Raw genomic sequence first — 72,089 nt, forward strand, 5'->3', positions numbered from 1 at the left:
AAAGGTTTATTTTCTTGGACCAATACTCCTTTTGCCATTCGCCACCAATGTTGTGCTTCACCTTCTAACGTAAAAATTGCCAAGGCCACCTTCTTATCATCAAGACATTCCATTACCTCGAATATTATCTCCAATTGCATAATTCATTCATCGGCTTCTAGTGCGTTTACAAGACCCTTAAAAGAAGGTGGGTTCAATTTATTAAATTGTTCGATATTACACCCACCATTTCCCATAGCTGACTGCCTAAGTGGATTGTTGTTATCCATCTGATGTTGCATTAGGGTAAACATATTTTTCAAGGCCCAATGAATTCCTTCCATGTTAGCTTCAGCTATTCTGGATGTTGCTCTTGTATCGATCTGTACGTACAATAAATATGACTTAAAGTACATTCTTTTCAAATTTCCTATGAATCTTAAACCTATTGCTTTGATACCATAATTGTCATGCCCCTAGATTTCTAACATTCCCAATGTGCGACAGACTATTCTTACACTAGAAAAATTCAAATTCCTATTAATATATATTGAAACAAAACAGATTTTTCTATTAATTAAAATTTGTACAAAGGTTGCTCACAGTTGGTATTAACATGAAGGCTAGGTATACATCTGTTGATAGAACGAGAATTTACAATGGTGAAGTTAAACAAAAGTTACAAAGGAGAATTTAGTTATGACATGACTGCATCTTCTTCATAAGCTGGTCCTGATGTGCATTTAACTATGAGACTGCAATTACCCTGAAAAATATTTACCATAGTTTGGTGAGTTTGGCTACTCAGTAAGTGATTATCATGGTCCTAAAAATAATCATGGTTGGAAGATATAAACATTTTCTAAAGAATGTATGTAAAAAAAAAAAAAACAACCTGAGGAAGAATTTCGAGCAAAAGCATTTATAGATAACAATTGCACTTTCACAAGTCCATAGTTAAACATAATCCAAATGATGGAAATGCATATAAACATTTTAACATAGATGCATAATTCAAAGGATTTCACAAAATACCCTACTAGCGTCCCAAGTAGGTCACCTATATACCCCACCAGCGTCTTGATGGGTCCAAACAGTCCCTGTAAGTCCGAACATACCTCATAGGTGTACCAGATGAGTCCAAATAGCCCCTATCGAATAGGTTTAAACAATCCCTGCAGGTCCGATCATACCTCACTGACGTCCGAGATGAGTCCAAATTATCCCTACCGACGTAACCGGATAGGTCCTAACAATCCTTGCAGGTCCGATCATACCTCATCGGCGTCCCAGATGAGTCCAAATAGTCGCTACCGGTATAACCGAATAGGTCCTAACGATCCCTGCAGGTCCACTTATACTCAAATTATCTCTGAAACTCTTTAAACATCAGAAAACGACAATATCATATATGCAAAACATCATTGAAAATATTAGCATTAATTCACTTGAAGCAATTTAATAACAATCACTTCCATTGAAATATCTCTAAGTAGCCATTTAAACATTTTGTGCAATAATTTTTGAAAGGTAACACAACTGAAGGACATTCTGGAAATCTAACACGATAACCGTCTAGTATTAATAGACGAACTTTTATGAGAATCCAAAATTAAATACGGAATTATCACAATTTATGGAGTTGCCAGTTCGTAAATAATCATTTCATAAACAATACTACAATCAAGTGCAAAAATTTCAATTTTTCAAATAATGCGGCTGTCATTTGCATATGAATTTTGCAATGTCTAAATATTCAAAACAGTAGGAGGAAATCTCACAATTTTATTAAAAGCGGAAATATCACATTTATTTCTAATAATTTATAGTATAAAAAATTCTGAACAATAGACAGGAAAAATAAATTTATTTCTAAGAATTTATAGCATTTAAAATTCCTAATAATAGATAAAATATCATAATTTTACTAAAAATATTATTTTTCAAGAAAATGAAGTCCGTTACGCATAAAATTTACCGTGTCTAAAATTCATGATAATAGACAGAATAATCATTTCACTTTATAAAAAAAACAAATTATTCTTCAAGACAATGAAGCCACTTACCTATAATATTTGAGAGGAAACTTTCGATAAAATTCAGCTCGAGAGAAAAGGAGTTCACTGCGTTTGTAAGAGGGAGAGCGACAAAAAAGTTATGTAGAGCGAGAGTCCTTATCCTCTTTCTATTTAACTCCTTAAAACTTATTATTATATTACTTTATTAAACTCCACCGCATAGATGTAGTACTAGCATTAAATGTGTAATGTTTAAAACCCACGTCCACCAAAGGACAGGGCAATTGAAAGAAAAAGGTGAGGGGTAAAAGGACATAAGAGTAGTGATGGTCCCTAAGGATCATAATGCCTCTATAGACCATCATACTATAAAGAGCTCTCTTTTTTTTCTTTTTTTTTTTCGTTCTAAAAATTAAAGTTGTTACAGATAACCTTGAAACTTGGAAAAGTAAGAAATAGTCTGTGGTTGCACGATCTAGTGTAGAGGCCGAGTACAGAGCTATGACAACTACAACCTGCGAATTAATTTGGCTAAAAATTCTTCTTAGAGATATGGATTTTAATATTTTGCATCTAATGGTTAGGAACTGTGACAATCAACTTGTGATACATATCGCATCAAATCTTGTATTTCATGAACACACTAAACACAGAAACAAATTGTCATTATGTGAGAGAGAAAGTTCAAGCCAAATAAATTATTACTCCATTTGTCATAAGCAAAATCAACTTGCCCATATCCTCACAAATGCCACAAGCAAAGTACATATTCAAGAAACATTAAGCAAGTTGGGCTTGATAGATATGAGCGAATCAACTTGAGCGGAGTGTTGAAATAACCATGTATAGCTAGCTACTCGATATGGTATACAGATGATATAGTTATCCATATCCTATGTTTTGGGTAACTGAATTTGAAAAATATTTTAATGATAAGATGGTGATATATTCAAGAGATATTTGAGAAATTAATTTTTATTTAACTGTTATCTTGTAACTTCTATCAACTGAATTACCCTTGAACCAAGGACGTAGGTCCAAGAGACTTAACCATGTAAAACTCTATTTTCTTTCTTTTTCTTCTTCACTTCATATCCCTCAATTTCTTCAACACCCTTTCTTTCTGTCTCTTCTATACATTGTTGTCAACTCCTCATGTCATGAAAACCACCATTACGATCACTGAAATGTGTGGTAGATAAGAGTAGGAAAAAGCAGCCTAAGAAATGTCACTGTTTCTCAAAAAAAAAAAAAAAAAAAAAACACGAAAAACCAAAGAACCATAAAAAATTGAGAAAAACGTTTATGAGAGCATGTGACTTTAATTTGTACTTCATGGAGTTTTCTTGGTATATGTCAAGACAAATGTGGGTCACATTCGTGCAATACTATTAATGCAAGTGTCCAAAAAATTCCGGAAGACTCACTCCTGAGGTCCCAAATGCAAGTAACTTTTCTATTTCATTGATCTCGTCGTAGGAGTGAGTTAAAGAGGGAAAGAGGGAGCCTTTTAATTTTTTTTAGAGAGAGTTATGTACGGATTTTAAAAATTTGAAAAAATATCTAAATAAATTTTATTTTTAGGTTTCATTTCTCAATAAATCAAAAGTTTTAAAATATATATTAGAATATAAAAATTGTAGATTTTATTTCTTCTAACCTCCTGATCTCCCATCTCTAACCCCTCACTCTCTCTCCTCCCGTTTTATCTCTCTATCTCCACGTTTTTCATCTCTTTCCCCTCACTCTCTCTCCTTCCAAATACACAATAAGTACATAGAGAGAAATAGAGGTATTTGGGTAAACACAGGAAGAGAGAGAGGTGTTTGGTGGTGAGAGGTTATTGGGAGGAGAGAGAGATGTGTTTGGGTAAACACATGAAGAGAGAGATGTGTTTAGATAAACATTGGAGGAGAGAGATGCTTGGTTGTGAGAGGTTATCGGGAAGAGACAGAAGTGTTTGGATAAACACATGAAGAGAGAGTTGTATTTGGATAAACAAGGGAGGAGAGAGAGAGAGTGAAACATGCAACAAGAGACAGAAAGAGAGAAATTTGAGATATATAAATGAAGAGATAAAGGATTGAGTTTAAAAAGATCACTTCTTTCTCATATTTGTTTAGGTTAAAAAGTAGGTTTAAAGTGGTCAAGGGGTTAGAAGATGTTTTTTGAAACTTCGGGTTTCTTAATAAATAAAATCTAAAAATATGAGATATAGGGATATTTTTTTTTTTTTTTGTCAAAAATATGAATTGCGCTACTTATAGGTAGAAATTACAAAGGAGGTCTATCTTTTTTTTTTTCAAAATTGCACCTTAGTGCGAGGACATCCTCGGACCAAATTTTATTTATATTTATTTATTTATTTGGTTGGTTAGTAGGGCACTACACCAAAGCATGGGCCACTACCCCACTAAAACAAAAAATTTAAAAAAAAAATTAAAATTCAGACCGAGTATTCCATCCTCATATTAAAGGGCAACTTTGGAAAAAAAAGAAGCATTCGTAATTTCTGTGTATAAACAAAACATTTCGTATTTTAGAAAAAAATTGAAGTTATGAATGTAAATCACTATTTTTTTAGTAGGATTTTTAAAAGGGGAGCAACAAATCTTTTATATGGAGTAAAGTAGCTCTTCAGTATCAAAAGCTCGTATATGCCTGTGCTGAAAAATCCTTCATGGCTCCTTATAAAAAGAGAACTTTTGGTAAAAATGATTTTCTCCACGAAAGAGAGAGAGCAAAGCTATACTCTTACCCTTCTTCGAGGAGAGAGAAACTCCTGACTCTTCTAGTTGTCGAAGGACAAAGAGCAACTCTCACACTTCTCCATGGGGGATTGAGAAAGAGAGATGCTCAATTTTTAGAGAGAGAAACTATAGTTTTACTTATCCCATAAAGGAAGGAAAAAGAGCGAGACCATATTGAGAGAGAGAGAGAGAGAGAGAGGGGCTATATTTAGAGAGAGACTAAACTTTAAACCCCTCATAAAGGAGGGGATGGCCCTATATTTAGAGAGAGAGAGAGGGACTGTATTATTACACCTCTCATAAAGGGTAGAGAGAGAGAGAAACCAAAAAAAATTGAACAGAGCATCTAAAGCCTAAGTGACAAGTCAAGCTTGGGCACATCCTCCCTCGTCCCACCTCCATTTCTCCACGACCTCTCACCTTCGCTTGAGCCAAAACCCACTTTTTCTCTCCTCCCATCGACTCCAAACCCCTCTTCCAACGTCCCAACACTCGCATGCCTCGAGCCAGTGGGTTCGATCCTCTGGGGCCAATTCCTCGAGCCTGACACCTCTTGAGCCATGGAATGGGGCCGCAGGCCGAGCCCGAGCCCACTCGAACCCGAATCACCCGAGCCACCAAGCGCAGAACTCGATCGTTGGGCTCGCTTTACTAGGCTTCTCTCCAATTTATGAGCGTTTTGGTGGCCTCCCAGGGCTTGAGAGCTGTAAAACTTTCTGTGGCAGTAGTTGCAGGGGAAAACTCTTGGCTCTAAATCATAAGGTTGCTCAAGCCCAAGCTCCAAGCTCAGTGATGGTGGTGGTGATGACTTACGAATAATGGTCGTTTCAGGGTTGAAGTGTTCCTCCATTATAGAGAGAGAGAGGAGAGAGAAAGAGGTTGGTTTTTTGAGAGGTTTGTGAGCGAGTCGTCTTCTTCTTTCATGGAGGAGAAGGTTGAGAGAGTAGCCACAAAAGAAGAGGAGATAGAGTAGAGTGGGGACAAAAGGCCTGCAAAAATCAGAGGGGATATCAATTTGTCGCACCCATTTATGGCACGACTCGAAGGGAGTTGTCTCTCCTTAAATTCCTGTGTTTTTGTTTGTAGGGTTTCTTTTTTCTGAACCACTCTTGCACCACTTTGCGGATCGGCAAATCATCTACTTGCGCGGTCTCTGCTTTGTCCTGACTAGAGCTGGCAAGGGCTTGGAGCTGGGCCCAGCCAGGCCCGAGCCTAGCCCTTGTCGATATGAGGCCGGTGTGGGCAACGTCCGGACGGGGCAGAAGGTCCCTAACCCAGGTTGGGCCCGGCTGTCCTTTACCGAAGGGACCTTGACCTAGGCCAAAGCTTGGATCAAACTGGGCCCAATAATTTCTTAAAAAGTTAAAAAGAAAAACCTAAAGGCAAACATCAAATTGGGTTGGGCAGGCCATAGTCCTAGCCAGGTAATGGTGCCTTGGTACTTGAGCAATATTTTGTGGACACGGTGTTAATTTTTTCAATCGGGGCCATCAAGCCCATTGCTAACACTAGTCATGACTCCTCCCTCTAGCTTGTTTTCACCTTAACCTCCATGAGAGTGATATTGATAGTCCCCCATGTGTATTTGTCTGTACTTGATGAGCATTCTTAGTACTATGTATAAACAATTGTGCCCATTTCGTACAAAAAGTCAATGGTCTCAATATATATATATATATATATATATGATTTATGTTAAGTTGTAACATTGTAAAAAAAAAGTTTGTGGTGTTATGCCGAGTCTATTACATGTATGTTTGACAAGTTTTTTAAAAATAAAAAGTTTATATAAGGGTGAGGCCCTAAATAATCAAATTAAAGCATACCTCAAAAATTCGCAAGAGGAGGTTGTTTTGATGTATAAAAATCCTCAAATAGATCATCTCGACCTCAAGCTTTATGAACATGAAAAAAATGGATTTCAAGTATTAGAAATAATACACAAGCATTTTCTGGACTGTCAATTTTTAAGGGTTCATAGATCGACGTGAGCTACACTATTTTTGAAGTTTTAGATTTTATAATTAGAGATAAAAACAAAATTTCATGCCATCATAAAGATTCTCAGTACTGAAATAACATTTTTCAATACTATTTCCATGTGCGCTTTACTTTGATTATTCAGGGCTTCAACTTTATACAAACCACACCCTTTTTATATAAACTTTTCTCCCCTCTCTTTTCTCTTTTACTTTACTCAAATATGGTCTTTCTCACACGTGAAATGGTGGTTAGTGTTATCGTCCTTCGATGAAGGGACCAAAGGCTCCAACCTTTACCTGAATAAGGCCAACATTTTTCCTGAGAAATTCATCAAAAATAATTTATGAGATGAACTACTTAATATTTCAATCATTTTTACATGATTTAATTTAAAAAATAATTGAATGGGTAAAATATTAAATAGTTGATATGTTAAGTGTGTTTTGATCAAGGACACAGTTTTTATGAGTCCATGTAGAAATGAGTCCACTTTTAAAATTTTATTTTTGAGATGTATTTTCATACCCAATTTTTGAGGACATGTAATCTCTAATATGGAGATTATGAATATGAACAACAAATAAATTTAAAAAGGTAAAAATAATAATTTTGTGAAGATAACATTTGGATCATCAGTTTAAATTGTTTTATGATAGATCATCTCTTTGCTTCCATCTTTAAGATGGATGCTTTATAATGCAGAGGAGCAAATGTAGATACGAAGGACACAACGCATGAAACAATTTTCCTTTGATAAATCCTCCCCTTTTTTTCTTTAACGAACGCAACCTTACGTGAATCAACATGGCAAGCATTCATTTACATGCGTTTGTTGGACCGTATATGCAGTTCTCCAACTGTGTAGTTCTTTTTCTCTTTTTTAATGACAACTTTTATCAAAAATGTACCATATACCTGTTATGTATCGTATATATGGTACATCTTTTGAGAAATCTACCATTCATTCTTGACAACCAATGAGGTCAGGAATAACATTTCGGGACAAAAAATATGGTTAATTTCTATTGCTGATCATCAATAATGTGCGGTGGATGTTCCATTGGTATAGCATAGATGGAGGAACTGGCAAGCATAAATATATAATCCATCATAGCACCTTTTAAATATGCAATACAAATATGAGAGTACAGTTCTTGATAAAATGGAATGGTGGAACATGATTCATATAACGAACTCCAATTAATTGAGATAAGACTCTAATGATACTAGAGTTTCAATTATTAAGGTTCGGCATCTAGACTGGTTTGGTTCTCTTTCACTCATACTCACAGCTAAACTATAAGCAACAGAATTTACAATCTTGGGCATTGGCTTATGTACACAGTCATTGAGATTAGTACAACTGGTGGGGTTCCTCCATGAACTCCCACAGACCTATCAAACAACTGTAGCGTGTACCGTACACCACTCTCTCATATAGCAAACAAATGTAGCATGTACCATACACTATTTGTGGATGATAGACATTTGTTTTTTTGTTGGTTTGTGCGTGGTATGCTTGGCCTATAGCAAAATAAAGATATAGTGCTCTAGATTTTACATATTTTCAAAAAATCACTTTTGAAGATCAGTAAATGAAGACCCAAAAGTTTTGGATTTGCTTTTAAAGGCGGTGTAATGCCTACTTTTAAAAGTGTTGTACTGGAAAGCCGTTCCTAAGTTGTATGATATTTTTTTTTTTTTTGGTAATTCAGTGGGGAGGACATGCCTCTGCCTGTTTTTTCAGATAGATTAGAGAGTCGGTTTTTTTTAAAGGTGGGACTGGGTGGTGTCAGTAAGATTGGAATCCGTGGTAACCAGGACCCATATCCTTTCTTATTTTGTATGATTTATTGAAAATGAGAGAAGAATATTTTTTGTTGTTTGGTGAGACATATTATATGATTTTTTGAAAAGAAAAGGCATATTTCTAGCAAAATGACAAAGAATCAAACAAATGTAAAGGCAATTTCAAATTGTTATAAATGAATTATAGAAAATACCCCCAACCAAAAGTGACGAAGAACTGACAACTCTACACTTTTGGATAAGCAACATCCCTTCTTCTGGCTTACCCCAAAAAACATCTCTTCTTGTTGCCAAAACTTTATTTTTGCAATATTTTAATAGAAGCATTTTTTGTCATTTGAAATCAAATTACTAAAGTGCCCAAAAAATATTCAAATATTGGACTCTTAAAGACCAACTCGCAACAAGTAACGGCAATGTTTGCTTAACATCTTGGTTTTCTTTTCTTTTCTTTTTTTCTTTTTTTTTGGACAATAGATAGTCCCAGATGATAAATACAAAAAACAAACATATTAAAAATATATAAATGGACAGAGAAACTGAGTGATCCACTCATTAAGTGTGTAGAAATGCTAAGAAATCAAGGAATGGGGTCGGGGCATCCATGGTCATGGGTGCTGATACCTCAACATGACGCCCCTCCCTCCATTCTCGCCGTTCCCATGTCAAAAAAAAAAAAAAAGCCTAAGAAATCAAGATTAGATTGCAAGAGCAATCACGTTGATCGCATGTCAAAGAAAAAAAAGCTAAGAAATCAAGATTAGATTGCAAGAGCAATCACGTTGATCCTGCTTGTCCTTAGTAATTGCCTTTAACGACTCTTTCTCCTAATTATTATTATAAGGATTATAAAGAAATAGTTTACATAAGGATGCAACTTTATAATGTAGAACAACTGATGCACCTCAAAAATCTATTGAAAAACTTATAATGTAGAACTACGGATGCACCTCAAAAATCCATTGAAAAAGAAAAACCATTTGATTGATGATCTCGACATCAAGATGTTTGACCATAAAAAATAAAAAGATTTTACGTCGAAAAAATAGTGCATTTTATAACATATTATCTACACCATCCATTTTCAAAATTTTCATATGTTTATAGATCAACTTGATGATTTTCATATGTGTATAGATCGACTTGATTTTAACCATTTTGAAATTTAAAATTTTATAATTAGATATAAAAATAGATTTTGAAATAATCCTAAGAACATTTTACATCAAAATTATATACCACGGTAAAATTTGAAGGTGCACATTACCTCTATAGCTACGCATGCATCCGTATGCCAACTGCACCCTTATTATAATTATCTCTTATTTTAAGATGACACACTCTTTTATTAATTATTGTAAAGAAAAAAAAAAAGCTATACATCCTCTCCCTCTACTGCATCGTCTCTCTCCTATGATGTGTAGAGAGAGATAGGAAGGAGAGAGAGAGAAGAAAGAGGGCTTACTTGCTCGTTATCTTCGAAAAGCTTTGCACCACGATGGCTGTAGTTTTGTTTCGAGACATCGATGTGTCTTGATAACGGAGAGAACACACACGGTGGTGTTTGTGTTCTTTTTTCCATGTTGTATTTATATGTGAAGGTGGAATTTAGATATCCTTAGCTTTTGGCGAAGGTCAGCGGTACCCATATATAGAAAAAAAGCATGGGCTTAATTGATTAGCGCTTGACGATTTAGAAATCTACGTGCTAGACTTAATTCTTATTGTGGTAGGGCCCTCTCCCCACTAACTCACCCACAAAAAAACAGTACCCATATATGGAAACAAGTTGAATAAATGAGAGAAAGAGAGGGGCGAACAAGGAAAATTGATCAAGAGAGGTTGTACCACAGAGAGAAATTACTATGGACAATGAAATTGAAGAGAGACAGTCACTATGAAAAAAAAAAAAAAAAAAAAAACTAAGAGAGAGATTACAAATAAGGAAAATTAACCAAGTTTGAGGGTTCTCGAAATTCACCATCTTAAGCATTTTTGTCCCAATCTTATGTAATGCACTATTGGGTTTGAAGAGTTTTTAACTTTTAAAGGTGGGGTATTTTTTAGTTTGGACATGTAGGAGTAGGTATCCTAGTTTCTTTTATAGTGTGCTCGTATAGGATCACATTGTACAATTGCTCCTTCAGGCAGCATACCTAACAGCATTTCTTCAATTTAAGATGGATTCACTGTAAATTATAGGAGTTTCATGAGTATTTTTCAATATAAATTTTTAGGATTCATTTTAAATTCAACTCGAGTATCTCGAAAAGAAAAAAAAAATCTCTTAGGGGATCCACTTTATGGTCACCAAATAAAAAAATCCAGATTTTAAGTTCCCACACAATCTCGTTCTGATGATAGTATTCTTTTAGTCCAATCATTTTGGTGATCTCAATTCAATTTTAGAATCTTACATTTTTTATTTATTTAGAATAGTGTTCTAAATTTGTGTCAGTCACTCGAATTGGTCTTCTAAAAGCCGGTCTGGATCATCAAATTACCTATTTGAATCGGCGGTTTGATCGATCCTTCAGTATGAGAAGAGTAAGTTAAAAATAAAGAATAAAAAATACAATATCCTGATTTTGACTTGGAACTAGTTCATCCAGATTCCCGATCCAAATCGGCCGGACACGTTTGAAACACTATTTTAGATCGTTACTTTTTTTTTTTTTGGAAGTTGGTAAATATTTATGTACTAAAATTGGGTCCTAAATCACTCATTTGCACATGACATATTTTTTAAAAAGAAAATATCTCTGTACTTTTTATTTTTAAGTTTTATATCTCAATAAATCCAATGTTTCAAAATATATCTTGGGACATAAAAATTTTAAGTTTTATATCTCTGAACCCCTTGAACTAACTTTATCCCGTTTAAATTTATTTTTTTGTCCTAAACAAATATAAGAAAGACATATGTCAATTCTAAACACCATTATTTCTCTATTTTCACATAATTTTCTCTTAAATCTATTTTTCTACTCTCTCTCTTATGTATCTCACTCTCTTTCCTCCGTTACAGAAACAAAAAAGGTGAATGTTAGAGAGATAAATTTGGGAGAATATATCACATAACGAGATGAAGAGTTTAAAATGAGTATGTCTTTTTTATATTTGTTAGGATTAAAAAAGTAGTTAAAAAAGAATAAAGTTAGTATAGGGGTTAAAAAATATATTTTGAATCTTTAGATCTATTGGAATACGAAAACAAAAAATAAAAAGTAAAAAAATATTTGTTCTGTTTTTAAAAAACATAGAAATGGATACCAAATGCACCAGCGGGAGCACATGATCGGCTTGGATTTCCTTTCCTCACCCCTCATGACTGAAAACACATGGAAATATTCGAACTTAGGAAGTTGAACCACACTAAGTTGCGTGTGACTTTAACTGTAGATGATGTCATCTACCTTGCTTTTACAATTCTCAATCCACGCGTTTCCTGCTCTTCTCCCTCCTTATTATTTCTTTGCCCATTTATTCGCTTTAACGGGTTGACGTGGCACCCAGTTCGGCCTCTAGTCCACCTCAGCAAGGGCGGGGCCCACGTCTACGTAGTTCTATTCTCGTCGGCATCTCGTAAACAATAAATCGGGCCTCTTACATGGTTACAGTGACTACTGTCCTTTGTCCCGTGTCAATTCCTGCTCTCTTTCTCTCTCTCACCAACCCACCCGCACATGGATCTACTCCCCCTTTCTGTCTCATCAATCGTGGCCCTCACTCTCCATTTGGAGCCTCCCTCTAACCTCAAACGACAGATTAATTATTTACTTATTTTTTAACTTCATTTAAATATATATTTATTAATCTTACTTTAAACATATATTTTTTATTTTTTGGATTCTTTTACACATTTTTGCCGAACCGATGATACCTACCCGATTTGGTTCAATTTTTGGGTTGCTTGGATCAGGTACATGGCCGGTTTCTACGGTCTAGTTTGTGCAATCGAACACTTAATGATCTTGATTTGGAATCACTCTCCCTCATCAATCCTAGGTGTCATGATTTCATTCGGAGTGTTGAAAGAACCCCATATTAAGTTTCGTGTGTTGAGTTTTTTGTTTTGTGGGATTACTATTGTAATGTGATTTGTTATTTAAAAGGCGAAAGTTATATCTATATAAATATCTGATAAATCAAAATAATCCTTATGAATGAGATACTGGTTTAACCTCTGTTGACTTGAACCACGTATATGTCTTGTTGATTATTCTTCTCTCTCTTTTGTCTTTATTTCTTGTATTACAAATTCTACATGGAATCCCTCCCTCTCATGAATCGTGGCCACAATGGCCTTCATTTGGAGGGACTCTCTCTGTCTCTCTTCAATCTTACCCCCCTATCTCTCTCACAAACACACACCAAGCCATGCCATAGGGCAAATACTTTACTTAAAATTCAAAATTTGGATCCTATTTGGATCCAAATTTTAGATGCGAAATTTAGATCCATATCCAAATAGTAATTTAGGTCGGATTTAATTATAGGTGGATTCAATTTGGATCAAGCTCAATTTTTTAAATAATATATATTATTTTATAATTGGGTTATGTTAGGATGCTTAATATGTGCAATTATTTTAGCTTTCATAATTATATTTTAACTTTATAATATACAAACTTGGAATTGATCCATATCTGGATTTGGATTTGGATCATATACTTTTCGGATCAAAATCTGGATATTGGTGGATCCAGACCCGATCCGAAAATTTCTCAACCCTACCTGGCCCATGACCTACTTATGCACCCCCCTCTTTCTCTCGTAGAGCTACTCTAGTTCTTTCTCTAGCTCTCCTTAAACAAGAAATTCAGATACATACAATTTTGTATGAGAACTGTATCGGTCTAAAGAATCTCACCTAGATGAGTTTGTGCTCTCTCTCAAGTAAGGGAGGCAACCAGTTGGGTGCACCTGCCTACTCGAAAGGTCGACTTGACCCAATCCGGCTCAATGTTTGGGCCCAGATAATGGAGCGTGTGTCAGCCTCCATTTGACTTGGACCTGACCTGGGTTGGGTCTAGTTCTAAGTGCATCCTGATCCTTATGCGGTCAGATCCAGTTCTGGGTCGGCCCAACCCAACCCGATATATGCCAGTATGGGCCTAACTAGGTACCGGTTGAATCAAGGTCGAATCAGACCTAATCCGTCCAATATAAGGCCCTAGTCTCAAACATCTATCCTGGTCTCTCTCTCGCCCATCAATCGCTATCCCTCTGTCTAGCATCAGTGCTATCCACCATCAAAGGCCCTCCTTCTCTCTCCTCTCTCTCTCTCTCTCTAAAATTTTACTATAGCTCACAATTTTCCTTTTCCTAACATTGTGCCAATTCAATCTCACGCATAAAAGGTAAAAGTTAGATAACTTCACTCTCTCTCTTCCCTTTCTCTCTCCTCTCGCTCTCAATCGCTGCCACCCGTGGGTGAGTGGCAGACAAGTGACCTCAACGAGTTGACTCCCCCCACACACAACACCAGCATGCTGTCTTTGTATTGGAGGCTGACGTCTCACCATTCAAGCTCATCCGTTTTGCTTTTGTTTAGAAGTCTAAATGGATGGTTTAGATTTATTGATGGATGGTTCATCCAAAGATCCAAGCCATCCATTGAAGCCCAAAATAGTGTAGGCACGTTTCTCCAATTGAAGGCTTACAACAAAGATGGGTGAGTAGAGAGAAGGGATAAGAGGGCATCATATAAGGGGGGGAAAGAGGAATGTGTTAGTGAGCGTCAAATATCAAATTTGAGACAAGTGGGACTCCATTCTAAGTGAGCAGGCCGTTTGCCTCAGCTTTGGAAGACATGGGGCACTGTTGCGACAAAGTTTGGGCGTGGGGTTTTTCTTGGAGATTGGTTTTTTTGAATACTTAAAGTTCGGGTTTTATTTTTACAAAAATATAAGACAAATTCATAGATAAAAAATATTTTTAAAATATAATTAAAATGGTGAAATCATTAAAAAGGCCATTGAGGTGGTCATATTGAAGGAAAAAATTGTTTCATGCGCACTGTTATAAAGCATCCGTATTAATGCAAATAGGTGGTCCATCTGAAAATAAGTGTAATTAACAGTTCAAACGTTTTTTTAATATAATTATCATTTTTAATTTTCAAATTTTTTTTTTTTCATATTCATGATCTCTATATTAAAAATTATATATTCTCTAAAAATTAAGATCAAATTATATTTAAAAAATATATTTATTGTCAAGCCCACATTCTACAATATGCAGGGCTGACCGCATAGAAACCGTATCCTTTTGAAAATTGTGAGGATTGTATAAAGTTGACATCTTAAATAATTATAGTGAGGCACACTTCCAAATGATGTCAAAAGATGTTTTAGTACTATAAATGTCTATGATGGAATGGAAATCAATTTTCATATTTAATATGAAATTTAAAGTTTAAAAAATGATGTGTTTTGAGTAGATCTATAAATACTTTAAAATTTTAAAAATAAACTATCCAGATAATACATTACAAAATGCATTATTTTCAATACTTTAAGTCTTTTTCCTTTTTTATATTCATAACATGAACGACCTCTTTGGATGACTTTTTGAGGTGTGCCTCACTTCTATAGGATACAGTTGATACCTCATATAAAATTTTTCCTATGAATAAATATAGCCATACAGGTGATATTTTAATACTAATATTTCACTCAAGTACCACTTTAATGAATTTTAAACAATATCCAAAATGCCCCAATTTTGCATTTCTAATATTGAACAAGTAGAGTTTTTTAGCAAGAAACTAAATAACATACAGTAACCAAGTATGCAAATCTTAAGGGTTGAGTACCAATTTGACTTTAGTTACTTGAGTTGTCCTCTATGTATTCTATTCACCCAAAATAAAGTCATTTATATATTCCCCTCAGTTCTAGGCCATTGGTTTATTATTATTGAATTGCAATTGAGAACTTAAGTCTATTGGTGAATTTAATGTATGAGTTATTACAAAGGTAATTTATTAATGGGTGTGGTTTCTATAAAGTTGCCACCTTAAATACATGTTAAGGTGCACCTCCAAATTTTATCACAACATGTAATTTTGGGCTAAACAATTATTAGGATTATCACAAAATCTATTTTCATATCTAATTATAAAATTTTAAACTCAAAAAATGCTCAAAACCAAGTAGATCCATAAACATATGAAAAACTTGAAAGTGGATGGTCTAGATAATGTGTTACAAGATGCACTATTTCTAGCACTCAATTTTATTTTATTTTTCATTTTTATATATCTTGATGTCGAGATGATCAATTATAGCATTTTTTAACATTAAAACAACATTTTTCAATGGATTTTTTAGGTGCGTCTTTAATTTTACATTTTAATGTTGCAACCTTCTATATATATTTTTCTTTAATAAAATGTATTCAACAGATGAGATATTTAATATTTTATTACTTTTTATGAGCCACACTATGAAAATGTGGAATAGAGTGATTGAACAACAGCTAAGGCATGAAATAAATGTATCAGAAAATCAATTTAATTTTGTACCATGAAGGTCAACAACTGGGGCCGTTTTCCTACTTAAGCAATTGATTTAGAGAAAATTGGTAGGGCTCCTGGACACTTAATTTGGTAGGTATTCAAAAAGAAAATAATCTCGAGAGGTTATATTGACATGGTGAGAGACATATACGAGGGAGCGTTAACTATTGTGAGGACAACTAGTGAAGAGACAATTGGCCCACAAGAAAGGAGTTTCATTGATAATAGGCCTATATCATGAGTTAGCAGCTCGGAGCCCATGTCTCTTTGTTATGGCAATGGACGAGTTAACTAAGCACCTAGAGGATTTAGGTACCATAGTGTATGTTATTTGTGGATGACAATTTTGATTGATATAAATAGATGAGATGTCAACGCAAAGTTAGAATTTTAGAGGGATGCTCTGGAATTTAAAGGTTCTAAATTAGCTAAACTAAAGCAAAATATATGGAATGTAAAATTAGTAATAATAGGAGTAGAGATGACAAAGTAGTTAAGATAAATGGGCAAGAAACACCCTAAAAGAGATTATTTTCTATATCTTGGATTAGTTTTCTAAGAGATTGGAGAGATCGAGGAAGATGTCGTACATAGAATTAGAGATGGATGGGCAAAGTAGAGATGTGTATCCATAGTTTTATATGATAGTCGAATACCAATAAAACTAAAGGGGAAGTTTCATAAGAGAACTGTAAAACTAGTTATGCTTTATGGGACAAAATGTTGGGCAGTCAACAAACAACATACCTATAGGATGAATGTAGTTCAACTGAAGATGTCGAGATGGATGAATGACAATATATCAAGTGATAGAGTTTGAAATGAATACATTTGAGGAAGTTTAGTTGTAGCTTCAATAGGTGATGAAAAGAGGGAAAGTAGACCTAGGTGGGCTGGCTATGTGCAACACATGCCTAATACAATACTGATTAGGTATGATTTAATTCAAGTGGAAGGTTCTAAAAAGGTAAGAGAAATTAGAAAAAGATATGAATGGAAGTAGTAAGAAAATATATACTAATTTACAATCTGACTAAGGGTATTGCCATTGATAGAGCATAATGGTGAAACATGATTTATATAGCCGATCCCAAATAGTAGGGATAAGACTTGGATGATGATGACGACAACATTGAACCAAACTTTACGAACTTTTCTGACTATGTTTTCCACTGGTTTCCCTTTAGTATTCACATTTCCAATCACCATAGTTATGAAATTACAATGGTTTCCTTCTAGTATTAACATTTCCAATCACCTTTTATGAAATTACAAGGAGAACTAAATAATAAACCATCAGTTTGCTAAATCTTGCAAAAAACTATCCTAGATATTGGAGATGATCATAATTCCGCGCCCAAGGGTGGACTGCTGCAACATCCGGCTCAACAATTTTATGGGCCTTAGGAACATTTGTTTCACCCCAAGTTTTAATGATACCTACTTTTAGAATGGGTGAAGAGGATCACGAAAAATAAAACTGAACAGGGTTTTTCACAAGGAGAGAGAAACAATATTAAATGTACGCCACCCCTTTTAGTGAAGAAAAATTTATCGTAGATCGAGGCTCTAGGGGGTTTAGTTTGACCCTACATTGTTTAGATTACCTCAGCATCAACTAAACAATTAAAAAATAAGGATGTTTAATTATTAAAAGAAAATGGTTTGATAGGGCTGTAGCCCTATCAAAATACATAACGCCCTCACCTCATAACTTATCGAAAATTACAATTCAAGCATTGAAAAATTTATATATCAATTAGCTTGGCTGGACCAGTATGTTTGTGAATAAAATTCAACATTTCAAGCTTTGAAAATAGTATATATTGTAACAAATAATGTAGACCATTTATTTTGCTCTAAAAATAAATGTTCATAGATCTGCAAGATCTTTACCACTCTATAAGTTTCAAATTTCATTGTTAGTATTGGAAATTGATTTTAGACCTGGGAGATTTTCATTTTTTAAAGTGTTTTATGGACAAGGATTTGAGGTGAGGTTTCAGTTTGTTTTCATAAATCCTAGGCTTTATAGAAACCTCATTAAAGTTTTATGAGCAGGACTGACTGAACAGGACCCAAACCCAGACCCAACTAGACCCGAAGTTATCGGACCCAAACCTGGACCTAATTGAACTCGACCCAAACATAAAAAAAAATAATATTTAAATGTTATGTAAATACATACATGTATTATTTAAAGTAAAAAGTTCATATAGAGCTAAGGCTTTAAACAATCAAATTAAAGCCCACCTAAAAAAATTTCACTAGAGGAGGTTGCTTTGATGCCCAAATATCCTCAAATTGATCATCTCTACATCAATACGCATGGAGATGAGAAAAAAATGGATTTCAAGTTTTGGAAATAATTGTAGCGCATTTTCAATTTTCAAAATTTTCAAGTTTTCATAGATTTGCGCGATCTATACTATTTTTAAAATTTTAAATTTATAATTAAATATAAAAATATGTTTTAAGGCTATCACGGATATTTTCAGTATTGAAACCACATTTCTCGACACTCCTTGAGAGTGCACTTTACTTTAATTGTTTAGAGTCTCAGCTCTTTACAAACCGCACCCTTATTTAAATATGATAACTAAAAATATATAGTTATATTTAACTAAATATTAAATATTATTTATGTAATAACACCATTTGGGCCGAGTCCACCTAGCCCCGGACCCGAATAATGTTTGAGTCCAATTCTTGGAACCAGACCAGGATCCGGGTCGGGTCTGGGTCCACAGCCACCCCTAATCGAGTCCATGAGAATATGTGTGTGAAATTCCGAATGAGATAAATGCTTAGCCAAAAATAATGTGTACCATGATGCATTTACCTCACAGTTCAATTTGATGCATCCATCAACAACAATGCGTTGTTATTCATTGTAATTGATCTACTTAATCGTTTATGTGCTCGTGTAGCTTGAGCAGAGGATTGAGGAAACTTTCGTTGCCAACAATGGACGGCTGATGGTATATGTATTGAATTGAACTGAAAATATTATATGCTTTCATGGAAGCACAATGTGCATATGCTCCTTCGGTGGAAACGACCCAAGCTAGGAGTATTATTGTGGCCTCAATATTCTAGGATAACCTACTCAACCTAGCTACCAATTTATACAAATAAAATAAAGTAACAAGTAAAATAAAATAAAACACTTGTTCTAGAAATTCGATTCACAGTTAGCGAGTCGGGAAATAATAACGTATCTACAAACCAAAATATTAGTAATAAATCAGTTTTATTTCAAAAAGTTATAAGAAAAATTAGGTAAAAAATACAGATTGCCAAAAAATAAGATGAGCTATAGAACCTTGAATATTTTGGATTTGATTTAAAAATAGAGTAAATAAACCTTATATGTAAAGATGACACAATAAAGGATTATTATTTGCAGTTATTGTATAGATATATTAAAGCCATTGAACAATAATTTTATGGCCTTACCTAGTGTCATTAGAGTAATATTTGGTAATTTTTGTCTAAACTTTCAATAAATCCAACAAGAATGCTTACTTTGTGGTCACAATAGAAAATATATTATAGATTTATTAGGAACAATACCAAACACAAGAGCTATATTAGTAAATAACAAAAACTGTAAACCAAGATATATGATTATGTTCAAAGAAAAAAATAAAAAAACCCTCAATATGGGATTGCAGTTGACTAAAAGAAAACACAAAGCCGCAAATATGTAAAATAGTGGTCTATTCAAAATGCAATGTTGTATTCTTTAATGAAAAAAAAGAAAAAAGAAAAAAATAATAATCAAACAACTATATACATATAAAAATAACAAAATGCTTCACCAAACTCATATTGAACTCCTAGCTGCTTTGGTATCATTGAATCTCTCTATTGCTTTTTATAAGGATCTTTGAGTTTAAAGAAATTTTTTTTTTTTTTTTTTGGGTTACACTCTTTTTCTAACTTTACCTATTATTCTGACATATGTGGTTGTTTTGATATCTTATTTTTTGGGAAATATATTGCTTGCATTATTTTTACACTTTTTTAAATGGAACTTATTAGTGAATATCGTGGAATTTTTTGTTAAATTAAATTTCTTAATTTTCTCCCACTCTTAATGTGTTTATCTTTAAATAATAATTTAATAAGTATTAAGTAAATGAACTAATAAAGTTATAGGGAAGAAATATTTTAGAAAATTATTTTGAAAAAGGATAAAATATGTATTTATATCGTTCCATTAAAAAAATATTTGTAAGATCTTTTAAAAAATTCAAAATTCTTAACAGATTTCAAAAAATATGACATTTTTGAAAAAATCATGTTTTAAATGGGTATTTGCTAATTATAGTTCCAATGTCCAATTAATTACGTGCTCTAGAAGATTCATGGTTGTCGTGGTGGATATCATTTCCTCGTGAAGTTTTTAGATCTAAAATCTCCATAAGATAATTTCTTTGAAGGTATACATATGGCCACGGGTGCACGGAATTATTTTCAATTTTAAATAACAGTGTTTACAAAATTAATCATATTTTATTTTAATTCACATTGTGAATTAAAAAAGCCGTTAAGATACCCATATCTTATGAGAACTATTTAATACGCAGAAAAATAAGGGAATTGTATTTCATGTATTTCACACAATTTTTCCATCTACAATTTAAAATGCAAATGTTTAAATACCCGCATTTTACATATCATAAAATGTGGAAGTTTTCTACAATAGACAAACCATTGGAAAATGATAGGAATGCCTAAAGTTTACTCCCATGGGAAGTACATTGTATGCTTGCTCCGTCGAGCAAAGAGCTACTTAGAAGGATTTTTTGTGATCTATGATTATGGAATCCACTTTAAAATCACAGGATGACTGCTTTCACAAAACAAAAACAAAAAAATATGGATTTTGAGTTCTTAAAAAATTAATCCTGAACGTCCAAAAGTTGTGATCGTTTAGGATGTAATTATTTTAGCCATTTTGTTATTTTATTTAATAATAATAATAATAATAGTTGTTGTTCTTATTGTTAATTTTTTTGACAAGGTTAAATAGGAATGAAACTTGAAACATAATGTAACAAAAACCCAACGGCTACCGCCTTGAACCATGCCCTATTCATGTTGCTTTAATTGTTATTATTATTTTTTTTGTTACTATTATTTTCAGATTGATGACTTTGGTTGATCACTCGTTATATCAAGCATATTGCCTCGACGGCACCACTAAATATTTATTTTCAAGGGCAAGCTTTCTATGCTTTCCCTACAGCATAGAAGTTCTATCCTCCCCTTTATCCAACTGTCTATTTTGAATGGAGGGCTAAGACTGCCCCGATCACAATGTCATGTGTTTCTACACTATTTTATTTTTAATTTTTTCTATAAACTATTTTGATACCAAATTTTGGACGTCCAATCCTTTACTAAACTAGCACTAACGAAAAATATTAAAAAAATATTTTCAATAAAATAAAATAACCAAAATACCCCTGAAAGTTTCAAAGGGTATTTTGGTCATTATATTTTATCAAAAATTTATTTTAAATATTTTTTATAGGCGCGCCCTAAGGAGAAGATGACACATACTAAATTTTATATTCAAACAATTTGTATAAAAAAACTAAAAATAAAATATTTTGAGACGTCGAGGGATGATAGAACTTCTATGCTGTAGAGGAAGCATAGAAACCTTTCCCTTATTTCAAATACTCAAAGGTCCCCACTTTTTTAGCACAAGCAATTATGGCCTCGCCACGGGGTATTTGCTCAGCTGTGGCCCAAGGTGAGTTACTCGGGTGAGGTGGAGTAGATTCGCCCCAGTAATGTACATGGCATACAAGCTCTCAATTTTTTTAAAAAATAAAATGTTAAAAATAAAATAAAAATAAGAAAGGTCAAATAGAACTAAAAACAACTTAAAAATTCCAAATAGGCTAAAAAAGGATATAAAACATGGTTTTAAAAAAAAAATATTTATAGTTGGCAATACTTTTTAAAAATTAAAAAAAAGATAAAATATAAAAATAGGGGATATGACAAAAAAAAACTCACAAATCTTTATACTTTACCTATAATATTCAAATTAGTATAATTTTTTTATACATTAAGCTCATATTTTTAAGATACTTTTAAGGATTTTTTCTACTTTTCTAACATAACCCGAGTTTTATAAGGTAATTCCGGTTAATTCAGCTCCCCAATGCGGCAAGTCGGAGTAGATTCCATTGAGTACGAAAACATTGATTTTGGTGAAGGGGATATATTGTCGATTGACCTCCCAAGACCTTCTAGGACTAGCAATCGGATCGGGTCTACTTGCCGACCTAGCAGGTCACAAACCGGTACCGAGTATTGGTTTACGCAATGGTTTAAAAAAAGGATCGGTGACCCGGATCGGGCACCCAAAAAACCGATGCGGATCGGCGATGCGGATCGGGAATCGGGTGAATCGATTAGAATAAAGCTTCAAAAAAATCTGAAAAAATTACTAAAGTTCATTATAAATATTGTTTTTTAGGAATTCAATAAGACATGAGGGTACTCCATTAAGAATTTTCATGTTTTTGAATGAATATGCGAATATTGATATGTTCTTTCCCTGCATGAACCGCCATTCAGCATTTAATTTACATAACACAAAAGGATAAACATAGAATTATCATGGAATAAGTATATCAACATACATGGACTACAATAAGGCATAAAATTAGTAACATACGATCTAAAAATAAAATGATAGACGACGTTGTTGTTCTTCTTGGTCACGCTGGTGCCATTGATTGAATTCATTTGACAATTCATTGATTCAATCTAAAAACGAATCATCGATATTAGCAGGCGTCTGACTATTCCCAAATCCCTGAGTGTCAGTGTTTTGTTGTGTTCCCAATCCAAAATCCCCGAAGCTTGTCCATCCTTCATGCTCACCTGCATTGTCATGATCATTCCTACACTGTTGTTGTTGGGACTCGATATGTGAATAATATGGCTGGGATAAGGTGGCCTTAGAATCATCATCTCTCTCATTTTCTCTTAGACCCCCTTCCCACTCTCCCTCATTAGGTGCAACATCACCGACATCTCCGACGAATTGTGGATATGTTGGCTGACTGCTTCCTCTTTCATGCTGCTCATCACTTTCTTCAAGATCTTCATCACCGATAGCCTCAAGAAACGCTCTCTTGTACAACACTGGCTCCTCCTCTTCTACTACCCATTGGTCTGCTGTGTCTGTGACAAATATTGTGTCTAAGTCTATCGGCCCATAGTCTTCAAGCTTCATTCTTATTTGTCGCTCTCGGAGGTTTAAATTATAATGAACGTAGACTAGTTTATGAAGCTTCTCAGAAGCGAGTCGATTCCTCATAGTAGTGTGCAACCATTGGAATACACTCCAATTGCGCTCACAGCCAGTAGCAGAACATGTCTGGGAGAGCACCTTGATTGCTATCCTCTTTAGGTGAGGTGCATCAGTACTATATATCTCCCACCATTCAGTTGGACTAAAATGCAAAAAGCATTGTAAGGGCAAGAACAATTCATAAGATTAAATATATGAATGAACAACATATTAGCGAGGGGATAACCTGGATCCATCATAGTTCGAGATTTCTTGGCAAGTCTAGTTCTGAAGGATCCTATAACATCCTTATACATAGCAAGCTAAAACAAATATATTACGTTTTAGTGCATTATTCATCACAAAGATAACAACTCAATGAAGTTCTTACCCAAACATTAAATAATACCCCTTGTATTGCTGTTACTTGGTTTCGATGGCTTCTCTCCAACCTTGCAATAATGTATCTGACCCCTTCCATAATCTTGTGGGGTTGTTCAGGTGTCAAATAGAAAAATTTTGGGTTGATGTAGTAACCTACAAAATATATAGGTAGAAAAATGTCATTTACAATTTCATAAAAAAATGATTTAAAATGAAACATTGTAATCATATAAATATATATTTACCAGCATAATGAATTGAACGTCCAAATTTGGTGTTCCACCTCCTTTCTATAATCTCGATCACTTTGCTAGCAAAATTACACTTCTCCCCAATAGCTGATTTCGCCCTCTCAATACCTTCATAAATGATACCCATGGTAGTTTTCTTGTCAACATCTACCATTTTTAACACCGTGACCAAAGGGGCAGTGGCCTCTACAACACTGGAACATCGAGACCAGAACTGCCTATTTGAGACTATGTTGTCCACTTTTATACCGGTACTGGACTTTGAGAGGCAGTCATTTAACCACTCTTCACAGGTAAACAATCTCTTTAATGCACCTTCAGATTCTCGAATGGAGTCCACAGCTAAGTAATAGGTCGCAAAGCGGGTTATGGCATGCCTGATTATCTCTTTTTTCTTAGAGTGTTCTCTAAACAGAAATAATATTTTAGAGTGGTTGTATATAAATCTCGATACCAATCTTGCTTCCTCTAGAGTCTCCTTCACAATTTTGATTTCACCGATCTCCTCTAACATAAGATCGATGTTCTGTGCAGCACACGAGGTCCATACTTGATGCTTCCTCTTATCCATCAACTTGCTGCCCACAGAAACACATGCACGCGCATTGTCTGTAATAAACTGGACTACATGCTTATCTCCCACCTCCTCCACTATCTGATCATATAGTCGTACGTAGAAGTTTGCATCCTTCTTCGTCCCTGATATGTCTTTGCTAGACAAAAAAGCTGTACCTTTTGGGGAATAGGCCAAGAAGTTTAAAAACTCCTTTTTGCTAACTTTATTCAACCAACCATCACTCATGAGAGTAATGCCTGTCCTTGGCCAACTTTGTTTATATTCTTCAATCCACTTTTTAACTTCCTCCACCTCTTCATCTAATATTGGCCCACTGAGCTCATATGCCGTCGGGGGTTTTACCCCGGGCCCGACTCTTTGGATTGCACTGACCATAGGTGGAAAATATGGGTTATTGGCTGCATCAAAGGGAATCCCTTTATCATATAACTATTTACCAACACATCTCCCCAATATGTTTCTTGTACCTTTAACCATGCCTTTTAGGGTCATCTGTTGTGACTTAGGCTTTGAGAGAAATGGGTCTTTACGACCATGACCTGCAATACTGGCACTCCTAGGTAACCTAGAAACAATTTCTTCAACATCTGATTCTCCTTGATACATATTGCCACCAACCCCTCCATACATATTTGAGTTGGGCCTGCCATACATGCTCGAGCTGGGCCCGCCATGCATATATGAGCTAGGCCCACCATGCATGTCTGAGCTAGACCCACCGAGCATTCTAAACCCACGTTCCCTCTAATATTGTTCATGTAAACTCAATCTTGTGGCCATGTCCAGCTCATTATTATATTGCTCTTCTAGGTCATTCTTATATTGCTCTTATGTATCATTCCTGCTTGATGGCGTATATAAACTAGCTATCTCTTCATTCATCCTACGTTTGACAAATTTTTTACCTTTGTTAGCATTAAGAATTGCCGCCATTTATTTTTTTACATTACTAGGGACACTATGTGTAGTAATAATATGTTGCGGTAGTTCATGTAGTCATATTTGTTGTTATTTGTTATTGCAAAATACCTCTATTGACAATAATATTTTCGTACATATCAATTACAAACATTCGGGATAATATAATACAAAATGCAAGCTCCAAACATGGCTACAACTCAATTATCAAAAACATACATTTTTTGCATTAAAAAATTAATAATAAAAAGAATTATTCACAGAGCCAGCTAACATCAGTCATTCCAACTAAAAAATCCATGAACAACAGATAAAAAAAAATAGAGTTTTGCATTAAAAATATAATAACATGCATTTTTTTGCATAAATAATCTATCAACATACAATTTTTTCAACAAAAACTTTAACAATAAAAATTTAAAATATGGTTTAATACCTCATGATAATTAAAACCTTGTCACGATTTTCACATCTTTTCGAAAAATCATCATTTTTCAAAAAATTCGATCATGGAAAAGAAGAAGAAGAAGAAAAGTACAGCAAACTCAAACAATAAAAATTAAAAATTGGGTTTAATACATCATGATAATCAAAACCTTATCACGATTTTCACATCTTTTCAAAAAATCATCTTTTTTCAAAAAATTCGATCACGGATAAAAATAAATAAATAAATAAAGTACAACGAATTTTCAAAAAATTCGATCACGGATTACAAAAAAAAATTCAATCATGGATTAAAACAAAAAAATAACAAATTTTCAAAAAATTCTATCATGGATTAAAAAAAACAAATCACAAATTTTCAAAAAATTCGATCATGAAAAAAAAATCGATCATGGATTAAAAAAAAAAAATCACAAATTTTCAAAAAATTCAATCATGGATTACAAAAAATTCGATCATGGATTACAAAAAATTCGATCATGGATTACATAAAATTCGATCATGGATTACATAAAATTCGATCATGGATTACATAAAATTCGATCATGGATTACAAAAAAAAAAAAAACATAAAAAAACAAAAAATTCGGTCGTGGATTACAAAAAAAGAAAAAAACAATTGGATCATGGATTACAAAAAATTTGATCATGGATTACAAAAAATTCTGTCATGGGTTACAAAAATAAAAAATAAAACAAAAAATTCGATCATGGATTACAAGAAAAAAAAACAAACATTTCGATCATGGATTACAATAAATTCGATCATGGATTACAAAAAATTCTATCATGGGTTACAAAAACAAAAAATTCGATCATGGATTACAAAAAAAAAAAAAAAAACAATTCGATCATGGATTACAAAAAAATCGATCAAATATTACAAAAAATTCGATCATGGATTACAAAAAAAAAAAAAAAAAAAAGGAAAAGAAAAAAAGTTATGTTCTTCACAGAGCCATTTTACATAAGTCATTTTAACTCAAAAATCCACCTCTAAGTGAATAAATTACATCCAATTTAGTACATTTTCTGATAAACAACAATATAAGGAATCAAAACCCTAAATTTTGAACACATTATTTCTAATATATCATGAAAAAAAATCAAAAGGCGGAAAAAAAAAAAAAAACAGCGGAATTTTGGTTCCGCAGACATCTCTGTGTTCGTCTCAAATTTCATGCTGTAATTGACCAAATTACATAAAATTGAATATGTTAAATCATAATAGACACAATAAAGATTAAAAACCCTACAAATTAAACTCATTATCTTCAAAATATGTAGTGAAATTAATCATATGGCGAAAAAAAAAAAAAACCCAAACTTCTTACCTGGTTTTGTGAACCGGAGCCTTCAATCTCCGAAAAACTCTGTTTTTCTCAACGATTATCATAAATTAGTAACAAAAGGTTTTGATGAACAACTTTACGGTCAAAATGCCTACAAATTTTGAAAGATTCATGCCCTATTCGGCATGAAACACAAGGAAAGGCGGAAACCCTAAAAATGCAAGTTTCGTGATCTAAAAACACAAAATTTCTCAACCATTTAATCCGTGTAAAAGCTGAATAAAGCTGCTTAAAGCCTGTAAATTAGATCACATGCCAAAAAAAACAAAAAAAATGATAAAAAAATGACAAATTTCAAAGAATCCCGTGAAGAACACTGTGCAACCCATGTTCTTCACGGGACTCGCCGATTCCGTACAGTGAATCGGCGAGTCACTGTGCCGAATTGTCCGGTTCTCTCTAGAACCGGACGATTCCCGTTTTTTTAAGCGATTCGATCCCTCCATGGCGATTCTCGAGTTGAACTGGGCGAGTCCGGTTCGACTCGACGTTTTTTTAAACACTGGGTTTAGGTATTGGACACAACGGATCAAGTCTGGGTCCAATGTCCAGGACCCGAGTAGCATTCAGGTTGGCTCGGGATCCAGGTTAAACATCCAACAATTTTTTTTGATAGCTGACATGGGGAAATTGCATTAGTTTTATTTCACTTTCATGTAATTATCATGTTTTAAGGTAATTTTTTATAATTTCAGCGTAATAAACTAATACTTTCTTTATGTTTTAATACATATTAGGTCAAGTCAGGTTCGGTTGTTTCAATCTGAGCGAAATAGATTTTCAGGTTGGGTCCAGGCCCTCCCAAATCAATTTGGTTTGAGTTCGGTTGGGAGACTTTGGATCTGGTCGAATGCGGGTCCAGTTTCCATAGGTAGGTTTTTGGGTTGGGTCCCCATCCTTGCCGACCTACCCGTCTTGAGTCTCCTGACCCATTGCAGATTGGGGAGAATATTTGCAAAATGCGTGGAAAGCCATTACTCCACTTGTAATCAGCTTAATTAAAGATAAAGTTTCTATATTTCTCCTACAACATAAAAGACCTATACTTCTTTTTATAGGGCTAAGTTTTTATACTTTTCCTACAACATAAAAGATATATATTTTTCCCAATCGACCCGTCCAATTTAAATCAAATGAGCCATTGACTGTTTGATCTAGATCCGACGCCTCAGATTATTTTATTTTTAGTTTTTTTTTATACAAATTGTATAAATATGAAATTTGGTACGTGTCATCTTCTCAATGGGGTGCACTTAAAAAAAATATTAAAAATAATTTTTTGATAAAATTTAATAATAAAAATATCTCTTGAATCTTTTAAGGATATTTTGATCATTTTATTTTATTTTATTGGGAATATTATTTTTTTATTTTTTACAAGTGTGAATTTAAGAGTAGAGTGGACGTCCAAAATTTGCTGTTAAAATATTTTGTAAAAAAATTAAAAATAAAATATGTAGAGATATGATATTGTGATTGGGCCATCTCAAACGTCCATTTAAAGTGGGCGGTTGGATTTGGGGGAAATATATAAGTTTTATGTCGCAGTGGAAGTATAAAAAGCTTGCCCTCAACTAAATCTCAACTAAATCCCAACATATATTTAAACAATTTTGTCTAGGGAAAGTTGTTAATATTCCTTGTATGAAATGGGAAATAATATGGTCTCAGGGCCTTATCACCCTCACATCATTTGCTTGGGCTTGGAACGGCGGTCATTGGATAGTGGCATCCCATCAAATATATCACTGATCCAAAGATGTACAGCCCGTTCTCACCCTGTGAACGTCCAACATGGTGATGGATGGTGATGAGACTGTGACGATACGATATGTCGCATAGCATTCGGGTCTCAATTCTAAGTTCCCTTACCCGGATCATGTGATCCGTATGGCACAATGACCAAAGTTCTAAAATCACAATCTTTATGATAACACTCCGGCCTACTGATCATCACCAGTTAATTAAAAATCATAATATTTTATTTTTGCCTTCTTTTTTTTTTTCACATTTCTTTCCTTTATTTTTTGCTACAATAATTTTTTTTTTTTTGTTATAATGCCCTATACTAATTATATAAAAGAAATAAACCGTGGCCGTTACATTCTGCTGTCAACGTTTTCTAAATCTCGATAATAACTTGTGGACCTAAAGGTTATCACCGGTTTTGTGAGCCCCCCTACTCATACTATTCTCGTGTGGGCTTCCTCTAAAGATCTAAATTTGTATAGATCTTGGATCTAAATTTGTATAAATCCATGATCTACACTATAATGATCATGAATCTAAAGTTTAAGACATTTATTTTAATATTTTTTCTTCTATCCATTAGATATGAATATTTAATTGTGGAGGTTCACCTTAAACATGGATGTTTATGAGTAAGCGGACTAGTGAGGCCGTCGACTCATAAAGCACTTTTACCATTTAAAAATCATAATCTGCAGGAAATTGGTCGATCCAAATTGGAAATTGGTTGGGACTAAATTGGTGCTAAGAAGGAACGGCGGCTCCGTACACCGTCTTAAAACCCCATTGTTTATATTTATATTTTTAGCTTTTCTAATGTTGCCTTTCGTATAAGGGCAAGCTTCTATGTTGCCCCTACAACATAAAACTTATATACTTCTTTTTATCCAACCGTACATTTTGAATGGAAGGTTAACATTGTCCCAATCACGTTATCACGTTTCTACACTCTTTTATTTTAAATTTTTTTCTATAAACTATTTTGATACCAAATTTTGGACGTCCAATCCTCTATTAAACTTGTACTAGCGAAAAATATAGAAAATATATTTTCAATAAAATAAAATAACCAAAATACCCCTAAAAGATTCAAGTATATTAGTCATTATATTTTATCAAAAAATTATTTTTAATATTTTTGATAGGTGTGCCCCAATGAGAAGATAGCATGTAAAATACTTTGAGACGTTAGATCTAAGATCAAACGGTGAGTGACACTCTCGATCAAAATTGGGCGGCTGGATGGTAGGGGAAGCATAGATCTTCTATGATGTAGGGGAAGTATAGAAACGTTTCCCTTAGTATAATTACCCAAACATAATGTTTCCTTTTATCTAGAGTCCATAACCCTTATTTTTGAATTTCTTATTTTTTAAATAGTGTTTAGATTATTGATTTGGACCGATCAGAACTAATAATCCAATAATATGTGACACATGATTCTTAGGTGGGCCATCCACCTATTGGATCCAAGTTTTATAGCACCGGTTATCACCATCCACCATTGGGTCGGACGGTGCTAGAAGAACCGAGTCCCTGCACACACTTCAATCAGCAAAGAAAAAGTATATAAAGAGGCCACTTACTTTTAATACAATGAGTTAACAAGTAGTCTTATCCATCAAATTTTAAAATTGGAGGTTATAAGTATGTCATTGTCTCATTTACCGGAAAAAAAAAATTATGGTACTTCATGACATAATCTAAGTTATCAAATTTAACATCTAAAAGCTATAATAATTATAATTTAAGCTATCAAATTTGACATCTAAAAGCTATAATGATTGTGACCTTCTTCTATCAATGTTAAATGGTTTAGTCGTATACAATCCCATCAACAATAGTGTAAACCTACTTTCTCTCCAATGACAAAAGGTAGGCTCTAAACAATCAACTTCAAAGAGTGTCAAGAAATGTGGTTTCAACGCCATTGTGATAGCTTTTAAATATATTTTTATTTTTATTTACAAGTTTAAAGTTTCAAAAGTAGTACAGATAGTTTAAAACTAGAAAATTTTGAAAATTGATGGCCAAAAAAGTGAGGTACCAATTACACTATTTTTAAAACTTGAAATCTATTTTTTTTATCATGTTCTTATTTTTTTATCATGTTCATAGATCAAGATAATCAATTTGAAGATATTTTCCCATCAAAACAACCAGTTTTTAGTGAAATTTTTGAGGTAGGATAAAATTTGATTGTTTATCCTCAGCTCTATATAGACTTTTCTCTTGCGGCTCCAGAAACTTCTCTCTCTAAAAAGCGAAGTTGATTTCAATTCTAACACCGTAAGCGAGGGGCTTCCCTAAATTAATTCCATGGTTTGCTTCCCATTTGCCCACCTCTCAGCATTTATTTTTCTCTCTCTATAAACATGGCGAGACTTTCTCAGTTCCATTAAAAATCTAGTTTTCTCCATAACTGTGATAGTGTTAGTATTTAAGGGAACTGGGCGTGAGAGCTCCTTCAGTGAAGTAGTTGAAGAACGAGGGGCTTGTTTGGCGAGAGAGAGAATGGGGGAGGGAACGGGCAAAGGTTGAAGACAGCTAGAGAGAAACATGGAGAAACAGATAGCTTCTAGTTGTGCTCTCTCTCTCTCTCTCTCTCTCTCTCTCTCTCTACTTTAGGAGTGTTATTAGCGTTCTATATTTGCATTTAAGCCACTGTAATGATCTTTTTGTTTGCCGTTTTAGCTCTAATCGCTTTTTGGGGACGACAAATTGTTTAGTCGCTCTCTAGACTGTGTGAACAAGTAGAGAGCTAAAGTTAATTGGGAGTTGGGTCCTGCGATAAACTGGTATTTGGGTCATCCAAGTTTGGGAAGCTCGAGGGTGAATTTTTTCTGAATTTGTTTGAATTTTGTGTCTATTTTATTGCTTTTAGATTCATATTTTAAAAGACCATTTGAATTTCTGTTTAAATTTTATGTAAAAATAAATGAGAATATGTCTTAATTCAGAAGGAAACAGGAGAAAAAAATGACTGATTTAGCTGAAATTTGAGATGAAAAATTTGCCTTGTTCTGGCCAAAGTCAGAGGGTAAATGATCATTGAAGTAATTGAGAGTAATGCACATATGATTTCAACGCAATTTGGGAAAATATGGGGCAATTTGAAGTGAATTTTGCTTGGCCATTTGTGGTTCATTCTGGTTGTTCTACCCCAATTTGGTTTCAGCCAGAGGTCTTAAGTTGGACCAAACTTCTGCTAAATTTAGCCAAACTTTAGAGCTAAAAAATAGTGGCTACGATTTCGTATTAAACGTTTGCCTGCATCGGCATAAGTGGGTTTTCTATTTGTAGGTTTGGGTTTTCAATTTGTAGATTTCCTATTTGATTGTGGGGGACCAAGGTGTGCTTATCATCTGATACCGGACTGTTGGCATAAAGCATCTCTGCTCTTTCATTTCATACAATCTCACATAATGCCATCCTAAATATGGTGGATGCATATGCTTTTGGAGCTGTAGTCCAAGTTCGGAACACTTCTTTTGTATCCGGTGTCTCCAAAGAGAGAAGTTCTAAAAATTATGATTGCCATATCAAACCTTTGTTTGCGTCAGCATCAATGAGTTTTCATTTTGTAGGTTCCCAATTTGATTATTGGATCGATATATGCTTTTGCACTCTTATTGGACTGTTATATTATTGAGCAGCATCTCTGCCTTTTCATTTCATAAGATCATGCATGATGCCATCCGAAATGTGGTAGTACATACATATGAACTTTAGGTAGATAGATACGTATGAGCTTTAGGAAGCTTGAAACGCTTCTCTCCATGTGCATGTTGCCAAAAATATCATGCTATCAATTCAGAAATACACATGTATTATCAGATCTACGAGAAGCTCTTTTGAAGTCCCAGTGTCCTTTCATGTACATGTCACTGTTGGAGCACACATATAAGTGTCTGAAAATGTTCTCGTATGACTATCAAACTATATTGTTGAAGAATAACATAAACTGAAACGATCATTTTTTTTTCCCCATAGGTTGTCTGGTGAACACCTAAAATGCAAACATCTGTATTAACTTCTAAGAAAAATGTGTGGTTGAGTCTGAAGTAGATCATGTACTTCGCATTTGCATTTGAACTAACCACTACATTATTGATGTATCAGGAAGCGCTGCCCATGAGATGCATGGGCATGAGAGAGAGAGAGAGAGAGAGAGAGAGAGATTAATTTCAAGGTTCTTTTGGGGTAGAAGTAATAGTAAAGTTGTTGGAAGAGGACTCACATATGTTTTGAAAAGGCAAAAGGAGAAAATACGCAACCCAATGTAATATGCAATAAAGGTACAGCCATGATATTGATTTCCTCCTATGAAGCTCTTAATATGATATTCCAAAAAATAATAATTGAGCTCTAAAAATTACAGCATTTAACATTTACTTCAGCGGAAAACAATTAGATTGCCTTGAAGGATTAAGCATATTACTGGAAATATAAACTAGACACATACCTTTTTCTAAGAAATCTTCTAACTTTGATCGCGGGTATGACAAAATTTATAAGTTGGCCGCAGAATCATGGAATCTTACATGGAATCAACAAACTCAAATGAGGTCATTTTTGTGAAACAAATTGATCCTCCCAACTCACCTTTAATAATATAGTATAGATATGGGGCATTTGCATGCAATTTTGTTATTATCTTGTAAATGATTATGTGTTATGCATACTCAATGGTGGAAAGGTCTTGCAAGATGTTTTAGTTTTTGTTCATTTAGTGGTTGTAATCAATATTTCCGTTGAAGAATGTGGCTATGTATGAATTTTCTTGTGAGGATGGCTATTTGATGTTTTCATTGTCCTATCATTTGATAAGATTTGTCTTTTCTGCTTGAGCTTTGTGCAATAGCCAATGTATATTTTGGATGTCATGTTGTTATTCTTGTTTCTATAATCTCCATGAATTATTTAATGGTGTGTTGGGTTCCATCAGGGACTTCTTTGGGTTGTAGGATCTTATACCAAATAAAGTGTCGATTGAAAATAAACTCTTTTTGTTTTAATGCATAATGGGTTCCTTTCGTGGTTTTGTGCAGGTAGCCAGCTTGAAACAAACAAAAGGCAATGACCATTCAGGTGATTTTTTCACAATTTTGTTTTTCTTGAATAGTTTTGTGGCTTTACCTTCGTTTTGTTTTAATAGAGCTGATGATTTGGGCTGCATGGCAGTTTGTTCCCTAGTATATATTGTATTTGATATCATGACTCATGAACTTCATACATGAACTATTATATTTTCTCATTGGGAGCTTTACTTTTATGAATTCTTAAATAAAATCGAGTAAGCTCTTATATTTTTGGAGAACTAAGACTGGATTTGGTTTGGGAAATATATCATTTTTTTGCACGAAAGTTCCATCCCTTGGTAACTTTGCTCTGATGTTCTTAGCATATCCCCCGCAACAATGTGCAAACACCTACAAAATCACAATGTCTTGCATTCTAGTGGCAGGAGTCGATAACAAGGAAAATTTCAGATAATGTGTACAATTGTAGGGGAATAATGCCTTGAGCAATATATATCTGAGTATCACATTTGAATAATTAAGGTGAGGTTACATGAATCCAAAGTCAGGAACTTCTATACTCCCTCCACTGTCATCTCTGCAATGCTCAAGAATGATTTCCCCTTGACTCTGTGATTCCTGCATAGTACTGGCCTTTCACAAATAAAAAGGTTATGGTGATTTAGTACAATACTGATCATTGTTGCTTTTTATGTAGTTACGTAATAAATCAGGGAAACTGATATTTTTGTCTGAGTTGGCTTTGCCTGACATACTTTATACTTGATAATATTAGGCTAGCTTATGTGGATCATGAATTTACATGCAGCGTGACCTACCTATGCCATGCAAGATTCTGAAAAATTGTAGTACTCTAGAAGTTGCACGCTATCTCTTGACAAGAATGTGAGCCACCCAAGTGCTCCACTTAAAGAAGAGGCCCTGGGTTCCCCGTGGTTGTTGGTTCCACTTCATGAGCTCCATGCCACTTAATGGGAGGAGCATCTTGCTTGGTTATTTGAAATTTGATATGGGTTCTATCCAATTCAAGATTATCTTTTGTTAACTTAAAGAAATCATTTTAGCAGAGATCTTCTTTTTCGATTAGATGAAGTTCTCTTGAAAATCTAATGTTGTTATTAGGGAATCTTGGTATTTTCTAGAAGAATGGGACTAAAAAAGCATCTGAAAGACATTTTGATTTTGACAATGCAAACTCGTTCCGCTGATTTTGTAATTCTCATTACAAAATTACTGGTTTTCTGTTATGGGGGTTTGCTCATGGAGTGAATCTCTCCTAATTCCCTTTTTCTCTTGAAGGCCATTACATCTGTTAGAGACATGTGCACCACATCTGTCTTGAGAATCATTGTGTCGACTCCCAGTTCTTTTTTTTTTATGAAAACTTTAAATTGCTGAAACTTTGGAGTGTGCACTTTTAATTGAGGAAAGACAAGAACGTGACAAAAACAGACCTTGTTTAGTAAAATAGGTAATGCTTAAGGCTGAACTTTTTCTTTTTTAGGCAGCAATGAAAGTGAGAAGTACTTGGTTTTCCCCATACACCATGGGCCTGTACAAATTCTAGTATCTTTGAAGCTTTCCAGGATTTTTCTACTAGATAGTAATCTGGTTCTATTATGCCAGTTTACATCTTTCATACATCTTGATTTGTTGGTCTACTCTAGATAATCATTTTGGCATATTCTTTCACAATTTCTTGAAACCATTAGGATTCAATGGCAGTAACAAAGATGCAAACCCATGGAACACCTTCTATAATTATATTAAAACTCGATAGGTGATTAGGTCAAACTGTTAGAAGAATCGTTATGGTATTAGTCATTTCCCCGTCACCATGATGATTGATCCATTGTTTATCAAAGTGCATAACGTCATTTTAAGCTTGGGTTATTAACTGGTGTTTTATTTCATGGGTAGTTTAATAACTTCAAGTTTGCAATAGGCCCTTAGGTTTTTCTATTTGATGTAATAAATATTGTTTTTGTTTTTGGGATTGTATACAATGAGACCATTTACCTTTCTTACAAGGAGGTCACAATTACTTTTAACCATTAGATGTTAAATTGGATGGTTTGGGGTGTACTACGAAGTTCGAGAAATTTTTTTTGACCTTTGAGTGTAATCAATGTCATGCTCGTAACCACCCAGTTTGAAATCTAAAGGACATGAGTGACTGTGACCTCCTTGTGCTAAAAGTAAATGGTGTATACTTTTCCTTTGTTTTTATAGAGGTTAGAGTTTTCGTATGAAGCAGTAGAGTTTTTTTCATATTTAAATTTTATAGAGATTTTAGGGATATTTAGATTATTTAGTTTTAGTATTGTAGATATCTTAAAGATAGTTGTCTTTTTATTTGTTGTGGAGAATTTAAGCTTAGAGTTGGAAATTTAATTTTGAGAAAATGAAGGGTTAGGATTTAAATAGTGGTATGGTTTCTCATGGGGCAAGTTCTGTTTTGATGGATTTTTTCTATAAATATGCCAGTGTCAGACAAAGAAGAGTTAAGAGAAAGGGAATGGATTTTGGGATTTGTGACATGATCCTTTGCCGGTGGACTCCCTGCAAGTGTCTCACCATTGTTTTTATTTTTATATTTTTGGTTTAGTATGTTTTCTTTCTCCCTTGTTACCCAAATCATTATTATTCCGTTATTTGTTCTTATCCTTTTCTCATCGAAGGATGACCACTAAAGGTGAGGTGGATATGGGGACTGGGAGACCTTTTCTCAATATTTCAGCAGATTTCTTTGGCTTAGGCCTTCTTGCCTGGGGCTATAAATTGAAGAAGATTAAGTCTATGTTGGATATACTACATAGCTTCTTGTCTTCATTCTCTTGTTGTATTTCTTTGTTTTTGCTTATTTTGGGAAAGTGAATGGTCCAGATTTTGATTTGTCTGTATGGGTTGTTTGTGTGCGCCAAGCTTCTTTGCATGTGAACAAAATGTGCAGGACCATCCATTTCGAGTTTAACATGCATTTTATTACACAATTATCCAGAAGGAGGTATTATAATACCACGTTTGGTTTGCGTGAAAATGTCACTTGAACAAATTCTCTCATACGATCAAGTGTGGGAATATTTTCATATCAATTGGTCATAGTGCATCTTTTTACACCAATTGGCAACCAATTGATGTAAAAATATTCTTTCACTTGACCAATTGAGAGAATTTTTTCATGTGAATGTTTTTTAGAAACTTATTTCTTTCTTAGATAATGTTTCACGTGAACCAAACATACACTTTCTTTATTTTTCCAATGTATGATGAAACTTCATTTTTATTGTCCTAGTTTTTTTATAGAACTTAATTATCAAATACTGAAACATAATACATTGTGGTTGGTGGTGCCCCACAGTGCAAGGTTTGCATGCAGACATTTATAAGTACCTCTTCAGAGGTGAAATGCAGGGAGCATGCTGAAGCGAAGCATCCCAAGAACGATGTTTACTAGTGTTTCCCTCATCTCAAGAAGTAGAAATCGGCATGTTGGTTTTGTGGGACTCCCTAAATCATCACTGTATCTGTTCTAAACTTAATATCAATTCTTAAGAGAAAAAAACTTGTGCTCTGTGATTTCATGCAGAAGTAGTAATGTTTATAGCTTATCAATTACGTCTTTGTCAATAAAAAGGAAGAAAGTATCGGTCCCCCATTGCTGAATATGGCTTGTACTTAAAGTATTATTCAATGTGATTATCTAGAGAAATAGGTGGTACAAGCCTTTGTTGTATTTCCCCCCCTCTGCTTTTCAATCTCAGAATCTCAATGTACTTGGACAATTCTAGCTTGGCATCAGCCATCTCTGTCTGTTGTTGAACAGTGAAAGGAGTTTGCGATTCCTAATGGAGGTGAAAATGCAAAGGTTCCAAAAACACCTACAATGATAACTGTCTGCTATAACATTTTGTAAACCACCATGAAATAAGGATCATATAGCTTACAAAATAAAAAAAGAAGGTTTGAACAATTCAAGTTATTTCGATGTGGACTTCTTTGGGACTGTTGTGCTGGTTGTTACAGTGGCTATGGATAATTGTTTGGAACCGTCTCTTCAGCGTTGGCTCATTGGTAGACATATCAGTTTGGTTGAGGGAGGTCAAGGGTTTAAATACTTAAGTTTGTCCCAAAAATCGAATAAAACTCCGCTCCCTTTTGGAAAGAAACGACCCAGGAAAAGAAAATTGTTTGATGGAAGGGGGGATTGAATTCTGTTCTTCTTAGCCATAAGCATTATTGGAAGGGGTGGATTCGAAACCTTGGTATTGCATTGTGGCATCACTGCGAGCCAAGAGTCTAATTCCGAATCGCATGTTTGACTTGGGAAGTTGCCTGAGTCAGACTAGATCAGGTCACTCTGGTGTGGAAAGCCTTGAAATAATTTGAGTTCTTTGTTTTCCTGATTTTTATTTTTTAAAAATATATAGGCCGGTTCGGCTCCGAAATGGCCTGAGTCGGGCCGGGCAAATCAGAATAGAAATCTTGGTGAATTGGGGACCCAAGCGAAGCATGTCAAGGAAATAAACCTTCTCCTCTGCTTTTTAATTTGTTGGGCCACCTGTGACTTTGTTTATCATGTCATATCTCGACGTGATTCATGCGTGGTACTTCCTTATGATGGCAAGCCACATGGTAAGTACGAAGAGAGAGAAGTGGGGTTGTCAATGGAGAGAGAGAGAGAGATGGAAAGCAGGGGCCAAAAGCCCATACATAGTACACGCATTTGGGACCTGACATAATTGAGGAACCCCAACATCAAATAACTTGACAAATATTTCACAATTCACAAATAGTCCTTCATACTTCATACTTCATACATATATATGAATACGGACTTTGCAAATAAAAATTTGGGTGACCCTTGAAACTCAACACCGGGTCAATAATAATAAAGGAACGAATGTTATATAGGTCATAGTTTCAAAGAGGAAATGCTTCTTCTCATATCTCTCTATACATTAAAATTCCCACACATTATCAAATTCCATGATCTGTAATGCACAAAGGGGGAGGAGCTCGGGCCATGGCTCTCCATTGGTGGTGGTGTATCTATTGTGGACTCCCAGCTGCCAGTCTTGCTCTGAGTTCTTTGCGCAGGATCTTGCCTGAGGAGGCTTTGGGAATTGAGTTCTCAAAGAAGACCTTTGCAATTCTCTTGTAGAAAATCACCTGTTTATGCCATCCAAATGCATGAGATATTGCTCCATTAAGGAAGGGAAAATGGGTTGAGAGAGAGATCTTTCTTGTCTTGAGAGTTTGCTTAACAATAGTTTCCAAAGTCTAAATTCCAAATTACGCATCCAAGCCCTAAATTCCTACGCACCCACCCCACCCAAATAGACCTCAAACCTAAAAGATTACTGTCACTCAAGAACGCTCTCCATGTGGCGATCCTCATTTTCACAGAAACCAATGTCCATGTCTGTCAATGCATATCATTTGTTCGTTACGCTATTATCTACCCTTTTACCAAAACAACTATTTGATGACTGTGATGTGACGTTTGGCGAGCCAAAGAATCTGTCCTTTTTTGTAGAAAAGTTTAGAAAGAGAGATGTACCTGTTTGGCAATGTACTGTTTGATCTCATCTTCAGTGATTTGGGATCCATTAAGCCTAACAACAAAGGCCACAGGGACCTCTCCAGCTGCTTCATCTTTCATCCTACAATGTGAAAAATAAAATAAAATAGGTTAAAATTCAAGGTCTCATGGCCCCAACAACTAAATTTGCATAGTAATTAGGACTCTGACTTAATATCCGAATTAAAAAATGAGAAATTTATCAGAACGTATCTAAGAGATAAACTGCCTAACATTTTACCAGGTCTTTTGATTTAATTTAAAAAATCTCATTGAAATACGCACTATCATGACTTAGAATGGTTCGAAATGGGTAAAATGTGAAATAGTTGTTAAGTTAGGTGTGTTTGACTTACGGGACTACGGCAGCATCGGCAATGGCTGGATGCGACACAAGCAACGCCTCGAGCTCGGCTGGTGCAACTTGAAAGCCTTTGAATTTGATGAGCTCTTTCAGTCTATCCACAATGAAGATCTCCTCATCATCATCGACATAACCGATATCTCCGGTATGTAACCAACCATCTTTGTCTATGGTCCCCTTAGTGGCCTCCGAATCGTTCAAATACCCTGTTCAAAATTCGAGAAAACTGTATGTTTAATAGTTGAGAATTGAGATAGGTGTACGTGATGAAGATGATGATGATAATGGGTAATTGATTGTCAATTAAAAATATTATGAGAGTGTTCATTTTTTGTACAATGAAGTCACAATTGTTTTTAACTATAGGTTTTTTGTGTTTTTAACTATTGATTGTAAAATCGGAAAAATTGAGATATGTCACAATATTTTAAAAATTTTATTTTAGATTTTGTAGTTAGACAATGACATATTTCCAACCATCTGATCTCACATCTAACGCAATCTTTTTGTATCAAAAGTAAAACATGTTATTGTATACCTTTTTTTAAAAAAAATAGTTTAAATTATGTACAAAATTTAGTGTGCTTCTCAAGTTTTTGAACTCCTAGTGACAAAACAAATTGCTTCACCAAATTATGGGTCCCTCATTCGTTTGAAAGGAAACCCTAGTGTTTGCTTATAAAATTGGGATAGGTAGATGTAGGGTTAGGTACCACGTGTCCAACCTAACCTTAGGTAAGGACCAATATTTTTGTGTTAGATGGAGGGTCACTTTGATAATTTAATATAAAAATGATGGAACTGAGATATTTTAGTCCTTTGCCCTAAAAAGAAAGATACCTTGTTTTTTAGAAGAGATAGGTTGTCTTGAACATTTTATCCTCTCGATTTGTACCTCGAGATTTATGAATATAGAAAAATAAGATTTTAAGTAAAAATAATGTATTTGGTAACACATTATTTAGACCACACATTTTTAGACTTTTTATGTATTTATAGATATGTTTTAATCTACACCATTTTTTAAAGCTTCAAATTTTATAATTTTTTAATTCATAATTGAGGGCTTTAGCACCAAAACTGCATCTTTCATCAAAATTTAAAGTTACGCCTTACTTTGATTATTTAAAATGAACACCTTACATAGATCATATTGAGAAATGACCACAAAATTTTCCTGTCACGAAGAGCACACTCTCCAAAATAGCACTAATCCGAACCATGGGCCAATATATAGGCGTTCTATCAGGTAAGGAATCTCTTGTGAGTTTTGTGTGGGTCATGACCTTCTTTTCTATCTTGCTAGACTATTTAGTTCCAATGAGCTACAAAAAACAAAACTTAATAGGATACCTATTGCAAATCGAAATTTTGTACAACTTGATAACGAGTTATTGACTTTTGAAAGCAGTGTCACAGGGATCAAATTTGCTTTTAAATTAGTGAGAGATCGGTCAAGTCAAAACTAGACTGATTGAATCCGATTTAGCTGTATTTTTAAAATATTAAAAAAATAAATAATAATTTTAAAATATAATATATTAAAAAAAATTACCCAACTTGTTTGGCCTATCGAATTGATCACCGATCAAACATTCGTTTCGATTAATTTATGATTAAACCCCGCTCCGCTGGAGCACAACATACAAGGCGGATATTGCTCAATTTCTAAACCTTACATGATTTCTCTCTCTAGCTTGACTATAGAAAAGGACTAATCTATCATGTAAATTTTAAAAAGAGAATACCCATTCTCTGAAACTAATTACTGTTCAACCTTTCTTTTCTCTCTCTAGGATGCATTGAAAAGCAAAAAAAAAGTGAGAAAATTGAGTTCTTACCTTTCATTATCTGTGCACCCCTGATGCAAATCTCCCCAGCTTGGTTATGGGGAAGGGAAACTCCAGTCTCTGGGTCTACAATCTTGAGCTCTGCATTGCGGACCACCGTTCCACATGATCCTGACTTTATTTCAAATGGCTCTTTTGCAAATGCCAAACACATGGATAAAACAGGTCCAGCCTCTGTCATGCCATAGCCCTGTACATTTGCAATTCATTTAGCCCATTAGTATTTCTCTCTCTCTCTCTCTCTCTCTCCATTTTTTGACATTTTACCTTTTATTTGTTTGATTTCATGAGAAGGGGAAGCTATGGTTTTCTTTTTTATTGCTTAAAATGTGCTAAATATAAAAAGGGAAAATATATTGGGAAATCATTAAGAGATCGAGAAGGCTAATGAATATTAGATGATTTTCTTTTTAATTTTTATTTCACTTAAGTACTTCTACAAAAAAGAGTTTTGAGAAACTTATCAAATTTACTTCATCTCTAACATATACTTTGATAAATTTTTATAAAGACTTTCCCAAAAATGACAAATTGCTTTGGTTATGGGTTGGGAATATTGGAAAAACATAGGAATTTTAGTTAGTAATTTGAACCAACTAAGAAAGCCTCACTAAATAACAGGAGTGCTCTTGCGTACTGTCAAATTATTGAAATTTGTAAAGTATCCCTAAAACCTAACAAAAAAATTTTTAGGTATTTTTAAAGATAGTTTTTGAAGAGATATATGCTTATATTGATTGCGCTCTTTTGACCCCTTGATGGTTTTGATATTTTCCCATATAAAAGCCTGAAGAGCTATTTTCTATGCCACATAAAGCCTTTGGGGGCATAATTAACCTATAAAAAGGAAACCAAAATATTCGGTTTTAATGCGACAGCCTATTTTCTGTCCCTGTTAACATTTATCGGAGTGAATTTATTTAAGGTATGAGATTTCTATATGGCTTAGGTTTTATGAAAACGAAATAAAACTTCATCTCAAATTCTCGTTCGAAAAGTACTTTTGGCGACGAGACGAATCTTGCAGATTTGTAAACACTCATTTTTAAAACAAAAAGGCGGCCAAGATAATTTGTTACAATATATATTTTTTATTTTTTATTTCACAACCATCAAGTTCTAAGTCGAGATGGGATGTAAAGGTTGTCCGATGGTTTACTTGAAATTTTAGATGAATTATGAGGTGAGGATTTTCTTTATTGGATTTAATCTAAAATGGTTTATAAAGACAAGATTCCTCAAACAAATTTAAGCAGATTTGGAAATTGGAAAAATGCTAAAGTTAGTGGTACTCTTTCCGACCAAAACTACGTTTTTTAGAGTGAGAAAGTTTAGTGTACTTTCTCTGTAGAATTAGCATATAAAGAGTTTTAATTTAACTAAAAGTAGTCTCTCTAGGTAAAGCTTCCTCTCACCAAGTTAGGGGGTCTCTCTCTCTAAATGGAACATAATACCGAATATTAAGGTGTTTTAACTTAATCAAATCTCTTTGTTTGACTCAAGGCTGTTAAAAGGAAATTAGGGACTGGTGTGCTTTTAAATCCTAAGCTTCCCTCCTCTCTCTAGAATGGCCATGGCCTCGGCCTCACCTGTCCCAGCTCCCACTCTCTCAGTTTTTCTTCCACACACACACACAGTCTCTCTCTCTAAGATGTCCATGGCCTCACCTGTCCGAGCTTGGCGTCGGGCAGCATCGCCCGGAGGGCGTCCTCGAGCTCCTTCCCCATGGGTGCCGCCCCGGACATGACCGTCCTTATCGACGACATATCGTACCTTCCCACTTCCTTGCTCTTCGTTATCGCCAACACGATCGGTGGCACGATCGGCATAATGGTCACCTTGTATCTCTCCACCAGCTCCATAAGCCCAACATTCTCAAATTTTTGCATGAGTAAAATGGAAGCTCCCACTCTCAGCCCACACAGCAGCACAGAGTTCAGTGAATAGATATGAAACAGGGGCAACACACAGAGAATCACGTCCTCACTGTGAAAATAGAGATTAGGGTTTTCGCCATCGACTTGCTGAGCTACGCTCGTAATGAGGCTTTTGTGAGTGAGCATGACACCCTTTGGGAGCCCGGTCGTGCCCGAGGAGTAGGGCAGGGCGACCACATCGTCGGGTTCAATTGACGGCTCTGTGAATGGTTCGGTCGATTCGGTGAGCTCAGACATGTGGAGGCAACCTTCCGGGGGCTCGTCGACGCACACGATTTTGACACCCTCGAGCCCGCTGAGTCTCTCGACATAGCGCGCCAGGGTCACCACGAGGCGGGCCCTGCACGCGCGTGCCTGCTTCTGGACCTCGGCGGGGGTGTAGAATGGGTTGGCGGTAGTGGCAGTCGCACCGCAGAAGGAGGCACCAAGGAAGGCGAAGACGAATTCGGGGGAGTTTGGGAGGAGGAGCATTATGATATCGTGCTGCTGGATGCCGAGCTTTACGAGGCCGGAGGCGACGCGTCGGGAGATTGAGTGGACTTCATCGTACGAGTATTGGCGGCCCGTGGAGCCATCGATGAGGCAGGGGCGGGAGCGGAAGGTGTCGAGGTGCTGGAAGCAGTAGGTGTGGAGGGGGAGGTGGTTCGGAATTTCGATGTCGGGGAGCTTCGAGCGGTAGATGTGCTCTTTGGTGATGGTTCCGACGGCCATGATAGAGATGAGAGAGAAGTTCGTTTAGAGAGAGAGATGGTGTGTGCCTCTCTCTTTAGAGGTGGTGAAGGATTGATTGTTTAGAGAGAGAGAGAGAGAGAGAGGTCCAAGACAGAGAGAAGAGGTTCGTTTTTGCTCAGAGTGAGAGAGAGAGGTGGTGTAGTTGTGCTCGTTTAGAGAGAGAGAGAGAGAAAGTGGTTGAGGTGGGGGTTCGTTTGTTGAGATGCGCAGAGAGGGGGAAGGTAATATACTGGTGGGGGAAGGTAGCGGACAAAAGAGAGCCGGTGGGGTGGGATTGAGAGAGACAGAGCTGGAGAGAGAGAGAGAGTTGGTAAGGATACTAGAGCGAGAGAGAGAGAGAGAGACAGAGAATTGGTAAGGAAACTACAGAGAGAGAGAGAGAGAGAGAGAACTTTCGTTGAAGTTAGTGGCCAGAGGGGGACTATTTGCCGGCGTCTCATTTTGGTTGGTGAAGGTGGTGTCTCAAAGCTGACTATTGACTACCGGTGATGTATTCCGGCTCACCTACCGCCATTTCTTTTTCCCGGTGGCCGGTAAAAGTTCACCTACTACCTTATGGGACCCGGTCTCGATTGGGTCTCTTTTGTTATACTGCGAGGGTGACGTCATCCGGCCGTCATTGCTGAACCGGCAGAGTCATACTGGCTACCGGATCGGCTCGGCTCGGCTCGGCTCGGCTCGGGGGAGGTAGCTTTAGAGTTTAGATGAGCTCGCATGTTGGCGAGATCGGGTTGACTCCGTAACAAGATTCATTCTCACTTTTTTATGACCACCTGTGTTGGTGGGTTTTAGCTTTAATCCTAAACCATAGGGAGACTACAAGGTGGTCCCACGAGACCACGTTGTCAAATGGTCCCACGCGCAAACTACCTTAGTGGGTTTCTGTGATACGAAATTTTCAAAGCAGATTTTTGGGAAGAACTTTCAAATACATAATAGAATTTTGAGCTTTTAAAATCCTTGATCTGTTGGTCCATGAGAAGACATTTTAGTGCCACTCTTCGAGCATGAGATTGTTTGGAATATATATATATATATATATATATATATATATTCCTTCTTTTAGCTGTAACATTTTATCTTTCATGTTTGTTTTTTCTTATTTGGGTTGATCTTAGAGATATTTAACGATTTACACATACTCTGGAGTGAAATACAACTCCTACAATATGGTCCCCCAGGACGCTCAAATCCTTTTCCCCTATGGATTTGGGGATATAATAAAACCGCTTCATTTGCTATGGTGTGAGGATTATATTTTTCCTAGTTCATTAATGAAGCACGAAAAAACATAGCCTACTGATTAGGTCTCGAAGATAATAATCTCATATAATGGGACAAATTTAAAAAATGATTTTAAAGGTATTAAAAGTTTATGAGGTGGGAGACCATCTTTTATAGATTTTCTACGCCTTGGGCTTTACTTCAATTCGTAAGGTAAAATCTTGACCGTCGATCTAATGAGACCCGTGGGGTGAGAGATTTGAGCCATCCATCTCTTTGATCCGTCAGCAAGATTGAAAGAGATGAGCTAGAACTTTATCTACTCTTTCTTTGATTTCTCATAAAATCTTTAAATTAAAAAAAATATATTTTATTTTCTATTTTAATTATCAATCTTTGTTGGCCACACGTGGCCCCACCCAAACTCACATGTTCTAAATTGAGTCCCATATATTTATGGAGGCCATACAATTTTAGAAATATTTTGTTTTGTATTGAGAAATTTTAAATATTATATTTTATTAAAAACAATGGAAAAGCAATTTCTCTTAATTTATAATCTAAATGACAAAAATAAAATATCATAAGATTCACATAAATTCAAATAAACATTCTAAAAATCATATATCATAAAATTAATTAAAACTAATTAATTTTGATGGGAATCATATCCGTTAGATATAATATTTATCAATATACGTAAGCACTCCACTTTCAATTACGGACCACGATCTACTTAGTTTTATCAAACTGACCCAGCAGTTCTCATAACACACAGTCCATTGTAGGAGCTCATGATTGAAATACCAAAATCAGCCAATAGACTAGGGGATGCAATCCCAGTATATGGATTTCAGGTTCTCCCTTAGAGACAAAAAAATCAAGGTCCTCTAGACCAAGATGCAACTTTGACTCTATGATGCATAGGGGTAATCTCTCATACATGTACACGCTTCACCCTCTGGCAAATCTTAAAATGACTATCTATGTATAGGACATGTGATGATATAATGATGATGATTTAGCACTGTCTCTAAAGGCTATTCATCACATGCAATGGCCACACAGTCCATTGGTTTTCATCTGGGCATACTCCAACCTCATTAAGGGCCAACCCACTAAATCCTTCTCGATAGATCCCTATGCCCAGGTACCTTGGGTTGTTTCAAACTCTATTAGCCTAGCACATCGAGCCTAGTTCGAGTATCGGCAAATCACATTTTCTTAGTATGGTGCACAAGAGGACCACACTCCTACTGAGTTTATGTTTCAGTACATGAAATGCTCATACAAATTCTCATAACGTCTTTAAAAGCCATATAAACCCAACATCTCCCACTTGGCCATTGGAAGCCTTACAATATCTCTTTCTAACATCCTATCCCCCCAATTACAATTCATCTCTCAAGCATTTTTTACTTATGCTATCTTATTATTACATTAATCATGGCTTTTGCAATCAATCATTTCACAAAGGATTTATGGAGGCAGCGACCCCTTTTTTTTTATGCTTGGATCTCATTATAAACATGGTCGTAGTTCATCTTTTATGTCGCATCACAAATTATGGACATGTTGTAAAAGATCATCATGTACCCGCATCGAATAGGATCATATTTTCATTGACTTAAAGTAGTTCTTCAATCAAGTTGCTCCCTTCTGTAGCCATACAAGTAGAGTCATGCATCCGGGTTCCAAGGGTGAACAACGGTAGGCTGTTTCAGCTGACATATCAAACACAAGCTAGTCCTCCAACTGGAATATTGAGTTTATCTTAATCTTTTCATAACATGATACCTGTATAACTGAATATCCAAGCAGCTAAAAATAATCATGGGATTATTAATAGCTTCCATTGAAACATAACACATAAGAAATATTATCACAGCATTTTCATGCCTGTGTCATGAGATAGTATAGCAAGTTTCATACTAAACAATAACTCAATGCCCGTTTGGTTTCGTAAAACCAATTTTCGAACCACAAAGGTTCAACCACACTAGTATCTTGATTGTAAATCCATACAAATCAAGTTGTCTAATCCACACAACACGTGTCTAATAGACCTAGCAAGATGACCTTCCTACAATATTCCATATGGTTCAAGGTCTCAAATAATCAAATATTTTAAATAACTAAAAACATGGGTCAAGGCATATGTATATTTAAAAACCAATGCATGATAGTTTTTCTCCCACTTTTATAAATACCTTCAAGAAACAATATTTTTCTCTTTAATAAAAAAAAATTGACTTGGTATATATATATATATATATATATATATATGCATTCACAAGCAATAGTTAGATAATTGTATGACAGTTTAAAATGATTTTTCATAAAGACTTAGTGGACCTTGCAAGACTATGTGGTTTTCTCAAAACCATATTAATAGATAGATGTGGGTTTTTATCAAATCATCCAATTTAATTTTAAAAGCACATGCTTAGCCTTCATAAATCATTTTATTGTATTTACCAATAATTTCCTACCAAGTCAAGTTCATGGTCACAAAAACAAATCATAAATACCATCTTATAATTTTATCCAAAATAAAGCATGACTAAAGAATTGTTTATTAAAGTCTTGACAAAATACTTCATTTTTGGCAAATATGGAGACTTTATCAAGAGATCATCATCACATGCAACACATCATATTATAAACACTTATTGGAAGGATGGTCACTAAGACTGAGTTCCATCAGAACACTCCCTTCGTGCTTACATATTTGAATGAGCCACACCCATTTTTTGTATTTCATACTTAGGCTCAAAGCCCTCGATCAAACCACATCTCCATATGTATCACTCTCTCAAGTAGTTCATATTCAAGCACAAGGAGGCACAAAACACAAGATATTCAAAACCGGCTTTTTTAAAATTTTTAGCACCTATCACCTAATGTCCATACATTCCATACATATTCATAAAACAAATAGCCAACAACTAAAGAAGTACATGAAACTTAAAAATAAATGGTTACTGAATCATCTTTTCCTATATGACTTAAACATATATTACCTATTTTTGAAGTTTTATTGTTATAAACCATACTCATGGCATATTATAAAACTTTTGAATGACCCCTAAAAGAGCTTCAATTATGAGGAGGGCAAAGATGTGTATCAATATACCATGTTTTTTAATTTACTGCAGAATAGAAGATGAGCATCTCATGATATAAATACGATATCTTTCAACTCACGTGAAGTTTATCTATGAATTTTTTTGAGCATTGAAATAAACTCAAAACTATAAAATATCGCTCAGTTCCATCCCTAAATCATACCATTTAGTGAGCATTCGTTTTAGTAACATTTACGTCACAATGCAATTTTCTCAGCAGAAAATCAGGTTGATCACTTATCAATAAAAAAATTTGTTTATCTCAATTCTCAAAGAATTTCTTCTTGAAATATTTTGTGTTGAAAACTAGACTCAAAACCAAATCATAACATCATGGTGTAAATCCCAAATAATACTTTTCTTTAGAGAAATAAATGATTGACATTTACATCACAAAATAATTTATGATGCAGAATTCTAAGATGAAAACTATCTAGTAAAATTGTTTTTTTTCTCTACCCTCATGGAATTTCCCTTTCAAGCTAATTTTGTTTGAAAGTAGACATATAATGGTAACACATATATTTTGATAAATGTAGATATTCATTTTTCAATAAAGAATATATCAAATTGCAGAAAATTCAGGATGACCTCTTTTCAATTCAAAATTTTTATTTATCTTTTCCCATGATATTTCTCCCTCAAATAAATTTTATTAAAAAATAGATTTAGAATGGAAGTCTACAAACCATGTGTGGGCCATAAAACATTCTTTGAAGAATATAAATAAAATCATGACTTCTAAGTCATTGAAATAGTTTTCGCTGTAGAAAATTGCACTTACGCATCCTTCAATAAATGGACCATATCTTTTAAACCACAAGGAATTTCTTGATGAAACTATTTTTGTTTGAAAGTATACTCAATTTGATGAGTAATAATCAAATTTTCGTTAGAAATAAAATCATATGTTTAGTGGAAAAAATAACGGAACTCAATGGACACTTCCTGGATTTTGTAAGGTCAAAACTAACATCCTTCGTTGATGAGTCCATAACTCTCAATTCCTTTAGAATCTCCCACTAAAATTTTACAAGGGGATTATACTATTAAAGACACAAAATATCACTGGGTATGCAAGAGAAAAACGCATCATCATCTTCTTCATATCACGGCTCCAAAGTGGTCAAGAATACTCATTCTGCGGAGTGCATCTTTCGGTATTGGAATATTATGTAACCACAAAAGTTATTAGGTTTCTTATATCACATTCTCAAGCTTAATCTAGACTCAATAAAGGTAAAAGACAACTGATGACATCAAGTATCAATATCTCTTATACCAATGAATGAAATGTGATCTTGTCGGGGAATGTATTCTTTTATTTTTCTTCCTTTCACCTATTTTCTTTTCTTTTTCTTTTCTCTTGACAAAGATCACTTACAAGTAGTCTTATTACAATAACTCTTGCTTCACAAAAAATAAAACTGACAAATCCAAGATATTTAAAAAAACCTTAATGTCATTAAACCAATTTTCTTTAAACAAAGAAAATATCCACAATTCTTATGTTTGGGAATATAAAGACAATATAATTAAAGATGACAAGAAAAAAACAAAAAAGAGCGCTAGAGATTACCTCAATCGGGCTTTGTACACCCCATATCGAGTCACCTCCTTCCGATGGTGCTCGGGATCTATGATCGGTCTCTTAATTCTCCTATGTCAAAACTCTTTCAATGATATATGAATCTCGATCTAAAACCAACTACTTAAGGCCTCAATGCCTTAGTCTTGTTAATGCTCATTTGGCTTGATATTTGGAGAGATGAGAAATAGATTAAAGAGAGTGGAAGAGATCTACAATGAGATCCTCCCCTTTGCTACCCAAAACTCAAACTACCATAAGCTAACTTTAGCTTGGACGTGCTATTTAGAAACGAATAAGAGAGAGATAGATGACTTGGGTATGCCCCTTTTGCTTGAGAGAGAGCATGCCCCTTTAGAAAAACTTGAGAGAGATCTTGAAGCCTTAGGTAGGATGTGCCACCTATAGAGAGATTTGAGAGAGAGAGAGAGAGAGAGATAGAGAGAGAGAAACCCTTAGAGAGAGAAGAGGAAATGAGATCTGAGAGAGAGAGAAACCCTTATAGAGAGAAGAAAAATAGGTGTAGAGATTTTATAAAGTAGGAGAGCTTTTTTTATAGATTTTCTATGCCTTGGGATTTGTTTCAATTAGTAGGGTTAAATCTTGACCGTCGATCCAAAGAGACTTGTAGATAAACCCTTAGAGAGAGAATAGGAAATATGTGTAGAGATTTTATGAGGTGGGAGAGTCTATTTTTATAGATTTTTTATGCCTTGGGTTTGCCTCAATTCGTAGGGTTAAATCTTAACCGTCGATCTGAGAAAATTTGTGGGGCGAGAGGTTTGAGCCGTCAATCTTTTTGATCCACCATCAAAATTCAAAGAAATAAGTTAGAGTCTTATCCTCCATTTATTAGATATATTCCCATCAAATTTTTAAATAAAAAAAATATATATCTTAATTTCTATTTTAGTATATCCAATCTTTATTTCTTGGATCAATCAATCGTGATTCAAAGATTTACTAAATATTTCAAATAACTCCCAAAAAAATGGGTAGGGACCTATCTTCCACACGGAATTACTCAAAATAAAAAAACAAGAGGCATGGTATCTCATTAAAAGGTGTTGTTTTGGTAGGACTGTGATTTCACCATATTGGGTAAAGCCGCACTTGAATACCCAATTGGAAAATACCATTTTAGGATTGGGATCTATTGTCATGATTAATGAATCGATTTCTTTTGTTGATTATGGAATTTGAAGCTTTAAATATGATGACGATCTAAGAGATTTGTTGACACTTGGAAATAAGTGGTCTGATAAGGAATTAGAAGATGAATCATGTTTAGGAATTGAAATCTATCTTTTTAGGGTCTACGTATTGAAATTCTACAAAAGTACTTTTCCGTTGTGGACACTCCATGTTAGGCTATCCCAACTTAACAAAACCCACCTTATTTGTGTGAAGAGTTTCAGGTTTATTTGAAGAGACTCAATATCTGTTGATTAATATGCATATACAAGCATGTCTTAAATAGACAAATACAAATTACAAGAATAGAAACAAATCACAATTTCCTATATTATACCCAGACTTACCATAAAATACAAGATATTGTTCCTACCGTTCCCTTATGTACTGATTACAATAGACACCTTCCATATTAGCTTGGTAGACAATATATACTTTTTTTTTCATACGCCCCCTCAAAATCAAGATGCTATGAGAGAGAGCAGTTGCAGTTTGAACTCTAAGTTATGGAAACGAGGGGTTGGATATTCAGGTTCATAACATGACTAACATAAGTTATGGTTGCCTTGCTCAGATTGGTTGATCAACAAGCGCAAAACGTCAGATCTTTGCTTGAGAGAGAAAACATTTGAGATAATTGAGAAAACATAATGACACCTTGAGTAGCCGACAAAACTCAGTGTAATTCTGAGACCGATTTAGCAAATCGTAGACAGACAAGCATAATCGAGAACAAAAAAAACAAACTTGATCATACAAAAAAGTGCAAGATTGAGTAACAGACTCGATCGTACAATAATAGATATATCAAAGATGAATATGGCTCTAATACCATGTGAATAGTCTCAGGTTTCTTTGAAGAGACTCTATGTCGAATGATCAATATGCATATACGAGCAAATAGAGATGACAAGAATAAAAACAAATCACTGTACCTACCCTTGTCATATATACTGATTAAAATATACACTATCCATATCAACCTGGCTTGATAGACAATATATACTTTCGTTTCATAACTTGTAGGCAAATAAACCTCAAAAGATTTTACACTGCAAGATGTTTGCATTTCAGTGATCACTCCCTTCGGTAAAACCCTATCGCATTCTTAAGACTCAAAATTTGTGAACCTAGTTCCCAATAGAAAAAACGTTTCTACGCTCATGAAAGAATTGGCATCATCAAAATAGACTATCCAATTTTTGTAGGGAAAAGTTTATATAGAGTCGAGGCTCTAAACAATCAGATTAAAACCCACCTCAAAAATTTCACTAGAAGATGTTGTTTTTATGCCCAAATGTCTTCAAAATGATCATCTCGATATCATGATGTATGGACATGAGAAAAAAAATCGATTTCAAGTTTTCGAAATAGTGCATCTTTAAATGCATTTATGGACCGTCAATTTTCAAGATTTTCAAGTTTTCATAGATATACTTGATCTACACTATTTTTTAAGCTTTAAATTTTATAAAAGATAAAAATATATTTTAAGGCTATCACAAAGATTTCTAGTTTTGACACTATATTTCTCGATACTATTTGAAGGTGCGTTTTACTTTGATTGTTTAGATCTTCGGCTCTATACAAACTGCACCCATTTTTGTATGGCCAAATCTAAGTTCTTAAAAACTTCATATTTAATATATTTTATTTAAGACATATGATAATCTAATCATCATAAACACATAATATTGGATAAGGATTCATAACAAGTATGTGGCAAACGTTTTCTTTTTTTGTTAGCCCCAACGTAATACAACTCTTCTCCTTTCTCATTCCGCTTGGGACCAGCAATGAAGGACTTACATTTGGTGATTGGGGGAGTAAAACACATATGCTTAGTTATTAGTTTTGTCTCTTTTGATTTGTACTTTTTCACGCGATTCTCACTTCTCTTATATACTTGCATTAATTAAAAAAATAGATTCTACACTCCAATGATAGACATGAATAGAGCATAATGATAAACCATGATTTATATTGTCGATCTCAATTAGTTGAAAAAAGACTTTGACGATGATAATGATGATGATGATGACTCTCCGAGTGTAAAAAAATCAGGTGGCTCAAATTCTAGCTGGTTGGTTAGATTGGAAACTACCAGTGGCCGGTTTCAGTTAAAAACAATTCAAAAAAAATAAATAGAATATCCTATAAAATAAATTTTTTTATTTATAATGTATTTCTTATTGTTTTTCATCATTTTGGCAAATATTGGAAATTATTTTGGCCATTAATATTTATTTTTATATTTTTATGATCTTTTTTAGAAACGTTCAAAAATACTCATGGATACAAATCGGTTCTTTAGAATATATTTTTTCATTAATTTTTAACTTCAATCGGATGTCATTTGTTTAATCATACTTTAAATATAAATTATATATATTTTTAATTCTTTTATATATTTTTTTAACACTTTTTTTATCGTTCAAGATTTAATCGATTAAACTGATTGAACTGACCGATTTACCATTTTATATCGAGTAACTGCTTCCGGAGCATGTCTGATTAACCTTTCCGATTCGATTTTTCCCATACTGGATTCTACATCCCCAATTAAAGTGCACGGAGGATAATGCTTATATGTATTCTCTCTCCACAGTAGAAGTGGGGGATAAGGCTATAAAATCATATTATAGCAAAATCGAAATAACCCCACTACGCCATAAGGCAAAGGGAGGCCAAGCCACGCCAATGCACAGACGCTTGCTCACTCACCTACTCTCCTTACATTTACACACGTGCACTGGTAATTTGACACGTGCCATCCACACATGTTCATTTCTTTAAGGGATTCAAAACCACAATCTTAACCCTAACAAATAGTTAATGACTGGAAGGATTCTCTTGACTTGTGACCCCATGATTGCGCTAACTACCCCATCCTACTTGGATTCCACTCTCCAACTTATTGTGTCCAACCAAAATGGAAAGCTTATAAATATTTTTAAATGTCAATATTTGCTCCAATTGAACCTTTCATGGTTGGTAGATTCAGTGTTTATATTAGGTGCCGACCTTATACTGTACGAGTAAGGTGCACCTAAAAATCCCACTAAAGTAAATTGTTTTTAATTCTAAAAATAATTAATCTTCTAATACATTATTCGAACCATCCATTTTTAAAATTTTGAAATGTTTATTGATTTGCTTGATGATCACCATTCTTTAAACTTAAATTTTATAATTACCAGCAACAATAGATTTTAATATTGTCGCAAGGCTTTATGGCATCGTGCATTTTCAGCATAGTTTTGATGCACCTTATTCTAATAGTATAAAGTTGACGAGATGAGTAAATTTGAGAAAATTTCCTCTATCCCTTTAGTCTCCCCACCTTACAATTTTAGAAACCCACAGGAGGGTTATATAGAGCATATAGCGTTTTCCCATGTGGGAGTAGGCTGTACGGTTACTCTTTTGGGTGAAACAGCTACTTATGGGATTATTTTAGATCTAGATTTTTGGATCCACTTAAAATTTCCACATCATCATTTCAGAAAACAAAACGTAGATTTTGAGTTACTAAACACTGGTCGTCAAAAAAGGGGTGTGGTTTGTATAAGGCCGAGGCCTTAAATAGTCAAAGGTGCACTTTTACAAATATCAAAAAATGATCAGAAATCTTTTTAATGGCATCTCTAACTGTAATATTTAAAGATTAAAAAATAGTGTAAATAAAGTAGATGTATGAACACGTGAAAATTTTGAAAATTGATGGTTTAAATAATACATTATAAAATGCATTATTTTCAAGATTTTACATCTATTTTTTTTATGTCCATACATCTTGAAATCAAGATGATCAAATATAAGGTTTTTCATCATCAAAACAATTTTTTCTAGTGAATTTTTGAGGTGCGTCTTAATTTGATTATTTAGGACCTCACCCTTATATAAAATTTTTTCTTGAAAAATTAAACTATCTGAGTTCAGCCTCATATCTCAGGCACTTTGAAAGTGAGTTTGAAATTTTTTTCTTTTTTTTAATTTATTATTGTTATTATTATTATTATCATTATCTTTTTTGAGATTCGTCACCCAAGTTAAAAAGGTTACACCCTTGAAATTTTGGGGTCTCCAGAACATTCCTCAAAGAGTATTCACCAGGCATGGTGGATGGAGGGAATGCTCCCTTGGGACCAGAGAACTTATGGAATCATTGAACATCGGTAGATGGTGGAGAATTTTGATCCAAATCATTGTCCTCAAATTTCGTACCATGACAAAGACTTATAAGATTGGTGGCTCTAAGTTAACACTCAAAAAGAAAAAAAAGGACTTGCAAATTTCGCCCATACCTGGAGATAATTGACTAAACTCCAAGTAATTCACGGGCCTTGCCATCTTGAAGTTGGAAAGTTGATTTAGATATAGGGAAATTGTTTCATGCGGGCTGGACCAACCGCATTTCTACAATATGTGGTCCAGAGGTATAAGATGAAGATAGTTGCAAATAGGTGGTTGATTTAAAAACAATTGTAACGAACGGTCGAAATTTTTTTTTAATATAATTATTAATTTTAATCTTAATATTTTTCTTCATATTCATGATCTCCATGTTAAAGATTATATATTTTCTAATACTTAGTATCAAATTATATTTAAAAAATATATTTATTGCCAAGCCCGCATTTCTACAATATGCAGGCTGGCCGCATAGAAACCGTGTCCTTAAATATATTCATATATATCTTTATATATGGTTTGCATGAGGTTGCAACCATAAGAATCAAAGTAAGGCATACCTCCAAATTTTATCATAAGATACAATTTTGGTGTCAAAATTTCTTTAGATACAGTGAAAGTCCATTTTTATCTCTAATTATAAAATTTTAAACTCCAAATATGATTCAAATCAAGTAGATCTATAAATACATGAAAATCTTGAAGATGGACGGGTCAAGATAATGTATTATACGATGAACTAATTTTGAGACTCAAAATCTCTCTCTCTCTCGTACATCTTGATGTTGAGACTCCAATATCAAAACAACCCTTTTCTGATGGAATTTTTTTTTAATAAATATTCTTTGCTTTATTAAACAAATCTACTCAAAAGAAATTACATAAGAAAAAATAGCTAGAACGGGCATTGAAGCCCTTCCATTAGCAAGATAATTAGCCAAGGAATTCATTTCACGATAAACATGACAAAACGAAACTGAGAGTGGAGCCACCAGATCCACAATTTGTGGCCAACTAGACCTCAGTCTCCAAGCAGTACACAACTCCTTCTTGTACTACCTAATTCCTTTAGCAAGAGAATTAGCCAAGGAATTCCTCTCACGATAAGCATGGCAAAACGAAACTGAGACTGGAGCCACCAGATCCATAATTTGTGGCCAACTAGACCTCAGTCTCCAAGCAGTACACAACCCCTTCTTGTACTACCTAATTGTATTCAAAGAGTCCCATTCAATAATACAGCTACTCCCAAGGTTTCTAGAGATAAAAATTTTAATTCCTTGACTCAAAGCCAATAACTCCGATTGGTTAACCGTGGCCAAACCAATAGGGCTAGCATATGAGAAGATGATCTCTCCAAAACAATTACACAACACACCTCCAATACCCGCCAAACTTGGATTATCGAAAGAACTCTTGTCAAAATTTAACTTAAAACCCCCACTGTCTGGTGCCACTTTAATTTTCTTATGGATTTTGAGGTGCACTTTAATTCTATATTTGAAGGGTGCAACTTTATATAGACTTTTTTCATTTCTAAATATAAGCCTAAACTCATGGTCTTTCTCATTTCCTTTTAGCTTAATTTGTCACACTCGTTTTCTGAAAATAATAGTTTGGTGAGAAAAAAGTTTAGGAAAAATATCTCATTATCCTCTATTTTTAACTTCCATATCTCATGAGATTCAAAAAATGAAAATATTACTTATAAGCAAAATGTCTCGATCTTTTCTACCTTACAACCCCCTAGACCTCTTTGACCATAAATTTTGACCCAAACAAATTCTAAAATGACACCCTATTCAAACTCCATCTCTCTATCTCTAAAACTATAGCTCTCTCTTTTCGCTTCTCGATGAGTTTACCAGCCAAGGGTTTAGCTTGAGGTCTAACACGAGCACACCTTCTTATGTGTGTGAGAGAGATGGAGTTTTAGAGAGAGAGATGGAGTTTGGGTTTTAGAGAGCGATAGAGTTTTAGAGAGAAAAAGAGATGGAGTTTGAGTTTTAGAGAGAGAGATGGGGTTTTGAGAGAGAGAAATAGAGTTTGGATTTTAAAGAGAGATGGAGTTTTGAGAGAGAGAAATAGAGTTTGGGTTTAGAGAGAGATGGAGCTTTGAGAGAGAGAAAAAGACGATGATGTGAGAGAGAAATGAAAATTTAGAGAGAGAGAGATAGAGTTATTTCATAAGTTGTTGAGGTAAATAATACATGGTTAAAAAGATTTAAGGGGTTGGAAAATATAAAAGATGGAGTCTTTTTGCTTACAAGTAATATTTTCGATTCTTAAGTTCTATGAGATATAGAAGTTAAAAATAAAAAATAATAATATATTTTCCCAAAAGTTTATTGGGTTTGAATACCTGTTTACATGGTTGGTGAGAGTATTGGAATCCAACCCAAACCTAATTATTGAAGTGGTCATGCATAACTGTTGAGTAGCATGTAGCAAAAATAGGAGGCACCTTTTGTACCTCCTCGACAGCCTATCTAAGAGACAAATATAGGATGTTGAGATATTTATTAAGGTACAATAAGATTATTTACTTTTGATTAAAAATGCCTCTAACTTGAAATTGAGTTGCTCGGAATAAGTTATTGATCAAGTTCAAAGATCAAATACAAATTTCTTGAAATTTCGAACACACTGAACGCTTTTTGATTTGATATTTGGCGATTAAATATAACTCTGACTTTTTTGTATAAAAATTAAACAGTCTAGTACTATATCCCTAATCCGGACCGTCTGAATTTAAAAATGGATGATGTTTGACTATTACCATGTAACACAGAGAAGTTATTGGCGAATCAACCGACTTATGTATCCTCAATACTTTTCAAGCATGACTCGAAAAACACCCTAAATCACTGAAAAGCAATTCCTCAATACTTTTCAAGCATGACCCGAAAAACACCCTAAATCACTGAAAGAATCTACGAATTTAGAGCTCCCAAGTTTGTGCGATGATCTTTATAGAATTAAAATGAATGGTCTAAAAGGACTACAAAAAGAACCAATTTTGAGAGTTCAAAATTCGATATTTTTAGATATTCAAGATCGGGGTGATCGAGTATGGTTTTTTTTTTAAAAGATTATAGTGATCGAGTGACCTTATTTGTAGAAATTTGGATCCACAATCAATCTATATGATGAGTGTGCAATGGCACACTCCAAATCATAGGTGAGCCAGAGGGACCATAAATATTTATCGGCCATCTAAAAAGCCAGGATTTGTGAGATGCAAACTATATGTTGGAAAATTTCAAAATGGTTCATTTTTAACCAAAAAAAACAAAGAAAAAAAAAAGAAGGGATATCAAAGTAGTTCTTAGTTCATTTTTTTATGAGTTCTCTTTGATTTTATCCTTTTAATAGCATGTATTAATCAACATTCCGCATTCATTTTTATTGGTTTATTTACTACCAACTATTGTCAATATTATTATTTTTAATTACTTATTGTCCATGTCGTTGATGAATTCAAAACTACGTATCTTAAATTTGTTATCCATTACAAAATATTTATTTATAGGTAATATTTTTTAATTTCTTTTACCAATTCTTCTCATTTTTTAAGAGAACCTCTATTCTCACCCTGTTTTCTCTATCCCACTCAAAAACATAAAATATTTTTTTATAGGTAACGTTAATTATCTCTTTTACCATTTCTTCTCATTTTTAAAGGAAACCTCTATTCTCACCCGTGTTGTTGTCTCTATCCCACTCGAAAAACATGGGTGGCAGTACTAGGTTCCGCGGAGTGTGTTGACTGGAAATGTCTAAAGCATGGATAAAATTATAAATTTACTTGCTTTATTGCATTATTTGAATTTTGGAATCTTCACATTTTAGTTTTATTTTATTTCTTAGAAGGCATAGGTTTTATGAAAACAAAATAAAGCTTTTTCTCGAATCCTCATCCAAAAAGCACTTTCGATAACTGAAATCTCCATGATGGCTCTAAAATCAATTTCTAATATAAACAATGAAATTTGAAACTAAAAAAATAGTACAAATCTTACGGATCTATGAACACTTATTTTTAATATGAAATGAACTGCATAGGTTTTTGTTACCATTACTATATTTTTAGAGCTTAAAATCCTATTTTTTTCACAAGCATAATGTTCAACCCAAGATGATCGGTTTTTTAATGCTTGAATTGCAATTTTCGATGATCGGTTTGCTTAGATAGGGCTGCAGCCCTATCAAACCATTTACCTTTGTTTCTATATCTATTTATTTTGACTTAGCTTACTTAGATTGTTCAAACAATATAAGTAATAAATCTATTAACTAAGATGTAAGATAAAATGGGGGCGTGGAAGCAATCTTGGGTAGGTTTGAGGTCACCGGGGAGTTGGTAAGGTGGTCAAGACATTTTTCTTTTGACAAGTTGTGTGGCATTTGAATAATGACTTTGAGTAAATTACAAGCGACCGACCATGAGAGAGAGAGGCTTATTTTTTAGGATCTGAGACAAAAATGTTAGAGAGAGAGAAAGAGTAGCTTATTTAGACACAAATGTTTGGAGAGAGAGAGAGGAGCTAATTTAGAGAAAATGTTTAGAGAGAGAGAGAGGTGTTTTTTTTTTTTGAACGTGTGAGACAAAAATGTTTGTTGCCAACCAATAAGGTGGCTCTTAAGCTGGCGAATCATTTGTTAAGTGGGTGTTCCTTTTCAAATGCAAATGATAAGAGAGTTTTTGGTTTTGTGGTCCATGCAACTAAGTGCCTAATTTTGGGAAGTTTAAGTGATAGGCATCAAGTTCCCTTCCATTTCCTCTTGTTGAGTGTTGCTTTTCCTCTTTTTTTTTTATTTTTTTTATTTTTCTCTTTTATTTCAGTATAAAAACATTTTTTTGCCAAAATTACAATGAGCATTCCCACTCAGTGGCTTTCTCTTTTTTCGTAATTTTTCATCTGTCCAGTAATATCAACACCGGACAGGAGAAAAATAAGCTGATAGAACAAGAGAAAAGATAGCATAACTATTTACTCCCACCTGAATATACTATCTATTTACTGAGGTAAAAGACATGCTAGGGATACTATTTAGATCTTGTATTTTTGGAGATATAATCTCTACAACCCATAAAATAATCTCAGGAAAAAAAATCAATTAGAAAATCTCTTTGTAGAAAAAAAAAATAATGCCTCAAAATTGATTAGAGATTGTTTAATTTTTGAAGGGCTAGATTAAAGTGTCACAAACTCAACATTCAAAAGTTTTATTTAAAAAATAATCATCTAGTAAACGCTATATGGTTCCCATAATTTTTAGACTAAAAATATCAATGTAGCTAGATAGTGATATAGTATACTATCCCTTACTAAAAAATATTACATCTAAATATGATGCAGATTGACCAAATTTCTATGTATTTGAACATCTTGAAAATGGACGGTCTGGATAATGTGCTATAAGATGTGCTATTTTTAATACCTAGAATCCATTTTTTTCTTTCATGCCCATACATCTCAAGGTGGAGATGATCAATTGTAGAGTTTTTTTGACATCAAAATAACCATTTTGGATGGATTTTTGAGGTGCAGCTTACTTCAACAGCATAAGGTTCACACCTTATATAAACTTTTTCCATTCATGAATCTCTAATGTCAACGTAGATCAATGATCAACTCTTTGGAGCTTGAAAAGTACCCCAAGTTGAAATTTGCTCCCATTCTCAATCTTACTCGTCCATTCTCAACTATGTCATATGGGGAAGGGGAGTTTTGAGCTCAAAAACCCATTTTGAAGTTAATCTTAAGATGCATCAACGATGATCAGAGAAAATTTTACGTTGGACAAATCCCCCTAAATTAGTTGTTTAATGGGGAGACTAAGTATAATTTGGTCCCTGTGGAAGAACCTTACAAAGAGCCCATAAAATTAAAGGGGACATCTATCAAAATACCAATATGAGACTGAATATTTAACATTTTGCCCATCTGCAACCATTACACAAAAGACCATGGCTCTTTTGCGGGTATTTTGAAATTAAGTAAAAAGATATAGGTATAGCTTTAAGGATGCAGTTTCTACAAGGCTTAGACCTTACGTTAAAAAAAGAGTAAAACCTCACCTCCAAACGTCGTTTCGAAAATAATTAGGGCATGAGAAATCTTTATCATCATGGTAAATCTCTATAACAACTTTAAAATCAATTTCCACCGCCAATAATGAAATTTATAGCTCAAAAATTGGTACAGATCTTGTGGATTTATGAATACTGGAAAATGGATGATCTAGATAATGTGTTATAATATACAATACTTTTAGGGCTTTAATTCTTAATTTTTTAATAATAGTCAAGGTTGAGATGATTGATTTGAAGGTTTTCTGACTCTAAAACTGTAATTTTTTATGAGTTTTGAGGTGAAACTTTATTTACTTTGACAAGGTCACAGCCTTATAAATTTTTTTTCTCTGTGTTTAAATTGTTTATATCTCATAAGTAATTTTGATAAATTTCCCAAATTACAATAAACATACATAAATAAATAGAGAAGGCCCCCCTGACACTTTGGGAATCATAAGTGAACCATTAAAAAATGGGAACACCTCAGGCATAACTGGACCTTTAAAAAATGTAGAGATTGGGGCTCTTTGACTGAGTGGATAGGGTGTTGATGGCTAAGAAAAACCTCTATTTTTTTGGAAGGACCCGACGTTTTTGCGCCCTGTGTGCCAAATATGATACTTACCCCATTTTTGTAGCTTCCATTTAATTTGTACCTTGTAGATTTGTCTAGTCGAGACAAAAGAGGGGAAGAATGATACAATTTTTTATATAATTGGACGGTGCGATTGTGAGGGCCAATAAGAGCATGCAGAGAAGCACTCTCCATCCCCTTGCTGGAATCTTTGATCACCTATTTTATGAGAAAATGAGTGATAAGACATATGTGCGATTTTGTTCTTTGCATTACAAGTTACGCAAGAGAAAAGGCCTGATTTAATTAAATTTTTTTTGGTTTTTTAAAGACGATGACGGCATATCTATAAGTAATGGGACCTGGTTTTTATGTGGCCAAACTCGCAAATGTAGAAATACGGGCCACCTGATAAATATATTTTTGAGATGGATTTTAGTATTTAATTTTTAAAGACATGTAATCTCTAACATAGAGATAATGAATATGAAAAAATAAATAATTTTTAAAAACTAGAAAAAATAAATCTAGTAAGAATTCATTTGGACCGTTGGTTTCCATTATTTTTAGATGGAACACCTACTTGCATCCATCTTTCCGATGGATGCTTTACACTTTCTGCACCGCTTTTGTAGAAATGTAGTCCAGCCTTTATGAAACAATTTTCCGTAAGTAATTATCTTCTTTTGTTCTCTTCCTAAAACGTAAAATCCATGGAACTCCTTTTCTTCTTTTAAGTGTAGAATCCATTGAATTCTGTGATTTCTCATTTTCAAATCCTTGTTTTAGCTTTGTAACGAGTCAATAACACGTGATTTGTGTTAATAAATTCACTGTTAGGAATTACGGGGTCAAACAATAATTAAATTCTCACAATTTTCGTACATCTACATATACGAGTATTTTTGAATGAAAGGTTATTTCTCAGGAGTTTTTCCAAATTCCACAATGACACGACTAGAATAATTCTTTTCCATATATTAAGACTTTGCCGCTCATAATTTGGGGGCATGGGCCACTTTGCGCGTTTTTTGGTTCACTATAGCCATTGCTTTTTCTTTTCCTCTTTATTTTTTCATATAAAGGTCATAAATCATGAGACTTGGTGGCCTTCATGGTAGTAAGTGCTTTTTCTTTATCTCTTTATTTCTCATCATATACGCGATTAATCACCAGACTTGGTGGCCTTTTACTAAATACACATGGCTTCTCCAGAAAACTTGGTGGTTTTTTTTTTTTCTTCATAGTTTCAAAACTTAGATCGGTCGCATTCATTATTCACCTTCTAAATTCGTGTTGGATCGCTAGATCAACTACCTGGATCGTTCTGGATCAATCTTAATTGGTAATTCAAAAAATATTTTAAAAAGTAAAATAGAATAAAAAAGTTTTTTTAAAAAAAGAAAAAAAATATAAAAGAAGGGATTTTAGGGAGGAAGTGGGCTTGGATGCATACCATCCCGGAATTAGTTTAGCCTCGACCATATCCAATCCATATCAACAATCTGGATTGGAAATTGTTGGGTTTAAAAATTATTATTACTGGTATAGCCTTTCTCAATAGGTGGAGTGAAAGTTTTGTGCAACAAATCTCATACACAACTAGGGTATAGTGTATCTGTCACACCCCAAGAATTTACAATACTGTTATTTCTGAGATGTGACAGACAAAACATATATACATCTATTGATAGGACAAATTTACAGTGGCGAGGTCTTACATAGTAAATAAAAAAAAAAGCTAGCACAACAACAGTATCTTCCAAGGTTTATCTTGACTAACACTCAAAATGAATCCGTAGTTATCCTGAAAAAATGTTTACCATAGTTTGATGAGTTTGGCTACTCAGTAAGTGATCATCATAATCCTAAAAATAATCATGATTGAAAGATATCAATATTTTCCAAAATGGAGATCTATTAATAGAAATGCATCAACAATTTCACTTTCAATAATTGCATAATTAAGTATAATCCGAGTAATTGAAATGCACATAACACTTTAACGCGTCAATGCATAATTCAAAGGATTTCACAAAATACCCTACTGGCGTCCCAAGTAGGTCACCTATATACCCCATCAGCGTCCTGATGGGTCCACTTAATCCCTATCGGCGTCCCAGATAGGTCCACTTAATCCCTGCAGGTCCACTTCTACCTCACCGGCGTACCGGATGAGTCCACTTAAACCCTACCGGCGTCCCAGATAGGTCCACTTATACCTCACCGGCGAACCGGATGAGTCCACTTGCATACTTAAATTATTTCTAAATCTCTTTAAACATTCGAAAGCAGCAATATCACTAAAATCATTAATATGAATTTCACTTAAACCATTAATAACAATCACTCTATATAAAATTTCAAAAATAACCAATCAAATATCTTGGGCTCAAATTTAGAAAGGTAGCAGTTTGTAAAGGCATTCTAGCATAATTGCCAATTTAATATGTATAGAAAAATTCTTATAAAAATTCAAGAATACGGAATTATTACAATTTATGGAATATCAATTCACAAATAAACATTTTACAACAATACTATAATCAATTGCAAAAATGTCAATTTTTAAATAATACGGCAGTCAATTGCACATGAATTTTACAAAACAGTAGAAAGAAATATCACAATTTTACTAAAAGCAGAAATATCACATTTATTTCTAACAATAGACAAGAAAAATAAATAAATTTATTTTTCTAATTTACAGCATTCAAAATTTCTAACATAGATAAAATATCACAATTTTTATTAAAAAGGTTATTTTTCAAGATAATGAGGTCACGTGCGCATAAAATTTATCGCGCCTAAAATTCATGATAATAAGCAGAAATAATTATTTCATTTTATTTTTAAAAAGAATGGATTATTTTTCGAGACAATGAGGTCACTTACACACAAAACTGATAAAATAAAGATCCTAGACGGAAATATCACTATTTATTAAAAACAGACTATTTTTCAGAAAGACGATGTCACTTACCCACAATTATTTGAGAGGGAGCTTCCGATAAAAAATTCGGTTCGAGAGAGAAGTTCACTGTGCTTCGACCAGAGAGAGAGATCTCAAAATTTTGTTTTAGGGTGGGAGTGCTCACATCCCCTATTTAAATTCTTATAACGTATTATTATATTATTTTCTTACGCTCTACCTCATACCTGAGGTGTCGCGTTAAAAGCAGACTTTTATCGTACGAAAACCACGTCCGCTAAAGGATGTTGCCAACTGCAAGCAGCAGGAGGCAAAAGCAGGCAAGCAAAACGGGCAAGCAAAAGTTAAACGAAGTAAAAGTTTTTGAAAACAGTGATGGTCCTCAAGGACCATCATACTCAAACAGAACATCACCTATTTATAAGCATATTTTCTCCTTTTTTTTTTTTTTTTTGTGGAAATTTTAGGATTGTTACAGTATCATTTACAATGTGGGACTCCACGGGGTAGTCTTTGACAATGGACAACGACATTGACCTAATTATGGTTGATATTGTTTTCGATGTTATTTTTTCATTTGATGAGAATCGAGCTTTAGATATTACAATGTATCAGTTACCACCTTAGTCTAATGTCAGATTCATTTCGGAGCTTTGTCATCAGATTCATTTCGAAACCTTCTTCAATTTGAAAAAAAAAAAATGAAACACTTTGAGGTTTTGACTAATTCGGAGAGCATTTTGGATTTTTTTTAATTTAATATAAATAAAGTATAAAGTCATATGTAAAAATATATTAAAAAAATAAATTCAATTTATTTTATCGTGTGAGGATATACCGTCCGTTCACAAGATGAAGAGGTGGCTTGATAATCAACTTATTTTATTTTAATAAAAATAAAAAATAATGGTGAAATTCAGAAAGACTAGAGAGATGATGACTCATATTGATGTAGAGAAATAATAGCCTCAAAAAAATAAAAATAAAAAAGTTGAGAGAATATACCCTCTCTTAAGGTGAAATTCACTCTAAGATTGAGAGAATATACTCAAGGTCTCAGAGGGAATCCACCCCAAAATCTTTTGACGAGACCAAATTTTATTAACTCTTCTACCTCTTTTACAATGAAAGAAACCTCCACTAAAAAGTAAGATAAACATTAACAAAAAAAACTCTCTACACTTTTCTTATTTGATCTCTTCTTCCTTATTTTCTCTCTCTTAAAATCACGCTTCTAATTTTTTCACATCTTCTCTCTCTTTAATTCACGTGCCAAAAATTAGGCTAGTTTCTATCCCACGTTTTGTCCAAAATTCTCCCCAATTTGATTATTGTTGAGAAGGATAAACTCTCTCTAAACTTAACATCTTATTTATATTCCTAAACTATCTCCTCTAATTTAACCTTATCTATTTATATTCCAAACTAACTAACTTAAATTAATTAATAACTAATTAACCCAAATCCATAAATATCAACTCACATACAAACTCCTATGTACCTTTTAAAGTTAAAAGATAAACTCAAAATAATAATAATAATAATTTTTTTTTTCTTTTGGCATCATTCTCCCGGGGTTGGGAGCAGCTCAACTTTGAGCTTTTTTTTTTTTTTCTTTTTGCATCATTCTCCCGGGGTTGGGAGCAGCTCGACCTCGAGCTTGATTCAAAGCGGATCTCCTTCTTCATCACCATGGAAGTCGATTTGTTGAATTTGATCTTCCCGAACGTTTTCCTCTTCCTTAGTCAAGTGTACCTCATCTTCTTTTTTGGGTATTTAAATGAACCTGGTTCGTTGCATCGATAGCACATAAACTTTGCATTATCATTTTTTTTCCATTAAATTTCGGTTGGCGTAAAACTTCTTTCTGAGGGTAAAAGCGTTTATCGATGCTCTCTTGGTATTTTGTTTCTACTTGTAAAGCAAGTAGAAAAACTTCATTTAAAGTCCATGGACGATGTAGAAAACTTCATTCCTAATAGTAGGTTGAAGGCCATTTACATATCGAGCAATATTTTATCTTTCTGTCTCTTGGAGGTTAGTTCAAGCAACTAATCGATAAAACTCCCCGTATAATCTTCTAATTTTCTTTTCATTTTGTTAATGATTTTGGAATTCTTGAAAGAAAATTTGTTCATGATCCGTAGGAAGAAAATTTTCTTTCAATTTCTTTTTCATCTTTTGCGAGTAAGTAATTTTTCCTTTCCCACTATAAAATCGGGATTGTTGAACTTGCTCCCACCAGGCCGCAACATACCCACGGAGCTTGGTAACAACAAGTTTAACCTTACGTTCCTTTGACAATTCACTCCATTCAAAATAATTTTCAATTGCACTTAACCAATCAATAAAGGCTTCAATGTAGAGCTTACCATGAAATTCTGGGAGGTCAACTTTAATACCAAAATCTCGTGGTTGTTCTATAGGACGCGGATCTAGCCTATAAGCTTTTTGTGGTCGTTCTATAGGATGCAGATCTGGCCTATAATCTTCTCGTGGTCGCTGTATAGGATGCGGATCTGGCCTGTAATCTTCGTTACGCTCGAAATCAACACCCTGGATTTGTCGTGGAATTTTTGATGAAAGATTAATATGGTTGCTAGTACATTCTTCACAAGGAAAGTTATTCTTCAATCGCTGCAACATCTGATTCATCTCTTGATGAATCTCATGTACTTCAGTTCGAAAATCCTCTAAGGTTTTAGTAAAATTTTCTATCCATCGATAATCCATAGCAGGAGTAGGATTAGCTTGATTGCTTAGAGCTAACTTGCTAGCGTGATTGCTTAGATCTAACTTGCTAGCTTGATTGCTTAGATCTAACTTGCTAGCTTGATTGCTTAGATCTAACTTGCTCTCAGGATCTAAGTTTTTGTACTTCAGTTCGAAAATCCTCTAGGGTTTTAGTAAAATTTTCTATCCATCGATAATCCATAGCAGGAGTAGGATTAGCTTGATTGTTTAGAGCTAACTTGCTAGCTTGATTGCTTAGATCTAACTTGCTAGCTTGATTGCTTAGATCTAACTTGCTCTCAGGATCTAAGTTCTTGTACTTCAGTTCGAAAATCCTCTAGAGCTTTAGTAAAATTTTCTACCCAACGACAATCCATAGCAGGAGTAGGATTAACTTGATTGCTTAGATCTAACTTGCTACCTTGATTGCTTAGATCTAACTTCCTCTCAGGATCTACACCAAAAAAATAAAAGAAAAAAGGTTGAGAGAATATACCATATCTCAAGATCAGTAAGGGAATTCACCTCAAGGGGAGACCAAATTTTATTAACTCATCTAACTCCTTTACAATGAAGGGAAACCTCCCTTTAAATAGACTAAAAAATAAGATAAACAATAAAAAAAAAAAAACTCTCTCTACACTTTTCTTATTTTATCTCTTCTTCATTATTTTCTCTCTCTCTAAATCACATGCTAATTTTTCCCTATCTTCTTTCTCTTTAATTCACTTGCCAAAAATTAGGCTCGTTTCTATCCCACGTTTTGCCTAAAATTCTCCCCAAATTATTGTTGATAAGAACTCTCTCTAAACTTAGCCTCATTTTATTTATATTCCTAAACTACATCATCTAATTTAACTTTATCTATTTATATTCCAAACTAACTAACCCAAATCAATCAATAACTAATCAAAATTCATAAATATCAACTCACACGCAAACTTTTGCGTACCTTTTAAAGTTAAAAGATAAACTAAAAAAATATTTTTTATTTTTCTTTCTGAATCAAATGGGAACGTAGAAAGAGGAAGACGAATTGACAAGAGATGGGGTTCAAAGAGTGATGGCGCCACAATCTTGTTTTGAAAGGAAAACTGACCTGAAGCAAAGCACATGAAGTCTTTGAGAATTCCATAATGTTTTGGCATGCCATTCATCATCAACTCTTTCAACATAGAGTGACAGAGACCTCGCTACCCACGTCGCCCATCCTTTCTCAATTTACCATCATCTTCAACAACTACCACCTTGCCCTATCTCTCCGGTATGTAAAATTCCACTATTTTTTTTTTTATTATTAAAATAAAATATGTTGGTTATCAAGCCAGCTCACCCTTTTCACTATGGTCCTTTACTTTTATTAAAATAAAATAACTTGATTACTAAGCCACCCTTTTATCGTGTCAAAAGGCGGATTGTCCTCACTCGATAAAATAAGTTGAATGCATTTTCTTATTTTTTGATGTTTTTATTTTTATTTTTTTATTTTAATATATTTATGTATACAAATATATATTATATTTATATTGATTTTTTTTAAAAAAAAATCTGAAATCTTTCTCCAATTCAGTAAAACAACGGTTTTTTTTTTTTTTTTTTTTTTTTCTTTTTTTAAACCAAACCAAAAAAAAAGATCCCAAGCCAATTTGACGACACAATATCAAGTTGACACGTCGTTGGACTTCGGGGTGTTTCGCCCGAAGCAAAGCAATCTAACAACACTGCCCTAAGCCCCCTCTCGTTAGTTAAGCAAAAATTGGGTATCATAATCCATGCACATCTTCAAGATCAATGGATGGATGCCTCAATTGGGTATCATAATCCATGCACATCTCCTGTATAGTAAATTCCTCCTTGAGTTTTAATGTTTTATGAAAGCAATGGTTGGTGTTCCCAATTGCAACCCTATATCCAAGGTTCAAATTCTAAGCTAACCTACCTAATGAAGAAAAAGGAATAGTCAAGAAAAGCATAAAATCAAAATATTTTTCGAGTGAAAACTAATCTCTCTTCCCTCTTGTCCCATTTGTATGGTCTATGGTGTCACATGAGCAAATGTGATGTAATTTATTACTGACATAAATTGTTATCGAAAAAAAAATCCATGAGCGGATATAGTATGGTCCTATAGGACCTGATTGTATACCTACTCTCCAATAAAAGATATTTACGGGGGCATTTCTTCGATTTAAAATTTTGGTATCCACCTTAGGTCTAACCATTTATAAATTGCATGGCCTCTGTTTAAGGTTAGGCATCAATTCTTTTAGCGCATATAAGATGCTCATCGTAGGGTTCTCGGGAACCCTTAGCTTGTGGAACCGGGAATATTAAATACCACGATTCCACTCAAGATCGTTTACATAATTGGCTAAATACGAAGTAGATGAATATAACTATAAATCGAGTGCAAGAAATATAACAACATAAAAATCACATCACAACAACACACATGATTTACGTGGTTCAACTCATAGGCCTACATCCACAACACACGATTTACGTGGTTCACTCGATATGGCTACATCCACATCCTCGGCAAGTAGAAATCCATTATATCGATGAAGATTACCGTTTTGAATAGTAATAAATATTATTAAAAGACCATCACCGATATTCCATTCTAAACTTGCTCCCTTGACCGAACAAGACTGTCGATCAATACCGTATTTCTCACTGCAATACCGCTTCCAGAAAGATAACCGAAAGAGAAACCAATGGTTTTTATCTCTCTAAAATTGGAAGCCTTACCAACTTAAAACTCATGAGAATATTGTATCGATAATACCCTTTTTCTTTTAATGAAAACACAGGTATGATAATGTTGACTATCACTAAATCTAACGCTCTTTTTTTTTTTGTTTCTTCTTAGAACAATAGCTAGGTTGAGGATGTTAGTCCTAAAAATACCCCGATAGAGGAAATACCCTCAGGAATACATGATCTTTTTGTAAAATCAACTAAAAAAAAAACTCAACTAGGTTATAATATTGGGTTTGATTATATCTAAGAGAAATTGAGATTAAAATGTGGTATGATTGTGAGAAAGGTAGGCATGTTCCTAGAACAAATGTACAAAAACCCAACCCAGAGTGGTAAGGTGTACTAGCAATTTGCAAAATAAAAAAAAATAAAAAAAAAAAGGTGAAAAAAAGGAGAACCGGGTGATCCACGTTGGCTAGATTGCCCAATTTCGTTGAACCGACAAATTCCAGAAAAATCAGCCTGGATTTTTAATATCGTCGAAAAAAGAGAGACTTTTCTAATGGTTCTCAGGTGGAACCGGGCTATGCCGCTCTAACCTAGCGATTTGTAAACACCGCCTGGAATAATCCAATGGTAATAATTATAAACTGCCAAACAGTACCCTAGCGGTTTTGATGTGGAAAGGGCGAAATCTGTGCTAGTTGCTTGGTACCGACGAAGTCCAGTCACATGTGTGCTGTAATTTCCTTCTTAGGGAGGTCATTAGTTCTCACGCTCTGTGCCAAAGCAAGCAAAACTTAGTACTAGGGCACGTATTTCGTTTGATTGGAAACTCAATTTGTTCAATATCAATGTTTTGTTGCAAGGAAAAAATGCTTTTGTACCAAAATAGCTATCAAATCATTCTCTCCTGTAAATACATTATTGTATGATAATTTTTTTTAGAGATTCATGTCAAATTTAATAGTAATCTTTAGGTCCTACACACATGGATGTGGAGAGTACACACATGGATGTGGGAGAGTCTCATGAAATTATTACTCTTGTTGTATTGCTCTATATCTATATCTTGTATGTTCTATATTTTTCTTCGTTAGCGAAAGTATCTTGTTAATGTGCAAAAAAAATAAAATAAATGAAAATACATTGTAATGCT

At 34.2% G+C, this 72,089-nt stretch overlaps 2 protein-coding genes and 1 long non-coding RNA gene across 7 annotated transcripts; 1 reads left to right on the plus strand and 2 right to left on the minus strand.

Moving 5' to 3' along the window:
* Window positions 1-4,857: 4,857 nt before the first annotated feature.
* Window positions 4,858-10,103, minus strand: ZFP2 (zinc finger protein 2). 3 transcript variants are annotated; one of them, XM_088852654.1, is made up of 3 exons: window positions 10,005-10,087; window positions 7,027-7,048; window positions 4,968-5,736 (listed from the first exon to the last, which is right to left on the minus strand). In XM_088852654.1, exons 2-3 carry the CDS (start codon window positions 7,041-7,043, stop codon window positions 5,094-5,096), a joined length of 660 nt encoding a protein of 219 aa, XP_088708780.1. In that variant the 5' UTR covers window positions 7,044-7,048; window positions 10,005-10,087; the 3' UTR covers window positions 4,968-5,093. The 3 variants fall into 3 exon arrangements, 2 of the variants coding, with proteins under 2 accessions (XP_088708780.1, XP_006845616.2); XR_016045135.1 differs by lacking the exon at window positions 7,027-7,048 and having other exon boundaries at window positions 4,858-6,062; window positions 10,005-10,089; XM_006845553.4 differs by lacking the exon at window positions 7,027-7,048 and having other exon boundaries at window positions 10,005-10,103.
* A 21,042-nt stretch (window positions 10,104-31,145) lies between these two features.
* On the plus strand, window positions 31,146-37,847 carry LOC105420741 (uncharacterized). 3 transcript variants are annotated; one of them, XR_002281144.2, is made up of 3 exons: window positions 31,146-31,391; window positions 34,121-34,160; window positions 37,473-37,847. It is a non-coding gene; the product is annotated as an uncharacterized LOC105420741 (long non-coding RNA). The 3 variants fall into 3 exon arrangements; XR_002281143.2 differs by having other exon boundaries at window positions 31,320-31,653; XR_966706.3 differs by having other exon boundaries at window positions 31,320-31,650.
* A 1,006-nt stretch (window positions 37,848-38,853) lies between these two features.
* Window positions 38,854-44,777, minus strand: LOC18435511 (4-coumarate--CoA ligase 2). The gene is made up of 5 exons (XM_006845555.4): window positions 43,577-44,777; window positions 41,901-42,099; window positions 40,052-40,265; window positions 39,675-39,777; window positions 38,854-39,283 (listed from the first exon to the last, which is right to left on the minus strand). The coding sequence occupies exons 1-5, from the start codon at window positions 44,555-44,557 to the stop codon at window positions 39,164-39,166; spliced, it is 1,617 nt and encodes a 538-aa protein (XP_006845618.1). The 5' UTR covers window positions 44,558-44,777; the 3' UTR covers window positions 38,854-39,163.
* Between the last annotated feature and the right edge of the window lie 27,312 nt (window positions 44,778-72,089).

The sequence above is a fragment of the Amborella trichopoda genome, chromosome 12 (genome assembly GCF_054954075.1).
Source record: "Amborella trichopoda isolate Santa Cruz 75 chromosome 12, AtrichopodaSantaCruz75HAP2 v2.0, whole genome shotgun sequence".
Lineage (NCBI taxonomy): Eukaryota > Viridiplantae > Streptophyta > Magnoliopsida > Amborellales > Amborellaceae > Amborella > Amborella trichopoda.

Excerpts from the sequence above, each read along its gene's own strand:
- LOC18435511 (XM_006845555.4), bottom strand. The coding sequence starts at position 44,557 with ATGGCCGTCGGAACCATCACCAAAGAGCACATCTACCGCTCGAAGCTC. Across the intron at positions 40,266-41,900 it reads GGGTGCACAGATAATGAAAG|GGTATTTGAACGATTCGGAG; the intron begins GTAAGAACTCAA and ends AATTTTGAACAG. Across the intron at positions 39,284-39,674 it reads AACAGTACATTGCCAAACAG|GTGATTTTCTACAAGAGAAT; the intron begins GTACATCTCTCT and ends TGGCATAAACAG.
- ZFP2 (XM_006845553.4), bottom strand. The coding sequence starts at position 10,063 with ATGTCTCGAAACAAAACTACAGCCATCGTGGTGCAAAGCTTTTCGAAG. Across the intron at positions 5,737-10,004 it reads TTTTCGAAGATAACGAGCAA|GCCTTTTGTCCCCACTCTAC; the intron begins GTAAGCCCTCTT and ends TGATTTTTGCAG.